This window comes from Arachis hypogaea, chromosome 10, assembly GCF_003086295.3.
Source record: "Arachis hypogaea cultivar Tifrunner chromosome 10, arahy.Tifrunner.gnm2.J5K5, whole genome shotgun sequence".
Lineage (NCBI taxonomy): Eukaryota > Viridiplantae > Streptophyta > Magnoliopsida > Fabales > Fabaceae > Arachis > Arachis hypogaea.
The window spans coordinates 23,016,141-23,088,229 of record NC_092045.1 but is presented as its reverse complement, the minus strand read 5'-3'; the positions used below and the strand labels follow the sequence as shown (position 1 = coordinate 23,088,229).

The following is a 72,089-nucleotide window of genomic DNA, read 5'->3' as shown; positions in this document are numbered from 1 at the left end:
ACCATTAACATCTCTGAATGTGTTAATTCTGTCTTAAAGGGCACAAGAAATCTTTTAGTCACATCGTTGGTGAAGTTCACATATGGAAGGCTTGTAGAGTTGTTTGTTATCCGAGGACAAATAGCAGAGGCGCAATTGGGGACTGGAAATCACTTCTGCCAGGCTTTAGTGAAAGCAATAGAGTGCAACCTGAGAGATTCGAGATACTTCACCATCACTTTGTTCGACAAGCATCATTCTAAGTATACTGTGGCTGAGACGATCCCTACTGATAACTTTTCGCTTGGCACATATCGAGTTTCACTTAGAGATCGTACATGCGATTGTGGGTATTTTCATGCTCTACATTACCCATGATGTCATGCCATCGCATGCTGCGCTCACTCGCGCCTAAACTGGGTGACATATGTTCATAATGTATACAGTATACGTGAGGTGTTCAACGTATACAAGATGGGGTTCGCACCATCCATTCCAGAAGGGCTTTGGCTGCCATATGATGGTTCCATGTCGTTCCAGACCCTAATATGAAACGTGCAAGAGAAGGGCGACCAAGCTCTACCAGAATCCGGACTAACATGGATGAGGCTGCTCCCAACCAACTAAAGCACTGCAAGCACCCTAAACCTCTCATGGAACCATGTGAAGTGGATTGTCATCTGCTTGACATTATTCGGCGGTGGCAGCTCGCCAAATAACTCCTGAAACCACTCCCACACTGGTCTCCCATCCTCCATGAACTGTTCGAAGTCAGTAAGGCACCCATTAACAGCCTCCTCATTAATGGGCAACCCTAACTGATACGCTACTTCCTACAGTGTGATGGTGAACTCTTTGAATGGCATGTGAAAGGTGTGCGTCTCAGAACACCACCTCTCAATGAATACGCTCACCAGAGGCTCATCCATTCAGAACCAATGAGTGTTCAGCCTAGACAAAGTGATACAAACCAGTGATTTCCAAATAAGGTATGATCCGGTCATGCAAAGGTATATTCTATTGCCTCCTAACACTAAATATACACCTAGTTGGCTGCATCATACAAAAAATTTAAATTGGCACTAATAAAAATTTAATAGAAAAAATACTAATACCTATATTATTTCTAAATTAAATAATTCACAGATAAAATACTAACACATAAATTAACCAGAAAATTAAATTGGCACTAATAATTTTTTTACAGAAATAGACTAACACCTAAATTATTTATAAATTAAATAATTCACAGGCAAAAACTAACACATAAATTAACAAAAAAATAATAAATTGGGACTAATCAATTTTTATCAGAAAATAGACTAACACCTAAATTATTAATAAATTAAATAATTCACAGATAAAAGACTAACACACAAATTAACAACAAAAATTAAATTGGTACATAACAAAAAATAGACCAACACCTAAATTATATATAAATTAAATAATTCACAGATAAAAGACTAACACATAAATTAACCAAAAAAATAATTGATACTAATCAAATTTTAACAGAAAAATGATTAGCATCTTCAATTTATTTATAAAAATATCCTAATTACACATCGAAGTGACATAAAATATGAATGGAACAACATAAAAATAACTAACATATAGAGAAAAACAACATAAAAATAACTAACCTTTTCATTAATACTTCCAACCATGTAAGTAACGCCGTTCAATTGATACAAGTGATTTTGTTCTTCCATAATCCCACCGAGCTAGAGTATCGTTGTGGCGTGATTCTCTCTCAAATCCTCTCAACCAAACTAAACTTAAACACTTAAGTATACAATTCGTTATTGGCTATCGCTATTTTATAATGTCACTACACACAAACTACGCTAGAAGTCTCGCAAATTATGCAGAGTTCTTTACCTTCCTAAATCATTACAGAAATACCACAATTTATATACATTTGATGTTCTTCATAAACTACTACAGAAATGTCGTGATTTATGATTAATTATTGTTATTCATAAACCATTACAAGTGTGTCATGATTTATGTTCAATTGGTGTTTTTATAGACAGCTACAAAAATACTATAATTTATACTCGAATGATAAAATGTGATAGACAACAACACTTTATATAGAATAATATTAGGATACAAATGTAACAAATTTTAAATTGTAATATTTGCATAAATATAAAGTCAAATTATTTTATTCATGGCATTTGCCCTTTTCATATATGGCATGTTTGCAAATAAATTGCATATTTACTTTGATATTCAAATAAGTTAACCGCTTAAAAAAAGTAATAAAAATCATTAATATTGCGTGAATTGTGCTTGCTTCTAATTTAAATTCCATTAGAAAGTAATATGAAATCAATAACTAAATAAGCTATGTATCCCTCTCTATTTTTAGGCTATATATATATATATATATATATATATATATATATATATATATATACGGACTGTTTTATTAATATTATAATATTTTAGTGTAATAAATATGAAAAAGTATTTATAATAAAAAAATTGTAAATAATGATTTTAAACAAGATAAAAAATTGTGAATCATGATTTTAAATAGGATAAAATTTAAAAAGAAAAATTAAAAATAATAAGTAATCATTTCAGTTTTTTAATTAAAGAAATTATAATTTATAAAATCGTAAATTTAATATACATTATACAAATCATTACCCACAATTTATCATACTTGATTTATTGGAATCACACTTATGAAATATATCTATTTTAGTTTATATCAATGTATTATACAATTTTATCTATGTATTAAAAATAATTAGTGTTATTTTTATTCACTCGCCGTTATTAAAAGTGACAGTTTGACTTATTAAAGGGAAATAGATCCTATCAATTTTTTTTAACAATTGAAAGAATAAAATATGATTTTTTTACTATTAATTTTATAAATAGAACCAAAAATAAATATAAAAAAATAATAAAAAATTAAAAATCACATTTTACAGTTTTAAATTTTTTTTAACAATTAAAAAAATCTATTTCCCCATTGGAGTGAAAGCTAGCTAACAAAATATTTTGACTAGATGAATTTAATTATTTTTCAATATTTTTTAGACTCACCCCACCCATCATACGAAAAGGAGAAGTGTGATTTGGGATGTGTGGTGTGAGGTTAACAACCAATAACATAGTTAATATGCCTTTTACTGTTAAGGAAACATTGATTAGTGGACAATTATTCATAATTAATTATTGTGCACTTCTATATTAAAAAATTTACATAAACTCTTAAGTAAACGCACATGATATGGGCAACTGGGCAAGTGGGCAGCAGTAAAAAAGCATTTTAATTAATGCTCAAATTATATTTACAATCACTATGGCTTGCTTAATTGGAGAACAAAAATGTTTGATAATAAAAAAAATTAACTAAAAATAATTAAAATTTATCTTATTTAATATTTATTAATTATTATTAAAATTAATGATATTAAATAAAACAGATTTTATTATTTTTTCGTTTTTCTACCATTACCGATTCAACACATGCTAAGAATTATTGGATGCTCTCATTAAGAGCACAAATTCACATAATTACAATATAAATATTTTTTCTCAGCGAGCAATATATATAATTATAAGAGAAAATTATATTTTTTTCTGAAAAATATTAAAAATAATATTTTTCTCTTTTCTATATGTAAAATGTATACTCTCTTCTTTTATAATTTTTTTAAAAAAATTCTTTAATTTATTTTAAATTTTTTATATTGACTAACATTAACTTTACTCATTTTTTAAAAAAAAATTTAATTTTTATAAAAATATCATTTAGTAAAATTTTATTTTTTTTTGTGATTAAATTTTCTTTATCAAAATACTTTTTAACAAATTATTTTTTTACTAATTAAATTGTATTTTTACTAAATCTTTTTTTAAAAAAATTTAATGATTAAACTTTTTCATAAGATAAGAAATTATTTTTTTAAAGATCAATTTTTTTTTAAAACACAAATGACAGTCACCTTGTTTCTAAAAGTTGTTCTTAGAGAATCCATACTTTTCCTTCTTCAAATGGCTTTCTTTTTAGATTTTCTAAAGTTTTTTAAAAAATATTTTTATATAAATACAGTTTAATCAATAAAAAAATAAATTGTTAAAGAATATTTCAAAAAATAAAATTTAATCAAAAAATAAAATTTTTACTAAAAGGTATTTTTATAAAAAATAATTTATTTTTCTTGAAAAATGAATAAATTAACATTAGTTAACACAAAAATTTAAAATGGATTAAAGATGAAATTTTTTAAAAGTGATAAAGAATAGGAGTGTATATTTTACAAATAGAAAGTAGGAGATTGTCATTTTAGCATCTCTATGAAGAGGAGAGAAAAAGTTTCTCTAATCATAATAATAATTTTTAAAATTAATATTTAAATTTGTCTAAAAAAATAACTTATTCTTTAAATTAATTTTTAAAAAATTTTATGAGTTATATTAATCTCTAAAAAATACAATTGTAAATCAAATTGATCATTTCATCAATCAAAATTATAATATATTACATTAAATGCTACATAATATGATGACATAAAAGAATAATATTACATCAACTAGTTATTTTATAACACTTGATATTAACTTGTCATATTATTATGTGATGTGATTATCTTACATAAACACCCAAAATAAACCATCAATGAGCAACCTAAATAGAAATATATATTGGAATAAAGAATTTATCACATATCCATATTAGTAACAAATTTTATAAATACTATAAATATCAAACTTTATAAAAAATACAATCAAATTTGAATTACACTCATAATTATCAAACTTATTCAAAATAATATAATTAAATTAGGTTATATTTATAAGGCAAGTTAATACCATTTTATCTCATTTTTTGAAAGAAAAAATTATATGAGACCATACCATTTTTTCCACTCAATTTTCACTCTTTATCTAAATAACAATAAAAAAAGGGAAAAAAACATATATAAACCAAGGGAGCAAAAAAATAACACGAATCAGCCAAATTGAAAATTGTTTCACGAATCAGCCAAAGTACATTACTATGTAATTCGAACTAGCTTGGTTCGAACTACAATAACAAATAAATCGAACAAGTTGGTTCGAACTACAACTAGCATAAATCGAACTAGCTAGGTTCGAATTACACAGGTGAACCACTCCCCAAGTAATTCGAACCAAGCTGGTTCAAATTACAGTGAAATTGCATCAAAAAGTAATTCGAACCAGGTTGGTTCGAATTACTCACAATTTCTGCTACTAGCATAGTTTCTGTTACTAGCATAGTTTCTGCCTAATGTCTTAATTTAACTCGTAGAGTTTGTTACTTCGATGTGCATTCAAAATACATTTCGTTTAAAACTCCAGAAACAAAACATATTCATCAATTATGATCCCATTGACAGTACATCACACTAATAAGTAACAAATTTTATCATTTACCAACTACAAGTAAGAAAACCGAAAATACTGGAATCTAAACGCGAAATTGAAATAAAAAAAGTACGAAAGCTAGCAATACACCTAATCATGTCCCTGTGTGTGCTCTGCTCCTCGGAGCTGTGGGCAACTCCGACGTGTATGGACGGGCTGCCGACAAAGCCCACATCTCTTTGGCCGGTTCGGGTCTGCCTCATCCATATTGGTCCATATCCGAGTGGACCTCGGACGATCCTCTCTCGCACGCCTCTTATTCGGGTCTGGGATGACAGTCGGCCTGTCATATGGTGGCCAGAAACCCTCCGAAATGGGAGGTGTGAAACCCATCCGATACACACTGAAGACCGAACTAAGACGATACACCTGGTGGACGTAAGGCTCCCATGTAAGCCGTGAGTAGGCACAGCATGCCAGTGCGTGGGGACACGGAAAATGAAGTGCCTGGAAGTATCCGCAGTCACATGTCTAAGATGCAAGAGAGACTCTGTAGCTACCCAGTGAGAAAGAACCAGTAGGACTCGTCTCTGCGACGGTGAACTCAGAGTTATCCCTGTCATACAAAATCACCGTGAAGCACCTAGCCGTCTTCAATTTGGCCTCTATACACTTCACCAAGTGCTGACTAAATTATTGTCCGGTTCCCTGCTGTGCCTCAGCCTCTCTCCCTTTGCGAACAAATAATTCGGCCAACCTTCCATATGTTGCCTTCACTAGCGAGCACACAGGTAGGTTTCTGACACCCTTAAGGATTGAGTTCACACACTCAGAGATATTCGTCGTCATGTGTCCGAATCTACGCCCCTCATCACAATGCTATGTCCACAATGAATACGCAATCCGGTTCACTCATTCACACATCGTCGGGTCTTCAGACCTCAGAATATCAAACCAGTAATGAAACTCGACCTCGGTCTTAGCGTACGCTGCATTCACAAGTAGCCTCTTTGCGTCATTTCCCTTGAAGGTTAGGGCAAAATTTGCCGCTACATGTCGAATGCAGAATGCCCGGTATGCAGACGGAGGTAACCATCCTCCGTCAGGAGCCTCAAGCGCGGCCTTAATGCCGTTATGCCTGTCCGATATAACCAGCAGACCCGATTGCGGTGTCACATGCTTACGCAGGTGGGAGAGAAAGAAGGTCCACGACTCAGCATTCTCACCCTCGACTAATGCGAATGCCATAGGGAGTATGTTGGAGTTCCCGTCATGTGCAATAGCGACAAGCAACGTTCCCCCATACTTGCCATAGAGATGGGTGCTGTCAATACTAATTAGGGGCTTGCAATGACAGAATGTCTCGATACATGGTGGAAACGTCCAGAATAGTCTGTGAAAATAAGCTTGAGACTCGTCCAGCTGTCCACCAACACGAACAGGACTCGTCCTAAGGACTGCAACAGTACCAGGCATCGTCAACTGGACTCCTAACACCCACCTTGGAAGCTCGTTGTACAACTCATCCCAGTCACCATAGATGAGGGCAACAACCTTCTGCTTGGCCAACCAGACCCTCCTATACGTCGGCCTAAAACCAAAGTGTGCAACGGTGGCATTTAGGAGCACCTTGATGCTGACGGATGCATCAGCCCTAACCATTGGCATAATGAATGCCGATATCACATGGTAATCCAAACTCCTGTGGTCACTGGAGATGGAGGTAGCGAGACACGTATGCGGAGACTCAGGCGAATCAACCAGGTTCACCCATTCCCGAACTCAGAACACTTGCCCACATACCGGCGATAGTTCAAACTCCATGACCTTGTACTGTACCCCTCGACGGATGCTATATGTCTTCACACTTAACAAGGCCTCATCTTTATCCTGAAATTGCTGACCAACCTGAAACTCTGTCAGACCTGCAGACCCTTTGCCATCTCTAGCGCCAAATCCAGCCAGTTGCCCAGGAACCCCCTCCTGCCTCATGGCATCCAAGTCCAAAGAGGAAAAATATGGAGGGTACTGCTGTGTGCTAGAGCTAGAACTACCGCCCGCCCCAGCAGGCTCACTTGCTCCGACATCATCGCCACTGTCATCAGCAATCATATCCGGCTCGACATCATCGTCATCTAGATCATCCAAAAATCCATCTCCAACCCTAGCCGGTGCAGCACACTGTAAAGAGGTTCGCGGAAATTCCCCTGTTCCGACCTCGTCGCCTACACTGCCGTTGAGATCAACAGCGGACGAAGGGGAGGCAACAGGTTGGACGGGTGGCTCGTACGCAGGGACGGAGGAAGAAGCAACAGCTAGGTCTGGAGCTAGAACCGGCTACCGTGGCTAAAGTGGTGGTATGCCGGTTCAAACCCCCCGAGCTGGATACCACGTCAACCAACTTTGCCAACAGTTCTGGTGTCCTCACCTCTGGAAACTGCCGGCGACAATGAAACATGACCTGCAAGTCCTCATCACTCCCGATCGTAAAACAATCATACTTAACAATTTCCTGGAGCACCGTGATTGGAATGCGATAGAAAAACTTCTTAACCCATTTCACACCTTCTAGACCAAGTTTCAGCAGTACAGAGCTAATAAGGTCCTCATACCTCATCGTAGGCCTGATGATCATACGCAGAGGATCCTTATCAGTGAACTTCACACCGGAACGAGTTTTTTTCTTAATGGATCCTCTGTGGTGAACCAACACTACGAAACTCTCCTCAGTAGCCATCTTACCCCTCTAGTGAGAGCAACTTACGTTCACACCATATATATACATGTCTGGTCCTAACTAATTCGAACCAGACTGCTACGAATTATTAATTACTAATTCGAACCAACTTGGTTTGAATTACTTTGGGAATCTTACACTATATAATTCAAACTCATCTAGTTCGAATTATGTAGGTTTTGAGTTCAAACCAACCTGGTTCGAATTATTGTGAATTTTGCTGAGTAATTCGAGCTGATTCAGTTCGATTTATATACAAATGCAATTCGAACTAAGCTAGTTCGAATTGTATAAAGAAATGCTTTGGTTGATTGATGAATCAATTTTTAACTTGGCGGATTCACGTAATATCTGCCCACCGTTGACTTATATATGTTTTTTACCCTAAAAAAATTCACTTTTTCACTCTTTTTCTTTTCTCACATTTTCCCCTTATTTCCCCTCATCTTTCATAAAAGTGCGATAAAAAATCAGAGCGAAGTTTAATTTCTCGCAATTAGAGCGAAGTTCAATTTCTAAATAGACCACATTTTAATTTCTTTTAAATCCGTCATTCACCAAAAAAAAAAAAAAGAAAAAATTCACTTGGTAAAAGATCAGCAAGTTTTAAGAATAAAAAATCTCATTTTTTAATTATTTGTCATATCAAAATCTAGTCCTTTCTAAAAATATATTTAAATTATTTAGAAATACTTTCACTTTTTTAAATTGATAACTATTAATATTATCATTAGAAATTAATAAGGCTTAAATTAATTTAAAAAATTAACTTTAAAAAATAAAAATTCATTCAAAGCACATTATCATAATCCGCTACACCCTATCGTAAATTATAAATAAAAAATACAAGACATAAACTTCTTCTTATCGCAGTTTATAACCAAATGGTGAAGCAAAATCTGCTAGAATAATATATAAATATATAGTATGTACTAACTATTGAAATATATATAAATAATGTTGAATTAGCTATAAATTCTATTTAAATCATTTGATGTAAATTTATTTAAGTGAAAAATTCATACACATATTTTATCCATTTTAAAAAAAAATATTAGGTCCATTTTTGAAAAATAATTTTGTGACTTATTTTAGATATATATAATTATTTAATGTGATAAAATTATTTTTATATTATATCATTTTTTATTTTTATAGAATACGTTAAATCTTATACTAGTTAGAGTACGTTAACATATATTCTATAAGGAACTTTAGGAGATATATTTAATTTCTCTTACTTATAGTTAGAAAACGACTATTTATAAGAATATTCATCCTACACTTTAAAATTTGATAGTTGTATAATATACTCTACAAAAAATAAAAAAATTGATATAATATAATAATAATAATAATTTCATAACATTAAATATTATATATATATATATATATATATATATCAATATCACATGTTATTCTACTATATAAATTATGTATAAATTTTTTATTTTTATTTTATTTATCTTAAATTTTATTAGATAACAAAAATTAAATTTTAAAATTCTTATTATAAAGAAATTAATATAAAATTATGAAATTATTTAATTTTAAAAAAAATTATTAAAAAAATTCAATACATAAGAAACAATTTATAAAGATGCAGCACGTAATTTGCAGAAGCCTCTAGTGGATTATGTTTCACCATTTGGTCATAAACCACAACAAAGTACAACGGTTTGCGATTTATACTTGCATTTTTCATTTATAACCGCGATAGAGCGTAGCAAATTTTGATTGTGTATGTTTTGATTATAATCTGTGATACTGTGTAGCGAATTATGTGTAAATAGTATACTGTGGTAGGGTGTAGTAGTTTATATAGAATTGATTTAGGATAAAAATATAAACTATTTCTAAAAATTACATTTGCATAAATTTAATCTGTAAATGATTCATTCATGTAACTTGCCCATAAAAATATAAGAATATAGAGATAATTACTTTTTGTATTTATAAAAAAATTGATATTCTATTGTAAAAAAATTTGGTTAACTTATTATGAAACATTTGATTAATTTTGCAGTTAATTATTGTTAAAAAATAATAAATAAGTGTATAAATAGTTATCAATATATAGTGATTGATTTTTCTTATAAATGATATTTATATTTATTTTAGAACAAATGGAGTCAATGAAATTAAATGTATAAGGAAACAGAAATACAACTGCTTTTGTATCAAATGAAATAGTTATTTGACGGGATATAACACGACATAGGACATGTCAGAATTTTTTTAAATAAATAATATAAATATTTTATTTACTAAAATACATAATTTATAGCATTTTTATCGAAATCTATTTTTTTACTTATCTCGTTTATATTATAAACGATTTGATTTCTAATATATCTTGCTTACCGTGTAAATGAGATAAGACATATCAAGGATTACAAGTATCACGTTTGCACATGTGATACATGAGATATAGTGGGATTTACATATCTTGTGTACACTGTATCTCGTAAACGAGATATAGTGTGATACGTATCTCATAAACGAGATATACTCAAAGTTAAATCGTTTATCATATAAACGAGATACATGCTGAGTTAAAATGTTATTAGTGTAAACGAGGTATAGTACGAAAATAATCAATCAGCTCTAAAAGGATCTACAATCCATTGGTATTCTCCACAAATATCTCAATCATTCTTCTCATCCATTTATTCGATAAATTTAGTAAAAATATCTAGTGTTGGTGGTTATTTTGTTGTGACGGTGTATCCCAACTGTCACATGAGAAATAGTGATACTGGAGTTGTATTTGAGTGTGAAAATCCTATTCTACTGTGCATTCAGAGAGCATGTTCTTTGTCTGAGTTAAAGAGTCTAATATTGACGCATGTCGGTGGCAATGAGAGAAAAAAGGTTGGAATAGTTAGTTATCAAATGCTAGCACCGATGGAAAATGGAGTATTTTGGTTTTGTCTGTTTTGGCTCGATAGCGATGAGCATGTGTGGCTCGTGTTTGATGTCGATGGGAGAATCATGGTGGAACAAGTGATGGAGCTTTTTGTGGAGGTCAGCAATGTTGGCTGTGGTGGTTTTGGTAGCTCGAATTTTGTCTAGGATGACTCACCACTTACACCACTCCCTGCACTGTGCTAGTTTGGAGGTGCCCATGGACGTGGACGATGAGGAGTCCTTTGAAGAGTATGTTGTCAATAGCGACGAGGGTGATTCTTCCAATGATGATGAGGATGATGACTTCGTACAAGAGATTCTGGTAGGTAGATCAGTTCGATATCTTCTGCCTGCCCTGCAACTAATTTCGGAACTATCAGCTGTACCCAGCCACTATCACACATTGGATATGGACGCAATGCACTAGGGAACTTCCAGTATGGGTGGGGACAATTACAATACAGGCTAGTGGAGTTTCGTGTTGGTCACGAATTCAAAAGCAGAGAGGCAGACATGCAAGGTGTGAAGAATTACAGAATTTGGAGAAGTGCTGAGTATCGAGTTGTAGAGTTGGATCAGCTAAAGTACTATGTGTGTTGTAAGCAATTCACTGATAGATGTCCTTAAAGTTTCTATGTTGCCTTCCGACAGAATCTCGGATATTGGTAAGTCGTGCTTTATATTTTAAAATATTATCTTATGTATCGTGCTTTTTTGGTTAGAATATCGACCGATTATATTTTAATTTGTTTAGGAGGTAAGTAAATTCAGTGGACCGCATACATGTTCAACCCCCACCATGTCTTAGGATCATCGATAGTTAAATAGCAATCCTATTTATAGAGTCATCATGCCTCTGATACAGTCCAACAAGGTGCAATTAGACAAAGCTATCATTTCAAACCCTCATACAAAAAGTTCTGGATGGCAAATCAAAAGATAATTGCACATATATACGGTAATTTGGAAGAGTCAAATAACAAGGTTCCGAAGTTGCTTCAAGCTTTGCAAAGTTATTGTCCTAGAACAATATGTGATTTCAAAGCAGTACCGTACTATGAGGGGTAGTTGCTGGTACGCGATGTCAACTAATTTGATAAGGTGCTCTAGTCTTTTCATCTTTGTGTCGAGGCATTCAAGCATTACAAGCCCTTTGTCTCCATTGATGGGATGTATCTGTATTGTAAATATGGTGGAGTGTTGTTAATTGCAGTGGCATAAGACGGTAACAATAACATCCTTCCTATCGCCTTTCCAGTTGTTGAGTCTGAGACTACAGAGTCCTGGTCGTTCTTCCTTACCAACCTGAGGCGACATGTGCCACCACAAGAAGGGCTTTTGATTATATCTGACAGATCACAAGCGATCAAGACCGCACTAAGAGCCGATGAGAGCGAGTGGTTGTCTTCTAGTGTGTTTCATGCATATTATGTGGGCACATGACAGCGAACTTCATGTGTCGTTTCAAATCTACCAAGGGAAAGTGATATCTAATGAATGCTGCTTATAGTCCGAGTAAGACTGGGTATGAGTGGTACATAGATGCTTTGAGGACACTGTCGCGGCAGATGGTAGACTGGGATGGTAGATTCAACAAGAAAATATGATTACAACATTGCAATAGCTGTCGAAAGTTCGGTCACATGACCACCAACTTGTCCGAGTGCATTACTGTAGTTCTGAAAGGTACCCGATATTTACCAATTTCAGCCATCATCAGATGCACTTACGAGAGGTTGCAACAGTTGTTTGTCAGGATGGGCCGGTAGGCACAGGCCCAAATGGCAGTTGATAATCAGTTTTCACAGTGGTTGCTGGTAGCTGTTGAGAAGAACAAGGAGGGAATTCTGAAGATACGTGTTACACACTACAACAGGAGGGCATCGGTCTTTGTGATGGAGGAGTTAGACCCTTTTGAGGGTTGGAGTCAAGGGTCATTCCTTGTGTGGTTGAAGGAAGGGACGTGTGACTGTGGTCTTTTCCAATCACTTCATTTTTTCTGTCGTCATGCACTTGTTGCATGTGCCGTCGCAGGTGTCAAGTTGGGTACGTTATGTGGATTGAGTGTACATATAGGATGCCGTGTTCAAGGTATACAAGGTTGAGTATCCCCCGATCCCAGATGATAAGCTATTGCCAGAGTGGTACAAGACATGTTTACGTCTTAATCCCGCAATGCGCAGGAAAGCAACAGACCAGCCAGTTTCCACGAGGTTTTATAATGATATGGACGCAGTTGAGCACCAAGAAAAGTGGTGTGGGCTCTACAGGTAAATCGAACATACCCAGAAGATTTTGTCCAATTCAACAAATAGAGGATAATTGAATATGTGTTTTTTGTTGGCGTATGGCGTTTGTTCTAGTTATATCTTGTAGTCATATGGTTTAGTTATAACAGATGTCTAACGTGGCAAGCATACTGGTACCAGTTCCAGTACTCCTGCGTAGGCCGATAATCTGTGAAAGGTCAAATAAAGATCCTGTGACCCTCATTAAACATATGCCTCCATCCATCGTACCACTGCTCATGACGCGTGGGCCACCACACATCTTCCCCTTGTCCTATGGTCATCAAGAACCTGGTGACATTCACTGGGTCTCCAGGCACTGGCTGCTCCCCACTGAACTGCCATTTCACCTGATCAACGTTGGTGAAACTTGAAGCAGATGAGGGGAACAATAGTCATCTATGTCCCCTACTCTGCCTCATCCCTCAACCACTCCGGGCACATACCTGCCGGGCTAGGTCTTCGTATGATGTCCATAGGAACTACATCAGTAAATTGTAATATAACTGTCATGTTCAGTGCATTACATAGGATATTTAACCATTTAGAGACAACTAAATAAAACTAAATCGCATACCCCATGCAACTGCAAGCGATCTAATGCACCACGCCATCGGAGAACCCTCTGTTCGTACTGGTCCTTACTCTCACTTTATGCAATAAAAGGATGAATTACATAAATAGAAAGCGCAAAATCGTAGTTGAAAATACTTACTTCACAGCCAGAGAAAACATAAGGACTTGTCTCTCGGGTGGACACCATTAAGAAAACCTATGATATATCCACGAAACTAGGAGTGGAGTGCATCCGACAATGTCCGTGGTATCTCAATGTGCTGCATGGCATAAAGAGTGGTACGTCCATGCAAGCATAGTGGATCCCCAAGACATACGACGACACCTCTGGAAGTCTGCCAACAGTGGCAGCCATCTGATATGCATCTAATTATTTGACTTGTCGGTCATCAGGTAACCACCGATCAGCAACATGATATAACACCTCGTGTACTATTAGAGGGTGACTGCATCGGTAGTAGTTGGCATATGCCAGACCCAGCCTCAAAGCCATGTCATCTTGATAAAAAAAATGATTTCTTCTTCTGTGCACCTTGCTGCTTAGCATGAGGAGGTCTGTCACCTAGGAGCTCCTCTACCCATTCCTAAGTCGGGTGCTGGTGTCTTGTCAGAAAGTCACGCAGGCACCCACCCACAACCTCTCTGTGCATCCATAACCCTAGGTGGTATGCAACCTCCTGTAGGGTGATTGTGCACTCACCCCAAGGTAGGTGGAAATTGTGGGTCTCCAAACGCCACTGCTCTACGAATGCAATAATTAAAGAGTTGTCAAAGACAAAGTCCTTGAACTGCACCATATTCCCAAAGGCAAACTCTCTCAATTAAGGGATAATTGCGTCCAGGGGTGCAAGAGTGTGGCTCACTCATCTAAGGAGTAATAGGCGTGGCCTCTGTTAAAAGATAAATGTATTTCAATAACATATCTATTTCAGTTGTCAAGAATTTTATTTCGACATAAAATGATAAAAATTAATGATAAGCAATTATTTCACATTTCAGAATAATTAACTATAAAAATCAAATTATTAAATAATTTATCGAACATTAATGCAACATATTCAAAATTAAAATTGACAATATAAAATTTGATTTAAACAAATGCAAAAATAGAATAAACATCTAATAAATAAATTAAAACTAATAATTATAATTAAATTAATTAAGAATCTTAATTAAATAATTAATTAACATTTACTAATTTTTACATTCCACACAACCTAACAAATTCTATTAATATGACAACCTGATCTACATGTATCACAATACTGAATCTATAAAAATATCTAACTATAATTACGTGCTCAATTACTTAAAAGAGTAAAATGATCAAAACTAACCTTGAAGATGATCGCTCTCACAATATGCCAAGTTGCATTCAGGTGATTGATGCCTCTGTCCCGTGCATTTGTGAGTGTCATAATGTTTGAATATCCCGCAAATATCAACAGAAACATTCGAGAAAGGGAGAAATGAAGGTAATGGAGGAGGAAAGTGATAAAAGGGGGCGCTATGAACGAGTTCCTTATATAGGCACGTCTAAGCCTTATCTCCTTTACAATGTAAATAAAATAAGGTTGTGCATATCTTGTTTACACTGTAATGAGATAAGGCACGTTACACAACACATTAATAAACATGATACGTGTAATGGCAAACGTGTCTTATCTCGTTTACAGTATAAGCGAGATATGTACAACCTTATTTTATTTACACTATAAATGAGATAAGTAAGCATACGTAAATTGGTAAAAACACTATAAATTACGTATTTCAATAAATAAAATATTTATTTTATTTATTTAAAAAAATTGACACACCGACACACGAATTTTAAAATTTTACAAGACATGGGGACACGCATATATATAAAGTATAAAGTATTTGTTAGATAAATTATAATGATATTTTGATATTTTATTGATATTAAAACATAAATTATTAATTCTTATTTTAATTATATAAAGTATGTAAAATATTTTTTATTTTAATAAATAATAATATATATTATTTCTAAATTTATTTTAAGAATACATGTTAAGAATAAAGCTGGATATATTGACACGTGATGGTATTTAGGTGTGTCTAAATGTGTCTGGGAGAAGAAATTTTTTTTTAATTAAGACACGGTTGGACATAACAACATGTGTGTCGAGTGAGTGTAATAAGTGTCGTGTCTGAAATGTATCCGACACCCGGACACGACAACTCAGCAAAGTATCTGTGCTTCATAGATTGATATCGATCATAAGAATTAAAAATTAAATTAAATTTGGCATTTTTTGTGTTCTCTTATTTAATTTATCTTCAAAATTTTTTGAAAAACCGAAAACTTCTCCCGATAGTCCAACACATTTATAAAAAGAGTTTTGCTAGATAGACAATGGGGTGCGAACAACATGAACAATGGGCCGCACTCCAGGCCCACTAAAACAAAAAGCATTCCATTCTATTTATCCACGATAACCCTAGTCTCTCACCTTCTACCTTTTTCTCCTTTTACCACAGCCATTTCACTCCCCATTTCTTGTCGCGCTGTCACCAATGCACCTCACCGCCACCGTCACCGTATGAAGAAGCAATGCACTGCACTGCCGCTGCACCTTCTTCTCCCATACGTCGCGTCGCCTCTGTGCTCCCTGCAACCGACATCGCCACTGCACGTTTCTTCTAGCTTCACTAATGCTCATCATAATGGCTACTAGCAACGCCACAGCCGTGGTGAAGAACCTAGACCCAAAGAGGTACATGGGTAGATGGTATGAGATAGAGAGTTTTTTTACATTATTTTGAGAAGAGTGATGATGCGGATAGAAGGGCCAGATACACACTCAATGATACTGGAACCGTTCATGTACTCAATGAAAATTGGGTTGATGGCAAGAGGAGTTATATTGAAGGAATTGTATACAAGACTAACAATGGTATAAGTATGACCCAAATAAATATCCACATTTTAGTGAAAAGAATCATCTGCATACATAGTAAAATAAATATCCTGTAAAATATGTGCATGCAAAATCAAGTAAATCAAATAAAATACCAATGATATACCCAAATAAACATCCACTTTAAAATAAAAAGAACCATTTGCATACATAGTAAAATAAACATCCGACTTAGTAGATAAAAAATAAATAACGAGACAGCAGTTACGAGAGCACCGAAATCGCGATACAACAGTGACGGCGGTAGCATAGAATTGCGAGAGAGCAGTAATGATTCAAAAATGAAAAAAAATTCAAATTTATGATTAAACTTAATTAATTTAAAATTTGATTTTTAAAATTAAAATTAACTTTCTTCTTTTAACCTATTGTTTACGTTGTTAAAAACGAAGTGTTATTTTTCATACTTTCTCTATAAATACCGTGTAAAATAATATTATTTAATTAAATTCCTTTAATTTAATTTATTGCGCAAACTTAAAGCTTTTAGAAAATAACTTACATATTATATAGTATACTGTAGTCACAAAAAAAAATTATATAGTATAGTGTTGGATCATAAATTAAAAGAAACTAGTTGAAAATGTTTATGCATAATATCAGAATTTATTTCAAAATGTTAAAACTACAAGAATTTGATAGATTTTTGTCTTTTTGGACATGTAATATACGGATTCAATGGCATACTTTTATCAAATTGTAAAAATATAATGAAAAGTAAATGAAACTTCATAATAAACAGGTTTCTCAAAATTTACAAGTTCTTGTAAACAAAATTATGAATTATTTTTTTAAAATTGCCTACACAAATAATATGCTAGACTTTGCATTATTAGTGACAGAGAGCACCACTAAGCCAACCCTAAACTAAAAGTAGGCACCAATCCTATAACCTATTCAACTATTTCTCCCACATACTTGTAAAGGTCAAATCTCGTTCTAATTTGTAAGTTTGATTTGGAAGAAGAAAATAATGAAACGGAGGAAATTAAATAAAAAGGGGATGACATCATAGGCGTAATCAAAGCATACATAATGAGAGTGACAGTGAGACCGGGTTGTGGTTGTGGGCCCCACAAGAAAGTAAGTGGAAGCAGCATCTCACTCTTTCTTTTCTTTTCTTTTCTTTTCTTTTCCTTCCTTCTTTCTTTCTCCTCCGAAAAGAAATGCAACCGGTAAACAAAACCAAACCCATGATGATGAATGAAATCGACGACGACGATGTAGACACTTTGATACTCCACGCCCACTCCACCATAAATAGAAAAAAAAATCTCACCCACCTCTATTTTAACGAATTTCTTTTTCTTTAAATAAAATAATTAAATACATGATTCTTCAATTTATACAAATTTTAAAAAAAAATTATATACAGGACAATATATTTTTTTTTGGTTCATATTCACGTTTTAAAACTATGATTATAACTAAAGAAATAAACTATGACCATATTTATGATTAATATTTATTTTAGGTCACAATTTTTTAATTTAAAATCATAGTTTTTTTGTTTAAAGTTATCATTTTTTTATTAAACACTTTAAATTACAGCTTTAAATTATGACTATAGTTTAGCTTATAATCAATTATGACCATAACTTATTCTATAGTCACAATAGTCATAACTTATTTTATAGCCACAATTTTAAATTATATGTAACGTTAATATACTCTATGATTATAGTTTAAAGTTATGACAATAGTCTAATGTTAACTTACTCTTTAAAAATTATGACCAGAACCTATTTTAATTTATAATCACAAATTTAAACTGTAATTATAATTTACTCTATGACTATAATCACTGTTTTCAAACATTTTAAAAATGTGATTTTTTTTAAACATAGTCACATCCAAAAATTATGGTCTATAAATGTAACTTTTGACATTTTGCTTTTATTATTGAGAGTTTCTTAAACGTTTTTTTATCAATATTCTACATGATTTATTACAAAATAAGTTTAAAAAGGACAAATGAATACAACTCAACTAAATAACAAAATCTACATTAAACACTAAATATATTTAGTTCAAACAACACAAGTCTAGATATATTATATTATTTACTACATGTAGTCAAGATTCATACCCAAATAATAATAATAATATATGACTTAAAATATATTCTAAAATAATATTTGTTCATATCTTGGTTTAAAAGCATTAAGGCAAATCCAAAAAGAATAAAAGTTCACCAAAAAAGGTGGCCTTATCTACTTATCTGACCTTATAGAGGTCAGACACGACAAAAGTAGTTCTACCCTACTTATCTGAATAAGTAACTGTCTCCAGAAATATTTTCTACTATCTCTCTACTTTATCTACAAGGGAGATCTCAATAAATTTTCAAGATAAAAGAAACTGTCACCCATCCTTAAAGGTGAAACTACTTTAAAGGTGGTTAACTTTTTACTATAAATATACTAACGGAACCCCAGGTATATTAAGAACCCAATCTACTAAAAACCTGCTCAAAGTCCCTGCTAACTTAAGTATCAGAGTCTCTTGCAGGTACCACCCCCACCTCCTCCCAAGGAACTCAGACGGCGGCACCTCAGCACCAACGCAAGTCAGACGCTGCCTTAGAAGGAGTCTGGACCACCTCACGTTCAGGTCCGAATCACTGTTTTAGGTAACCTCAACAAAGCTTGCCCTAACGATCCATACCCTCTCCCCAGCATTGATGTCCTGGTTGACTCAGTTTCAGGGTATAGGTATCTGTCCTTTATGGATGCATATTTGGGATATAATCAAATCTTGATGTATAGATCAGACTGGGAAAAGACTTCTTTCATTACTCCCAAGGCTAACTATTGTTACATATTAATTCCTTTCAGATTAAAGAATGCTGGAGCCACATACCAACAACTGATGAATAAGGTGTTTTTCTTTCACCTAGAAAAACTCATGCAAGTATATCTGGACGACATGCTCATCAAGACCAGGGATGACCTTACTCTTTTGTCCGACCTCTCTAAAGTATTCTCCACAACAAGAAAGCATGGGATGAGATTGAACCCTTTAAAATTCACCTTTGCAATGGAGGTCAGAAATTTCTTAGACTTCATGCTCACTCAAAGGGCATAGAGGCAAACCCAGACAAATGCACAACAATATTAGAGGTGAAAAGCCCGACTTGTCTCAAAGAATTCCAACAACTAAATAGAAAGTTGGCAGCGCTATCTAGATTCCTAACAGGGTCAGCATTGAAGTCTCTACCTTTGTACTCAATACTCAAAAAAGGGAATCAATTGGAATGGACCCCAAAATGCGAGCAAGCTTTTTAAAATTTCGGAACGTTTCTGGGCCAACCCCCCCATACTTATCTGACCTGTCGCAGGAGAAGAGCTCATACTCTACCTGACAGTTGCAAGCAGAGCTATAGCCTCGGTCTTGGTCTGAGAAGATAAAAACGGAAAACAACCCATCTATTTCGTTAGCAAAGCCCTACAAGGGATTGAACTAAATTATCAAAAGATAGAAAAGTTCGCATATGCTCTTATCATCACCTCCAGAAGACTCCAACCTTACTTTTAGGCTCACACCATAAAATTCCAAACTAGCAACCCATGAAGCATATTCTACACAAGACGGACATTGCGGGAAGGATGTTACAATAGGCTGTGGAACTGTCTGAGTTTGATTTAAGATATGAAACGCAGACAGCAATCAAGTCTCAGTATCTGGCTAACTTTGTGGCCGAATACACTGAAGGTCAGGAAATCCAATGACCTGAAATCTGTATGTAGATGGATCATCCAACAAAACTGGAAGCAGAGCAGAAGTCATCCTGAAAAATGAGCAAGGAACTCAGATAGAACTATCACTAAGGTTCGAGTTTTCTGCTTCTAATAATCAAGCAGAATATAAAGCCTTACTTGCTGGATTGAAGTTAGCTAAAGAAGTTGGGACAGAAAGATTGATAGTGTTTAGTGACTCTTAAATGATAACTTCCCAAGTTAATAGCACTTATCAAGGCAAAGATCCCAACATGAAGAAGTACGAGAACAATTAGCACAGTTCTCGAAAAGAAAGGTCCGACATATAGCTCGAAAATCTAACGCCTGAGAAAATTCCCTCTCTAAGTTAGCCAGCACCAAGTCAGGGGGCAGCAATAGAAGCCTTTATCCAGGAAATTCTCCACGCGCCATCAGTGTCAAAGGGAGATGACAATTCGGAAATAGTGACCATATCCAACCAAAGTTTAGAATAGATGACTATCATAGTCGACTATCTTAAATTTAATATTGTTCCTAAAGATGAAAAGGAGGCACGAAGGCTCATAAAGGAAGCACAAAATTATACCCTGGTCCACAATGTTCTCTACAAAAGAGGGATATCTACACTTCTATTGAAATGCGTCCCGACCTCTAACACTAAAGAGGTCTTAGAAAAAGTTCATAATGACATATGTGGAATCACTTAGGAGCACAATCACTAGCCAAGAAAGTGATCCAAGCCGGTTTCTTTTGGCTGACTTTACAAAGGGAAGCGGCTGAGTTCGTTAAAAAATGTCCGCCTTATTAGAAGCATGCCAACTTCCATATTGCACCTCTAGAGGAGCTTATCAGCGTTACCTCGCTTTGGCCATTCACAAAATGGGGCCTCGACCTCCTCAGTCCATTTCCAAAAGTTCTAGGACAAGTAAAGTATCTCATAGTAGGAATTGATTATTTTACTAAGTAGATCGAGGCGGAACCATTAGCGACCATGACAGCTCAATAAAGTCGAAAATTTCTTTATAAGAATATTGTCACAACGCTTGGAATTTCACACTCCATCACCAAGGACAATGGAACTCAATTCACCGACTCAACCTTTAAGAATTTAGTGGCCAGCCTTAAGATCAAGCACTAATTCACATCGGTAGAACACCCTCAAACCAATGGACAAGCTGAATTTGCAAACAAAGTAATACTGGATGGGTTGAAATGCCGACTACAAGATGCAAAGGGAGCATGGGCAAACGAGCCTCATCAAGTTTTGTAGGCATGTCGGATAACTCCCCATTCAACGACAGGAGTCACCTTTCCGACTTGTTTATGGCATAGAAGCTATTATTCCTGTAGAAATCACTGAGAAATCTCTGAGAGTCATATTCTATGATGAAGTGATCAATGTCTGAGCACAAAAGAAAAAACTTGACCCCCTCTCAGAGATCCGAGAACAAGCTCGGATTAAAGAAGAAGCATTGAAGCATTGACATCGGAGTCCAAAAGTCGGGGCGAAGGAAAGCTGGATGCAAATTGGAAAGGACCCTATAAGGTTACCAAGGTCTTAGGAAAATGTTACTATAAAGTATCCAACCTGAAAGGGAACGAGCTCCCAAAGTCATGGCATGCTTGTAACCTAAAAAGGTACTATAGCTAGAGGGCGTACCTTCCTCAATAGTATAATCTTTTTCCCAACTTCATAGTTTTCTCCCAAAAAAAGATTTTTTGGAGGAGGTTTTAATGAGGCACCATAGCAATCGATAGGGATAAGAAGAAAAAACCCTAGTAGCAAACTGACTTCTGCAAATTCATTCTTTTTAACAAATAATAAAGTAATTTTCCCATTTATAAATGCATTAATTTAAGTTTGAAAAAACGCAAAAATCATTGCCTGACCTACATGGTCGGCAAGATGAAGCGACGACATACAAATTAGTGTAATAAGTTATGTAAATGGCTCGTGGTCCGACCTTAAAAGAATTAGACACAAAATGAAATGCAAAAGTCACTTGATAAAGTTCGATTAAATCGAAGTCGATACTTAAAGGAAAAACAATCCACGTATGAAAAGTCCCAAAGGACCGACCTCTGATGTCGAAGTCTTTTCTAACTTAGCAAAAAACAGCATTAGAAGTTGTCAAAATAATGAAAAATTTTTCAACTAAAAAGTTGTACTAACAAAGATATATATTTCAAATGATGCAATCGTTCATACCAAAATGCCACTACTAAAATAGTGGACGAAGGTTTTTTAACATAATATAAAAGTTGTTCAAACTACAACTAGCACAAAAAAATTTGTTCAAAACTAACTATTACAAAGGATAAATACCCGAGCCTGGGCCATTCCAATTACAAAAGAAGTTACAAAGGATGGATTTGCTCTCCACCAATGACAGCATCCTAAATTTGATCTGAAGAGGTCAGGGTATATTCAGATACTAGCACCGTGGGAATTGGGCGAGTTGGAGAAGGACGGGGCTCATCACCTGATTAAGGATCGGAAACTTGAGCAATCTGTCTGAGCTGCTACCCCAAAGTCTTCGGGTCGGGCACGAGAGTATCCTCCTCATTATTCGAAGAAGGAACGACTTTCCTGCCCACCACTATATTGTCTGGGCTGATGAGGGAGAGGTCCACCTCGAGAGTAACAACTCGGAACTGAGCCTTTAGATTTGCAACCATCTCGCCCATACCTTCGGGCCAGGAACTAAAGGTGGCTTCTAATGGCAACATCATCCATGCTGATAAAGCTTTGTGGAAGAATGTGTTTTTCACTCCAAGAAAGGTCATCAAAACCCTACTCATAGATACACCCTGACTCCGAGGACTTGCATTTTTTGGGATTCAGTTCGGAAGTAGAGGGTGGAGGATGGGCTGTTGGTTTGGCCGAGCTGGGAGGAAAAGGAATCGGTCGAGAGGTCGGGTTGGGAATAACCTTTAGAGAGGCTAAGGTGCCCAAGTACGACTTCGAGGGTGAGGATAGGTTGGCGGTTTCACCATCTTCTTTCAATGTATGCTTCATACAACAACGTTTTTCCTAGTAGTCCGGAGCGTTTTCATGGCAGCCGACTTGGGAGCCATCCTTTCTGCAACACCCAAATAAGGACACATAAGTCATCATTTTACAAGCAAAATTTATAAAAGGAAGAGAAAACTACCTGGCTCAGACTGAAGATGGCTCGGATTCTTTAAATACCTTTTTGTATCCAAATAAGGAGCTCAGCCCCAGAACTCATGGAACACCCCGACCATACCCTCCTCCTCTACCTCGTCCAAGTCATCTGAATTATATTTGACTATTACAGGATTTTTTTTCCAATACAAAGGGAAAAAGGGCCCATCCTCATCATTTAGGAAAAAAGGTTGGATACTGATAAACCACAATTTTATGGTTTATTTTGTATTGAATTTGGTGGATTTTATCAACTTTTCCTACACTTATTCACTAAAATAGTATGGTTTTGAAAATTCTTCCTAAATTGCGCTTAAGAGTAAAAACATATTTTTTAGGCCCTTAATTTGCTAATTTTAATTCACTTTAATTCTATTCGATGCCTTGATGTGTTTGATGAAGTGATTTCAGGTTTACACGGCAAGTATGGATTGAAGGAGTGAGGAAAAAGCATGTAAAAATGAAAAATTCATGAAGAAATAAAGTTTGGAGTATTTTACGACTATGCGTATGCACAACTGCAACTTTTACATCCATACGTACACACAGGAAGTCATGTGTACGCACAGATGCAAGCACGTGATTTCATTTAATGCAATACGTGGGTCGCAATTTCTGGCCTTCCAAAGCCCAATCCAACTCATTTCTGAACCTATTTGAAGCCAAATTCAAGAAGGATGGAAAGAGAGAGCAATTAGGTTGAGAATAGAAACACGTTTTAGGTCATTTTCTAAAGAGAGAAGCTCTATTCTCTCTAAAATTTAGGATAGATTAAGTTAATTTTCTCTTAGATTTAGGTTTTATTTCTTGTCTTGATTTAGTTTTCATTGCAATTTCTTGTTACTACATCCTTGCTTTCTTAGTTTTACTTGTTATTTCTTGTATTTGGTTACTTTTATGTTATTGAACTCTTGTTGATTTTCATTTTCTTTAATGCAATTGATGCCTTTTTATGTTTCTTATTGTTTAATTGAGTTGTTATCATTGTTATCTTACATTTGGTAGCTTTAGATTTTATATTTTTTGCTATTTTAATATGCTTTCATTTTATGCCTTCTAATTGTTTGATAAAATACTTGGTTGGATTTTAGAGTAGATTTTTATACTCTTGGCTTGTGATTGAGGACTTAGGTTCCTTGATATCATTGATGTCCAATGTGATTGGTAATTTAGGGTTGTTAGTTGGTTTTAGAACCAATTATGTCCACTTGACTTAACCCTCCGATGTTAGATGATGACTAAGTGGAATGAACCCTTTGAAATTACCATGTTATGGTCAATTATCTAGATAGGAAGCCTTGACTCTTAATCTTTGCCATGAGTGCCTTTTAGCATTTGAATTCTTTGTTTGATCTTTACTTTCTTGCTCTTTTAATTTCTTGTTTGTCATTCTAAAACCCCCCAAAATATCTCATAACCAATAATTTGCACACTTTCTTGTAATTCCTTGAGAGACGACCCGAGGTTTAAATACTCTCGGTTATTATTGGTTTGCATTGTGACAAACAAATTAAACTTTGATTACGGATTGATTGTTGGTTTGGATCTATACTTCGAGGACATTATTTTTGTGAAAATTCTAACTAACGTTTGGCCCTCGTCAAGTTTTTGGCATCGTTACCGAGGAATTGCAAATGTGCGCTTGTTATTGGTTATTGCATATATGTGAATATTGTGAATATGTTTGCTTTTTGTTTCTTTGTTAGTTCTTGCTAGTTTTAGGAGTTTCTTTCTTTGTTTCTTATTAACTTTTGTTTTGATTTTCTTTTGTTACCATGAATTCTCACCCCTTTGGCTACGAGTTTGGTTACAACTATGTTGTAGGAAATGAAAGCTTTAATGAGGGATCACAATGGATATCAAGTTAGGGAGGAGCCACATGCTTATGGTCAACCTCTATGGCAACAACATCTTCCGACACATTATAAGCATAAACCATCCCATGGTACATACTGATCCAATAGATATGGTGGACCTCCTTGTGGTTATCAACCATAACCACCACATGCCTATGAACCCCCTCCTCAACATAGCTTTCAACCATACTCACAAGCCTCATACCACCAAACACGTCCATATGATCCTAACCCATATCCACCATACCAACAACCATATGAGCCATATGAACCATACTTAGAGCTACCACAATTTCAATATCAATACTCCCAAGAACCACCACCTCTATATACACCACCTTTATACTCTCACAAAGATGAACCACCTCCCTTATAAGAGAACTTTCAACCACATGATGAATTCTCCTTTCCTCCACAACCCCCAATGGAAGAATATCCATTTCCATCGATCCAAGAGCAACATAATCCTAATTATGCTAGCCAAGTGGAACAAGAACCAAGGGATCGCCTCATAGAAGCGATGGATCAGCTTAAAAAATCATGATTCTCAAGGAGCAAGAGGAAGCCCAAAAGAGGCACAAAACTATCATGGCTAATGATGAGCGGATATTTTATACACTTTTTGGCATCATTTTCATATAGTTTTTAGTATGTTTTGTTTAGTTTTTATTGAGTTTTTATAGGTTTCAGTGTTAAATTCACATTTTTGGGTTTTAATTTGAGTTTGTGTGTTTTTGAGCAATTTTAGATAATTTCTGGCTGAAATTGAGGAGTTAGAGCAAAAATCTGATTCAGAGAGTCAGAGACAAAGAAAGCACTGCAAATGCTATCCAGATCTGACCTCCTTGCACTTGGAAGAGTTTTTTGGAGCTACAGAAGTCCAAATGGAGCATTCTCAATGACTATAGAAATCTGACTTTCAGAGCTTTCCAGAAATGTATAATTGTTTATACTTTGCTTCAAATTAGAAGGACTAAAACTGGCGTCCAACGCCAGCTTCTTGCCCCCTTCTAGACGTCCAGCGCCCACAAAGCAGAGACCAGCGTCCAAACGCCCAAAGAGGACCCCCTAGCTAGCGTTTCATGCCCTAAAGGCCTCATAGCATGTGGATCTCATCAAAGCTCAGCCCAAACACTCACTAAGTGGGCCCCAAAAGTGGATTTTAGCACTAAAAAGAATATTTTATCCTTACTGGTCATTAGTTTAGTATTTAAAGTAGAATATCACTCTTTGTGAGGGGAGACGCCCATCATTCAGCATTATTTCAAGTTTTACATTGTATTTTTCCTTCAGTATGAGTTTCTAAACTTCCTAGGTTGAGGGGAGGAGTCCTGCTGAGTCCTATGAATTAGTAAAAGTATTACTGTTTCTTCTTCGATCCGTGTTTGATTTACTTCTAAGATGTATACTCGTTCTTCAACATGGTGAATAGGATGATCAGTGATAATCAACTCTATTCATCATACTAGGACCGCGTGTATGACAACAACCCGTGTCTACATGGGTTCATGTGAATACGTGACTGGAAAGCGCGAATCGCCAGCTTGATTATACATCTATAAGACGGCTAATCCATGACTTCGTTGGCGACTTCTCGAGACATCAGCTCAGCCAATTTTCAGGGAAATTAGGGTCTCTGTGGTAGAGGCTAGAACCCAAAGAAGCAGCATTCTCTTATTTGAAAGATTTGACCTTGTCTGTGGCGTTTTGAGTAGGATCGCCAAGAGAATGAACTGCTAGAGCTTCACCCTCGTTCAGATTGGATGACCAGGGCCAATGGCGTTTGATCTGAAAATAGGGGAGATTGATGACCACGGCCCAAGGTATTGATCACATACAGCCTGTCATAGAAGAAATCATTGACAAGCAAAGAATACAGTAATTCCAGAGTTAATTCAGAAAGCGAATATTTTATACGCTTTTTGGCATCATTTTCATATAGTTTTTAGTATGTTTTGTTTAGTTTTTATTTTTTTATAGGTTTTGGTGTTAAATTCACATTTTTGAATTCTACTTTGAGTTTGTGTATTTTTGAGCAATTTTATGTAATTTCTGGCTGAAATTGAGGAGCTGGAGTAAAAGTCTGATTCAGAGACAGAGAAAGCACTGTAGATGCTGTCCGGATATGAACTCATTGCACTCGGAAGCGCTTTTTTGGAGCTGCAGAAGTCCAAATAGAGCGTTCTCAATGGCTATGAAAATCTGACTTCCAGAGCCATAATTTGCTTCAGATTAGAAGGCCAAAAACTGGCGTCCAACGCCAGCTTCCTGCCTCCTTCCAGGCATCCAGCGCCTACAAAGTAGAGACCAGCATCCAAATGCCCAGAGAGGACCCCCTAGCTAGCGTTTCATGCCTTAGAGACCTCATAGCACGTGGATCTCATCAAAGCTCAGCCCGAACACTCACCATGTGGGCCCTAGAAGTGAATTTTAGTACTAAAAAGACTATTTTACCCTTACTAGTCATTAGTTTAGTATTTAAAGTAGAATATCACTCTTTGTAAGGGGAGATGCCCATCATTAAGCATTATTTCGAGTTTTACATTGTATTTTCTTTTTAGTATGAGTTTCTAAATCTCCTAGGATGAGGGGAGGAGCCCTGCTGAGTCTTATGAATTAATAAAAGTATTATTGTTTCTTTTTCGATCCGTGTTTGATTTACTTCTAAGATGTATACTTGTTCTTCAACATGGTGAATAGGATGATCGATGACAATCAACTCTATTCATCATACTAGGACCACGTGTCTGACAACCACCCGTGTCTACTTGGGTTCATGTGAATACGTGACTGAAAAGCGCGAACCGCCAGCTTGATTATACATCTATAAGATGGCTAATCCATGACTTCATTGGGGACTTCTCAAGACACCAGTTCTGCCAATTTTTGGGGAGATTAGGGTCTCTGTGGTAGAGGCTAGAACCTAAAGAAGCAGCATTCTCTGATTTGGAAGATTCGACCTTATCTGTGGCATTTTGAGTAGGATCACCAAGAGAATGAATTGCTAGAGCTTCACCCTCGTTCAGATTGGATGACTACGGCCAATGGTGTTTGATCTGAAAATAGGGGAGATTGATGACCACGGTCCATGGCATTGATCACATACAGTATGCCATAGAAGAAATCACTCGCAAGCAAAGAAGACAGTAATTCCAGAGTTAATTCAAAAAGACAAAGAAACTCCAATCCTTAACCATATACCTATTACTGATTGCCCTTGCATCAATCCAACCAACAACCTTCTGATTCGCCTGACTAAGACCTGCGAGATAACCATAGATTGCTTCAAACCACAATCATCGTGGGATCGACCCTGACTTGCACTTGCTGGTATAGCTGTACGGAGTGTGTGGATTCGTGCACCAGCTAACCTTGCCAAAATTAAATCCAACTTGGATTCATGGGATTCATGCCACAAACAAAGCATTACCACGAATGAATATGGAGAATCAACCGAAGAGCGGAGCATGAAGGAGATTTTAGAATCTCAACTTGAGAACAAGGAGGTGGAGTGTGTTTTACAACAAGTGGAAAGGACGGAGGTCATTGAACAAGAAGAAGTGGTTAAAGATCTAGGACAAGTTGAGTGTGAGGTAGATTCTAAGGTTGTCGAACCTTCTCCTGTTGAGCTTGAAATTGATGTTGAAGAGGATAATGTGCAACTTTCAAAGCATATTGTGAATGAAGAATTGGAAGAAGTTGAGCAAGTAACAAATCCTCCTCTTGATGATGATTCCACTCTAACGCATGATTCTATTGAGTTTGAGGAGTCTTCTTCCATTGAAATTGAGGTTGATATTGAGATAGATTCTACATTACCTCCGAATTATGACATGAAGGATGAAGAAGAGTTAGAAGAGGTTGGTAAGAAAGTGATTGAATATGAAGAACCTTGTCAAGAAGTGGAAATAGAAGATGCTTGCCAAGAAGTGGAGGTAATCAAAGAAGAGCACAAGGGCATGGAACTTGCAAGACCATTGGAAATATCCCTTTCTAAGTCACCATCATCCATTACATCATTCAAGTGGGTAAAATTCATAACTCTTAGCTTTCTTATTCCGCTTGAATATGATTTACTTGAAACGGATGGTCAACTTAGAACTCCTTGTGGGTTTAAGAGCAAAATGGAGATGGTTAGTGTTTGGAAATACTATTCTAGATTCATGGTGGTTGCCTCATCAAAGTTTAAGTGCAACAGTTGGTGTAGAGCTTAATTAATTAGGTCTAGGAAGATGCTTTAGTGTTTACCTGAAAATTCGGATCACTTGCCACCCAATTGGAATTGTCATGATCAACTTGAAGATGGATGTGAAAACAAAGTTTGGGATCTCGAATCGCAAAAAGTGGACCAACTTTGGGAGCTCATAAGTTGTGTGGAACTTCATCAAAGCTTGGTACAATCAAATGAGAATCTTGGAACATTTTGGAGATCCAAGCATTGTTGGAAGTTTAAGGATGAATACAAGTACAAACCACCATAACAAAGAGCTTTTCAATTGTCCAACTTAAGGACAATAAATAAAGGTGCTAGGTGGGAGACACCCTACTATGGTAAACACTTTCTATTCACTCTTTTGTATATAGTTGATGACTAAATTGAGTTTCCATTGTTAGGTGCTTTCCTTCTTGATATCACTTTTGTATATATTGCTTTTAAATGTTAGTTTGCTTGGTAGAATTTTTGTTTTAAGTCACATGTTTGAATAATTAACAATCTTGTTTTGAATTGCATTTTAGTTTGAATTGCATAGTTGAATCTAGTTGAGAATTTGTGTTTAATTTTTAATTTTTTTATGTTTAAAAAAAAGCATGCGTATGTGTGCAGAATGGTGTGTACGCATGATCCGAAAATTGAACCATCTCGTGTGCGTAGCCACTTCCCGCGTACGCGACCGAACAGAGGCTGCCCTCCGCGCACAAGATGTTCGCGTACGCAACCTTTCATTCGCGTTCCATCCGTCCGCGCATGCGGCCCTGTGCTCGTGTACGCGGACCCCTAACTTTCTTAATCGTGCGTACGCATGGACGTTGGTGCGTACGCACACTCACATGACTTAAAAAAAAGAGTCCTATTTCAATTCCTCTCATCTATTCTTTGTTTACTTTTCTATTTTAGTGTACTGGGTGGTTAGGATAGGTTATCTTTTGGTGATAAGTGTTCGATTATTGATTTGATTTCTTGATTGTGCTGAGATATTGTTGTTGATTATTGATATGATGTTATTTCAGCATCGTTGTTGTGATTGTTTATTGTTGGATTCCTTGGTTGAGGTTATAATTTGTTGCTTGGTATTGAATTCTTCATGCTTCATACTTGTGCAATACAAAGTACTTAGGAAATTGCCTTCAAAGCATTCTAAATCTTTTGAATTGCATGATTTGGCCACCACGTGATTCGATTTCATTAATCTCATTAGGAAATTTGCTTCTATTTGATGTATTTGTTGTTAGATGATGCTTACTTATGTTGATTTTTATTTACATCACCTAGTTTGTGCATTGATATTGTGGAATTGTGAAATTGTATTGTAAGCTCATCTAGGGACATCTTTTTGAAATTCTTAAGCTATATGGACCATGCTTGCTATGTGATCAATTTCAACTTCTATCTCTCTTTTCCTAAGTTGCATAGCACCCATGTGTCTCACTTTATGTCAATTAGGTAATGCGAACAAAAATTCAAAATGTGTCATTGATTGCTGTGTAAGTTCCATATTTTCTTTGGTCTGTTAAATTCTCTTGCATATCGACTAATTTCCATTCATTATCCATTTCACAATCACTTGATTCTTGCATGAATGCTTTCATGCTTCTTTATTACTTATTTGTTTGTCTTAACCTACAAGTTTCCTTTAAAGTATTTCAAGTACACTATAATGAGTGAAGTGTATACTTCTTTTGTGTAATTGTGACATAGCTTTTCATGCTAGTGTGTGTGTTCTAAACTGCGCACAAACTCACACACTTGTTTTCATTCATGTCACAAACTGATCAACTCACTTTATTTTAGTGATTCTTACCTCATTCCAACAATCTATACTTCCTTGCTTTTGTATTTACTTGTCTTACTATCCTGTTTTATATCTTTCAGGACGACCAACCATAAGTAAAAAGGAAAGCAGAGGGAAGAACATATAGTAGCCAGTTAATCCACCAGCTGAAGGTGGCACCCCTTGCTCATCTTTGAATGCACCGAGGACGGTGCAAACTTTTAAGTGTGGGAAGGTCGTCTGACCAATCGGCCAATCTTGGGTGAAAAGTTCTAATTCCAAACACTTTCATATTTTTTTGAATTCTTAGTTGCATTTTTCTTAGTTTATTGCATTTTCTTTCATATATATATAATAAGCTTAGTCAAAATAATGAAAATTTTCAAGGAATTTATCTATAGGGAATTTCAAAATTAATTTGAGTTAAAGTATCTTTCATTAAAACTTGCTTGAACTATACATTATGGAACAATGGTGTTTGAGCTAAGAACACACAGCCTTGTAAGTTTTGAGCCTAATTATGTGGTTGCATCAAATTAACCACTAATTTTATTCTTGTGTGTATTATTCTCTTTCTATGATTACAATCTTTGATTTGTTTGATTCTTTATGTTCATTATTTGATGTATATAGACATTTATATTATTGAGGCCATGATTTCAATTAGCTCACTTATCCAAATAGCCTACCTTTTATCTACCATTGTTAGCCAATGTTGAACCTATTTTAATCCCTTTTGTTCTCAATTTTAGAACATCACTATCCCTAAGTAAAAAATAATAAATGTCCTTAATTTGGATCTTTAATTAGTTTAGGCTAGTGAAAGTGTGTGTCATTCAAGTGTGAGAAAGTTTGGGAATATTGGTTGAGGTAAAAGTGTATTTTGGATTTTCATTGAAGATCTTGGAAATTGGGTATATACTCATGCATTAAATATTTAAACTATATACATTGGTACTTTTGTATATATTTTATTTTGAAAAGAAAAAAAATAGAAAAAAAAAGAAGGAAAAGAAAAAGAAAAAAAAAAGAGAAAACGAAAGCAATAAAAAGGGGACAAAATGCCCCAAAGAAAAGTAATAATAAAAATGCATATGTATTGTGATTAAGAAGGAAATACATGAGTGTGTGAAAAAGTAAATAATGGGTAGATAGTTTTGCATTAGAGTTAAATAAGTTGTCATAGGTTAGGTGGGAAGCTTAAGTTAATCAAAGATTCAAATTTTAAGCTCACTTAACCATATATAATCTTACCTTGACCCTAGTCCCATTACAACATTTGAAAAGTCCTCATGAAATTTGTATGCATGCATTGAATAATTGTTGATTGTTAGATGAAAGACAAATCTTAGAAAGTATGATTAGAGGAGAATTGAGTGAATCAACCTTAAACACTTGAGCAATTAGAGCATATACACATCCAGTGAAGGGTTCGATTGCTCAATTCTATGTTTCCACCTATTGTTATTTCTTATCTTGCAAGTTGGTAAATTCTTTTCAATAACTCAACTCAATTGTGGATTTGATTGGATTGTGATTGCTTTATCCCTTATGTTTATATATGTGTTTTTGGGAATTGATTTATTTTGACCAAGTAGTTGCATGCATTGCATATAGGTAGTTTACTTTGAATAAATGCTAATACCCCTTTCTTGTCTTTCTTGAGTTTCGCATGAGGACATGCTATTGTTTAAGTGTGGGGAGATTGATAAACCATAATTTTATGGTTTATTTTGTATTGAATTTGGTGGATTTAATCAACTTTTCCTATACTTATTCACAAAAATAGCATGGTTTTGTAAATTATTTCTAAATTGTGCTTAAGAGTAAAAGCATGCTTTTTAGGCCCTTAATTTGCTAATTAATTCACTTTAATTCCATTCGATGCTTTGATGTGTAAGATGAAGTGATTTCAGGTTTACAAGGCAATTATGGATTGAAAGAGTGAGAAAAAAAATATAAAAGTGAAGAATTCATGAAGAAATGGGGTTTGGAGTATTTTACAATCATGCATACGCACAAGCATCCATGCGTACCCACGAGTACGATTTTTACAACCATGCGTACGCACGTGATTTCATTTAATGCAACACGTGGGTCGCTATTTTTGGCCTTTCAAAGCTCAATCCAACTCATTCTTAAAGTTATCTGAACCCAAATCCAAGAAAGATGAAAAGAGAGAGCAATTAGGTGGAGAATAGAAACATGTCTTACGTCATTTTCTAGAGATAGAAGCTCTCTCTTCTTTCTAGAATTTAGGATAAATTTAGTTAATTTTCTCTTAGATTTAGGTTTTATTTCTTGTCTTGATTTAGTTTCATTGCGATTTCTTATTACTAGATCCTTGCTTTCTTAGTTTTACTTGTTATTTCTTGTATTTGGTTACTTTTATGTTATTGAACTCTTGCTGATTTACATTTTCTTTAATACAATTGATACCTTTTTATGTTTTTTATTGTTTAATTGAGTTGTTATCATTGTTATCTTGCATTTGGTAGCTTTAGATTTTGTATTTCTTACTATTTTAATATGCTTTCATTTTATGCCTTCCAAGTGTTTGATAAAATACTTGGTTGGATTTTTGAGTAGATTTTAATACTCTTGGCTTGTGATTGAGGACTAAGGTTTCTTGATATCATTAATGTCTAGTGTGATTGATAATTTAGGGTTGTTAGTTGGTTTTAGAACCAATTATGTCCACTTGACTTAACCCTCCGATGTTAGAGGATGACTAAGTGAAATTAACCCTTTGTAATTACCATGTTGTGGTCAATGATCTAAGGAAGCCTTGACTCTTAATCCTTGCCATGAGTGCCTTTTAGCATTTGAATTCTTTGTTGATCTTTACTTTCTTGCACTTCTAATTTCTTGTTCATCATTCTAAAAAATCGCAAAATATCTCATAACCAATAATATGCACACTTCCCTGCAATTCCTTGAGAGACGCCCGAGCTTTAAATACTTTCGGTTATTATTGGTTTGCATTGTGACAAACAAATTAAACTTTGGTTGAGGTTTGATTATTGGTTTGGATCTAAATTTCGATGAGATTATTTTGTGAAAATTCTCATCAGACACCCTCTAATAATTTTTAAAGTCGTAGAAGGACTCATAAAAAATAGCAAAAACTTTTCTATCCTGAATAGCACGAAAAGAGAGTCAACCTTATTTTTTGGAGCTAAAGGGTTTGATGAGCACAAAGAAGAAAAAGAAGACTTTAAGAAAAATTTGGACATCCATCTCCCGACAAAGAAGTTGGTATAGTTTTAAGAAGCTCCAAAAATTGAGATGCAATTAGGTAGGGGTAACATTGCAAAATTTAAGGACCTCAGACTCAAACTCAAAAAAGGAAAGGAAGCTCCCTAACTTCGTAAAGAAACAATTATAAACATATTTGAAATGTCGTCCGACCTATCAAGTCGGGGAAGCAAACCCTCTCCTCAGGGTCAGTAACAACAATCTCATAATTCCTCTCATCCTCTTAACTTAAACATAACCTATGATGTCTATGAAAGGCTTCAGCATATTTGTTATCAATAACAGGTATAGGGGTAAGAACAGTTAAATCTACCCAGGTCAAGCCAGACTGACCTTAGACGACATGCTGTGAACAACTGGACGAGACATATAAGTCACACCTATAATACAACAAAACAAAAATCCATCACTACAAATTGGACAAAACAAGGCAAGCAATCAGAAGGTCGGGTCGATTTCAAAGATTGCTACCAACATCTCGAATGTAAAGCATAAGCAACACAAGCATTCACAAATTAAAAAGAGGTTAGGTCAACGTCGTAAAACCTTCCTAGAACACAACAGTTATGCTATATCACTCACATATAGAAATGAGGTCATCTTCTATACAAAAATGACATCATTTAGGACAATATAGAACCACACATTCAAAATCATAATAACAATAAAAGAAAGCGAGTAAAAATCTTTCAACAACCAAAATCAGATTTTCAGAATGCAAAACCCCAAATTCAAAGTTGCAATCACAAGCAACATTTCAAAACCATCATTCATTCAAAACAAACATGGATACTAACCAAAATACAGGAAAACAACAAAAGGAGAATAAAGCACCAACCTTAAAGGAGTGCAAAAACAGAAGGGCAATACAAACTGCAAAAATCTTAACAATACCCTCCTAAAGTGTGAACAAAATCCTTTAAAAGTTTCAAGATAGAGAAATCTTTAATGCTGAAACAAAGTGAAAGAAAGAAGAAAATGAAGGAAAAGAGGAAAGGGTGATAATGTTTCACAAAAAAGGAAAGAAAGAGGGAAGAATGGAGTATTTATAAGACAGTAGGGGTAAAAGTGACATTTTGCACCCCTCATTAATGACGTGCACGGAGCCCAAGGAAATTGCAACGTAATACATGCCATGTCATTAAGCGGCACAATATTTCAAAAAATTTTTAAAACATGTCAAGTATCTGACCCCTTGAAGGCGGTATACCCAACGAAGGAAGCTAAAGCCACAAATGCTCGAGCTCGATCTCATAAAAGTTTGAACTCAAGCAGGGATACTGTTCATACCTTGGCCCAAAAGTTAAGCCTGGCCTAAAAATAATAAAAGCCTACCCAAAAAGGTGGCATCATCTACTTACCCGACATCGTAGAAGTCGGGCACGACAAGAGTAGTTCTACCCTACTTATCTGAACAAGTAATTGCCATAAAAAATATCTCTTACTATCTCTCTACTTTATCTAGAATGGAGATCTCAATAAATTTCCAAGATAAAGGGAACAATCACCCACCCTCAAAAGTGAAACTACTTCAAAGGTGGTTATCTTTTTACTATACATATACTAATGGAACCCCAGGTATAATCAGAACACAATCTACTAAAAATCTACTTAAAACCCTTGCTAACTTAAGCATCGGAATCTCTTGTAGGTATCACCCTCCACCTCCTCACGAGGAACTCGGACGGTGGCACCTCGGCACCAATGCAAGTTAGACGCTGCCTCAGAAGGAGTCTGCACCTCACGTTCAGGCCCAAATCACCGTTTCAAGTAACCCTTAGAACAATATTATTCACATCATTTCCTTCAACTAAAAAGAAATAGCAAAAACAAACTATAAATGCTTCGCAATGCAATAATATTCAAGACAATATATAATAATCATCATCATCATAAGGATGGTGAAATGGTACAGAGTTCTATGAAGCTTTTGGATCAAGTATTCTTCTGGTTAGAAGGAGACGATGAAATTATATTTGACTATGATGCAAAAACTTTGGCCTAAGAAGGGATGGAAAACTTTACGTTGAAGTTGGAAATGTATTACAGGCGGTTCTGGTGCTTCAAACTCAGCACCACAAGTTCTGTCTTAATATACTAGGATAGTGGTGAAAATTCAACACCAGTAGCATATCAAGTCAAATCACCAAGTTTTCTCAGGTTCAAGTAATAGACGCTAAACTAGAGGATTCCAAGAGTGATAAAGAGACAGAGTTCGTGCCTAGTAGCCAAATTAAGAGTGGATGTAGATGTTGGGTTCTGTTCTAAGTTAAAATTAAGAGTGCATAGTATAGGGTTGTGGAGTTCGATCACTTCAAATAACATTGTTGGTATACAAGCAAAAGATTCAGGTTACCACTAGAACCTTTGTATAACATTTTGACAAAATATGAGATTTTGGTATAAATTTGATTTTCACAATTATGTGTGTATCACACTTCTTATATTGGATTTTTTTTTCATTTTATTTTTTTGAATGTTTAACCATATCCTAAACTATGATTATTTGCATCTTGATAAAGTTTTTTTTTAACATTCTCTCCTTGCATTGACGTTGCTAATAGTATGACAAGTCTTTTTATTTCAGTAGATTGTACAAAATTGTATAAGTGGAACAATGGAATTCTTTTGATGGCTGATACACTAAATGAGAACTCCCATATTCTTTATGTTGCTTTTGCAGTAGTTAAATCCTAAACAACATAGTGTTGGTCTTTCTTTCTTACAAAATAGAGTCAGCCTTTGCTCCATAGCAAGGGATTTTCCTCATGCTTAATAAATCCCAATCAATATGTACTTAATGTTGATCACTACAAAAAGCATCGAATATCATTGGATTTATTGACTGAATTATTAAAGAAAATTATCGGTAAATTATTTACTGTTAGAATTAGTGACGAACTAAATCAGATGGTAAAAACTTCTCGATAACTATTTACCGACAAATTTTTTTACCTATCTCTAACTATCGGCGGATATAAAATTTTAATTAATAAAACTCTAGAGGTTGTTATTGTTGAAAAATTTTCAACGATAACTTTAACGCTATAAATTAGATTCTCACACATTTATGATTGGCAAATTTAACCGATGGTAATCTTTATTTTGCTTTTAACTTTTGAATAGATATATAGAATTAAAAGACAAATCCCAAATTAATAGTCAAATTTCAATTAATAAAACTCTAATAGTATTTTTAATTAAAGATATACAACTATAATCTGAAATAATAAATGTACAAAAGAAAAGTAAAATAGAGAAACTACTAATATTGTCAAACAAAGTAAAACTATACCCAAATCACTAGGAGTTCTAATAATCGTCGTCGTTGTCCCCTGGTCCTACTAAATCGACGGGTTAGGTGTTGGTGTTAGTGCCTGTCATGGTGCCTGTGTAGAGGACAAGGAGCCCCTTCCAATAGCAGCACAACCACCAGCGTGCATCTAGTCAAAGTAGACCGCCATCCGATGTTGTATCCACTGAATCTGCTCCAGCTCCTGCCTAAGCTCCTACCATAGGAAGAATTCTGCCGTCGCATCACGAGCATCCCTCTCTGCCATCCGTGCGAGGAGCTCATTATACCTCTTCTCAGCTAGATGCAACTGGCGACCCTGGTCCGAAAGACTCTAGGTCAGGTTGTGATCCTGTTCACGTAAATTGCGTCCTCAATCAGAATCTCAAGGTTGGTGGTTGAGGTGGACGAAGTCCTCAAGGTGGATGTGCGAAGGTTGCTGGAGAATAAGAACGACCTTAGCCTGTAGACATAATTCTTATACGGCTCAGATGCGGTCTGGCGCCACACTGCATCAGGATCGACGATAGAAGCAAAGGGGTTATTGTCGCCCTCCCTACTCTGTTGAGATTATTGGGTCGCAGCCTCCAAGTTCTGCGTGTATGATTCCTACCACATGATATGCAAATGTTATTAGGATGACAATGATATGAAAACAATTGTAAGTTATGAAATAAATTATGATGTTTATTCACATAATAATCCGCAAAGGTGCAAACTGCTGATCAGCAAATCTCTCCTTATTCTCCTTCAGCGTGTGAGTATACTTAAAGACCTCCGCCGTCGTCACCTCACAATCTAACAACTTAGACTACACATATTGAAAAAAAATTAAATCATATGATAATTAATTTAAAAATCAATGATAAAATAAACTTAATATATTAATACAAGTTATATACCCGCCTGGACTTTGTCTTCATGAAAGTCACTGACCTGCCAATATACTTGGACGACTTGGCCAATGCCCTCTTAGCCTTGTTTGTGGATCGGCGCGCGAAACTTGAACCTCTCATCATTCTCCCAATAGGTGTAGAGGGTCTTCTTAATGTCTGGCAAAAGCCACTGACTAAGGTGGTTCCACCTCTCATGTACGTTCTCAACTGTCTTTTGAAGCTGCCTAGCCATACGGTGGTCGAAAATCTTCTTGATCATGGCATTGTGAGTCTTTTTCATATAAATTTCTCATGCACAAGAAAATACTTAGTATAAGTTTAGCGAAATTAAATACATAAATGAAATGAAAGATAAAAACTAACTAAAGTTTGAATAAGTAGAGATTTTACTGTCCATTTATAAAACCATTACTCTCTGATCTTAGTAAGGATCTTCTTGTAGCTCGGCTATGGGTGGTTATACATTAGCTTGATGACATTAGTACGCTCCTGTGTACAGGCATTGTTATCCGCTGCAAACCTATCAATGGAGAACTTAAAATTAGTAAACACAAATATTGTTTCATAATTTCAAAATAATTTGCATTTAAAACCAATTAAAATAGTTATCACGCGGTCAATCCATCTGGCCAAATTATCATCCTAATAACCAACTGTGATAGGACATCTCGCTGGAATTCATGAGAGGATTCTGACACTGTAGTGTCTATCACAAGAGCTAGCATCGATGTATTCTGACAATGTAGTGTCTATCACAAGAGCTAGCATCAATGTAATGGGCTGCTGAGCAGGTGGAGGTGGTGGAGGAGTCCACTCTAGTAAATCAGTAAGACAACTTCCTAGAGGAATAACAGGCTTAACAGTAGGGCCAACATAATTTGGATTAGGAACCATAATGAAAAGCTGATCATGTGCACCCTATGCATGTAAGGTCCAAGAGATAGCCGAGGTAGAGGACGATGACTAAGAAGTCCAATGGGTGGTAGTTACCCTCCCTCTACCTTAACCGAGAGAGAGAGAGAGAGAGAGAGAGAGAGAGAGAGAGAGAGAGAGAGAGAGAGAGAGAGAGAGAGAGAGAGAGAGAGAGAGAGAGAGAGTCATCTTAATAAAAATATATTTTAATTTACTTTCTTTAAAAACTTAGAATTCAACTAACAACACAACTTATTAAATTTTTTAAAATTTCGACAGAGTTTTGTTTATAATTAAAAATCTTCACCAAAATTAATTTTCATTTTTTCACAAACTAAACATGTATTTAAACAATTTTAAGAAAAGTTCACAAAGCTTTTCCTTAATTCAGAGACCTTTACCAAAAAAATTTATAAATTTTCACATAGAAAATATTTGCAAACATAAATTAAAATTAATACGCATTGAAGTAAACATCAAATCCTAACTGTTCTAGTGTGCATCTCCTTATTACTTCACAATTTTTGAACAAACAAGAGTTTTGAGAAGGTGCCATTAGACAGTTTTTTTCCACTCGTTCTAAAACCATATCCTAAAAAGTACGTCTAGTATAAAACTTTAACAATTTAACATGTTTAGAGTTAGAAAACCAACCTTGATACTCACGAAAAATCCATGTATATTATCAGTACGAATAACCTACGATTAAAGCTACAAGATGTTCAAACAAAAAAAAAATCCTAAAATAGAAATAAAGTTTGTAAAATATAAAAATTATTAATAAAACTATTTTATCCAACTAATCTAATATTATTTAATTTTTAATTACACTAAATTAATATAATAAACCCTAACCACACATCTCATTAAAAAATTTAACGAAAAATAATAAATTCCTAAACAAATAAAAAATTCAACTCTAAATTACCCTCGTTTCAACTATAAAGTAAATTCTAAATTAATTTATCCAACTAATTACCATAAATTATATCCTACTTAACTTAATATTATTTAATTTTCAATTACACTAAATTAATGTAGCAAAACTTAATCACACATTTCATCAAAAAATTTAATAAAAAATTTAATAAAAAAATTAATAAAATCCTAAAAGAATAAACAAAATTCAACTCTAAATTAATTTATCCAACTAATTATCATAAATTACACCCTACCTAATCTAACCTAATTTAATTTTTAATTACACTAATTAATTTAATATAATAAATTCTAATCACACATTTTGTTAACAAAATTTAATCAAGCATTTAATAAAATATTTAATAAAATCCTAAACAAATAAAAATTTTCTGAAAAAAACCTATAAAAAAATTATCTCTAATGGTGACTACACGTTGGTGGAAGAGTTGTGGTCACAGGAGGCAGCAATAAAACCTATGGTGGTGGAGTTAAGGTTTAGTAAATCTTAGGTGTAATATAACTAACAATCAAAAGAAAAAATGGACAACAATCTTACTTCTAATGCAGTAGACTTCAATGACGATGACGGCGACACGGTGACAACCTCCGATGACAAGAGACACTAACAATGGCAACAGAATCTCTTTCAGAGACTCCAACAATAGTGACAGTAATGTGCTGATCTAGGACGATGATAAGATTAAGCGGTAGCAACGACAACTCTATGTGGTGGTGCAGCAAGCAACCTTCTTTAATGGAAGATAGTGAGAGAGGCGGAAGAGAAAAGAGAAGAGAGGGAAAGGATTTTATGTTTGAATTTTACTTCAAATTTACTATCAGATTTACCGGTAAAAAAATTTCGACAATAAAAATCATGCGGTTACTAAAAACCATGCATTTTATTTTATGTATTACCGTCATATTTATTTATAGTTTATTAGTAAAAATCTGACGGTAACATTGACACCAAATTTAATTAGACTCACTTAAATTTGCTGTCGAAATTACTGATAGATTAAGAAATACGACAATTTATTTTCAGGGCAACAAAAAATTATATCAAACTGACAATAAATTTCATGATGCGATTCAAGTCCATAGAAAGAAAACGAACTTTGATCAACGCAGCTTACGCGCGATCAATGCAAGGTCGATGGTACCTGAGTTTGAGAAAAAATATGTCACTAAAACCGATTGCATAGGCAAATAAGGTCAAGAAAGAAATCTGATTACAACATTGATATATAATTCGATTGATTCTTCAATTTTGTTATGTGAAATCATCAAATTCGGATGTGTGTGACTAAAATCATTTGGAGTCCTACTAGATATTGGCAAAAAGTTGGTTACAGATTTGGGTTTGCATGTTAGTACGGTTGAGAGAAGTATTTTTCTTTTCAAGTATAAATAGAAAATATTTTATATTTTGATATATTTATTGAAGTAATTTTTATTTAAATATTTGGATATAAGAAATATATAAATATATTCTTACATAAAAACTACAATTATGGTCATGAGGAAAAGTTTTTTTAAAGTACTTTATTTTTGAAGCTATAATTATCTTATTATGTGTTTATTTATTGATATAGAATAAAATAATTTCATAACTTTTTAATAAAACATACTAGCTACGTTATCTTTCTAGTGATATTTTAATTAATAATATTTTCTTTTAACAATAGTATGTAATATAGATAATACATTTTTTTAGATATACACACATACTTTGTGTGTGTATACATTAGTGCAAGTTTCTTTTTTTTTTAATTAAATTAAATTAGTAGATCTGACAAATAATAACACAATATAAGCTAAGTGACCTCATTTTTAGAATATTAATAGAAAATCTACACAAAGATTTGTATAATGATTAAGATTTTATAATTTTTAGGTTTAATTATTTAAGTTCTTATAATTTTACTAAATTTTTATATATTTTTTAATTGAATTTTTAAATTATATATATTTTTTTAAAATTAGTCCCTATTAATGTTAAACATCTAAAAAATATTAATAAATTATAAATTTACTTATATATCCGTGTCTATCACTTATAATAGATTTATATTTTTTAAGATTTCTTTTTTGGTATACTCAAATCTGTATATTTCTCTGAGTTGCCATTGCATAAATAAGACAATTCATCTTTAAATAGACAGTATATGAGATGAATGGAAATTGGGAAGACAAAGAAGGTATGAAGAAATTTAATTATTGCCTCCTCACTACAACCAAAAATAGATGGTTACAATACTGTCTCAATTGCAATAGCAGGTCAAGGATATTATTCGCATAGTTGTGTAAAACCTTTTCTTGTAAAACATAATAATCAAATTGAACTTGTTTGATTGCATAAAAATATTCAAGACTCATAACACCAATTTCAAACAAGAATATACTTAACAAATATCCAAACTGCTTAAGCAGAGGATCAATTCTATAAAACAGAGGACAATTACCAATTTATTAAAAAGAATGTAAAACAAATTATTAAAAGATAATCTCAATCACCATCGAGAACTATTGCACAAAACTTACCTTAGATCTAGTGAAGAGGGCCTCATAGAAATCACGTTCAGATTTTGACAGTTGCAAATTTATTCTACTTATACAGTAGCAAATTATGAAATAACGAATGAACCCCTAAAAACCAGTACAGTTTCCTCAATAAAAGCCCTCTACTAGAGCGTGGATGGCGAGCAGCAGTTCAAACAGCAAGGGAGAGATAGAGGAGCGGCGCGACGAGACACGAGCAGTGGAGCACCAGGATTATGAGTAGTGACGATGGACGAGCAGTGATGGCGGATGAGCTGTGGACGAGGAAGAGGGAGACGAGCACGTGATGGATGACGACCACGCGACGGACGACGACAACGACGAACACCGAGAACACGACGAACGTCGAGCAGAGGAGATGCGACGACATGGGAGCTCAGCGAAGAGTTTAGGGCAAGGTGTGAGTGTGGGACAAAATACCAAGGGTTATTTTAGAATTTAGAAATATGAGGTGTCATCAATTAGATCTCCAACCCCAAATGGTGAGTATATTCATTTTTTATAATAGAATATTCTATTATTTCAAACGTTTTTGTCACGGTAGGAACTAAATTGGAAAAAAAAATTATGATATAAGAACCCAATTGAAAAGAAAAAAAATATATAGGAACCTTCAGTAAAACTATTAAAACTTATAGAATAATTAACCTATTTTCTAAGTGGATATATTTATCTTTTTGAAAATATATGGTGATAAATTTATAATCTTAATCTTTTTGCGTATTTTTTTCTCTTTTACTACCTTTGTTTCTCATAGCTTGAATAACATATTTTTTTATATAAATTAAATAATTATATTATTTATGAAAATTTGTAAAGCACAAAGTATTTATGGATTTGCATAACGTGCCACATCTTGGATACTATATATGAACATAATTACGAGCATATTTCAGGGACTGAATATATGAGATATGATACATTACCAGTTACGGATACTAAATATTCGAGATATGCATGCAGAGAGAAAAAAAGTCACAGTACCCAAGATACATTCATAATAAGAAATGGAGTTGCAGAATGTTGTTATTATCATCTTGGGACACAACAATTAACAACACATCCCCGTACTTGCTGTATAAATATATCCCATCAACTGATACAAAAAGCTTGTGGTACTTAAATGCCTTAACATAAGGAGGGAATGCCCAAAAGACCTTATCAAGATGTTTGCTATCGCTGTCAATCATGTTGCAGTCGTAATAAGGAACAATGCAATCGTGTATAATGTCAGGAGGCATTCTTGCAAAGCTTGTAACAGCCTGGGTATCTTGTTGTACGACTCTTCCCAATTACCATAAATTTGAGCAATCGCCTTCTGCTTTGTCATCCATACCTTTCGATATGATGGCTTAAAATGATAACTCTGTTGTTCTGCACTTTGTGATGCTGAACTAAAAACAGAGGGATCAACATGTATTATTGTCCTAATGACCTTGCAAATTGAACTACTATCTAACTGAGCATGATCTTGAGATATGGTTAGCACCAAATAGGTATATGGTCTACCAAACCTACGCACTGTCCTACAAAATTACTCATAGATCTCAGCATCTAATATAAAACATAATCAACATATAGGCATTTAATTTCATAAAAGGTAAAGGATAAAATTTACCAATAGTTCAAATTCTGTCAAAGTGCTACATAAAAACTCTATGGACACCCATTAGAGAATTTCTTGCAACGATAATGGTATTTAAGTCTATCTGACTCCAGAACTCTATATTTCATGTTCCTTCGAATGGTGTAGTTCTTTACTGCCATCAGACCAACATCCTTATTCCTGAACCTGTGGCCCACCCAAAATTCTACACCACCATCCATGTTGTAATTTTTCTTGTCGTCAGGGTTAAAAGGATCATCTAGTTGCATTGTGTCCAAATTTAAAGTGTGATAATGGTTTGGAACTTCTAATAATTATGGAATGACCAAAGGAGGAGGTAGGAGAAACTAAGCACCCCCACCGATGGGAGTCTCTGGCACATAATCATCAGAAGAATCACTCTCGTTGGACGACTCAGTTTCGGTAAAATAATCCGAAATTCCGAATCACCCTCGCTGTCATCCTCTTCGACACTATTACGAGGTTGGGCAAAGTGAATTGATCTTGCATCCAACGGAATTACTTGGGCTTCGAAGAGGATGGCCCACAACCACTACCCACTTCACGAACTGCAGCATACCATTCATCACATGTTGCGGCATTAGTCTAGCATGTACGTCGAACATTAGCTTTACATGCTGATCAGCTTCGAGCCATAATAACTTGTTAGTAAATCCACCATTTGGAAACGCTGGTAAAAATCTATATACAATACGCCCAACCTCCTTGGAACCTAATGTCCCCATATTGCTTAGTATGACAGTCTTTTGTGCATGTAGAGAATCAACATGGCAAGTGCGCAACATCAGAGTTGAATCAAACTTAAAAATCATTCATTTCTCACTATTTTTTTATTATTCCATTGGGATAAATTACAACAAAGAGGAACATATTATTATCTATGAGTAAAAAAAAAAAAAGATAAAGACATCAAATAAAGATATAGATGTAATGTAAGTAATGGTTGAGCTAGAAAGTTTCTTATATAGAGTTTTTTTTCTTAGTTATCTAGAATGTAGAGACACCTATTTAATGAGACACGTATCTCAGATACTGTGATCCTATTTTTTACTATGCACGTATCTTGGGTACCCTCTATTTCTCAGTATAAACATATTCCGATTCTGTGACCTTTTTCTTTTGTACGTATTTTGGATACTCAGTACACGTTTTTTCATCTGTATCGTATCTCGGATCTTGGATGCATCCAAGATTCGTTAAACGAGTAATATATCATGTCCCAGGTATTCAGTCTTCGAGATATACTCGTAATTACACTCGAATCATAGTATTTTAGATGTGATACGTTGTGCAAATTCGTAAATACTATATGTTTTACGAATTTTTGTAAATAATATATATTTAATGTAAATAAAAAATTGCTTTAATAACACGACAATAAAATAAATTTTATAATAATTTATATAGTGGAGTTAAAATTAATAATATATAGAAAAAATAAATATGATTATTTTGTATTAGGGAAAAAAAAATCTAAATTCTAGTGAGGATACTTGCCTCACCAAACTATACACAGATCTGTTCTTGTCTACTAGTACATGAAAATTAAATTTATTTAAAAATATGTAAAAGATAAAAATAAAAATACATAATATGAGAAGAATCGTATTTATTCTATACAATAAATAAGGATTTCCGTTGTTATACCGTTGTCATTGAAAGAGATCCAGAGGAAAGAAAAGAATCTATGCGCAATGCTCATGGCTCATGAGTCATGACTCACTCATAACCAAGTCACAGACTCCTCAGTGAAATCTCACTCACACTCACCCTGGCCCCTGGGTGCCTCGGACCCACCATTTTCACCCACATACATACCCTTCCTTTTTTCTCACTCCACCATTATTATATACATTTATTTATTAATTATTATTCTCCTTCTTCTCTATTTCTCATTTTCATTTGATAGTTGATACCACAAGAAATTAAGAAATATAAAATTATATGTGATTTTGAAATCATATTATTAATAATCTCTAACTCATAAATTAAAATTTTCAAATGTTATATAAATAAATAAGTCAGTAATAAATTTTACATTTGAAAAGTAAACAAACTTGATATATAAAAAACTAATAAATTATAATTCAAATAGTATAGTTTATTCATACTTATTTGATAAATAAAAAATTAATAAATTATAACTTAAATAATATAGTCTATTCATACTCGTTTAAGATATGCGTCTTCGAACTTTTTTATCTTTGATAAAAAAAAAATGACAAAAAAAAAGGAGAAAAAATATGAGTATACTTGCACAAGCTAAAGGTACTCACTCTCACCACCCAACACACAACACATAATCCCTTTTCTTAAATTTCCCAAGCCTCCCCACACACCCATGACCCAACTGTTGTTTTTCCTTATTCAGCAAAAAATATTTCACCCCACTCACAGTCTCACACACTCCCTCCCTTCCATCATTATTATTCCATTTCACCCGCTTTCTCTTCCACTCTGATCAATAGTACTACTAAAGACTAAACATCTGAATTGATTTTTAAGTTATTTTATTTTAAATGATACACTGTAATTTTTAATAAATTACAAATTTTTATTATGTTAAGTCTTTTTAAAATTATTTTTGTCCAAAAAAATTGATTCTTCTAGTATTTAGAAAGTTTAATTTATTTTATAATAATATTTTTAAAATTTAATTTTGATATATTAATATAATTATAAAATTATATTTATTTTTTTATGACAATATAAAAAAATATTATTTTAAATAATGTAATGGATATAATTAAATACATATAAAAAATTACTTTACATTTGGTTGTATATTAAAATTAAACTTAATAAAAAATTATTATAATCAAATATCTGAATTAAAGTTTGTTAAGGATTAATTTGAGTGTATGTTAGTAAATGAATAAATAAATAAATAAATAAATCCCTCCCTTCACTCGAAACGCAAAGAGAGGAGGAAGCAAGAGAGTCACAACTCACGTCCAAGATTCTTTTGATTTTGATTTTGTTGTATGATATTGAGGCTACCAAGATGCCAACCCCGGTGGCAGCAGCCCGGCAATGCCTAACACCAGAGGCTGCCCGCGCCCTCGACGAGGCGGTGTCCGTTGCCCGCCGTCGCGGCCACGCCCAAACCACCTCTCTCCACGCTATCTCCGCCCTCCTCTCCCTCCCCTCCTCCTCCCTCCTCCGCGACGCATGCTGCCGCGCCCGCAACTCCGCCTACTCGCCCCGCCTTCAGTTCAAGGCCCTCGACCTCTGCCTCTCCGTGTCCCTCGACCGCTCCCCTTCCTCCAACCCATCCACTGACCCGCCCGTCTCTAACTCCCTCATGGCAGCCATCAAGCGGTCTCAGGCCAACCAGCGCCGACACCCTGACACGTTCCATAACCAACTCTTGTTCCAAAGTAACCACTCTAACAACCTCCAACAAACTCAGCAACCGTTTTCTGTTTCGTCGGTTAAAGTTGAGCTGCAGCATTTGGTGATATCGATTCTTGATGACCCGGTTGTCAGTCGGGTTTTCGCAGAAGCGGGTTTCCGGAGCTCCGAAATTAAGCTCGCGATACTCAGGCCCTTGCCCCAGCTTTTTCGCTACTCGAGATCGCGTGGGCCGCCGGTTTTTCTATGTAACTTGCCGGAACAAGGCCGCCGGGGAGGGTTTTTCGGGTTCCCGTTTTCCGGCGGCGGAGACGGAGGGGAGGATGAGAGTTTCAGGAGGATTGGGGAGGTTCTGGTGAGAAGCAAGGGGAGGAACCCGGTGCTGCTTGGCGCGTGTGCTGGCGAGGCGATGCGGCAGTTCGTGGAGGCGGTGGAGAAGCGGAGGGAGGGGGTGCTGCCGGTGGAGCTGGTAGGGTTGAGGATTGTATCCGGGATTAGGGAAGCGGAGGAGGTGGCGGAGAAGGGCGTGGGGCCAGGAGTGGTGGTGAATTTGGGGGACTTGAAGGGTTTTGTGGCGGAGGAGGAGAATAGCGGCGGTGAAGAGGGTGTTCTTGGGGAACTGGGGCGGTTGTTGAAGGTTCATAGTGAGAGGGTATGGTTGATTGGTTTTGCTCGGAGCTATGAGTCTTACTTAAAGTTTGTTGGAAGGTTTCCTTTTGTCGAGAAAGATTGGGATTTGCAGCTTCTTCCAATTACTTCTCTTCAATCTTGCCAGAAACCAAGGTCCAGGTGATTTGTTTCCTCAATGAATATCCTCTTCTATTTATTCATGTAACTCTCAACTACTCCAAAGTAGTTGTTTACTGTCAGAACTTTTCAACAAAGGAGATTAAATATTATTTCTTTTATTCATCATGTGCATGCTTCAAGTAGTTTTGGTTGTTGTTTTTTATTTTATTTTATTTTATTTTTCTAATTTTTTTATTAAGAAATCTCATACATGAGTCTTTTGATATTTTGGATTAAATGTTTTTCTGTTCTTTAACTTAATGAAGCGGGTCTATGTAATTACTATACAAACATACCACCCTAATTTTTTTCTGATAAAAACTCTAAATTTAAGGATGAGCGGAACATTATTATAGAAGACTCATAGATTGTCATGATCAATTAAATGATAAATAGATAGATGTGAATTCATTTTCATTCATATGATAAGCTAATAAGTAATAACTTATTCTACAGATGGATTTTCATTTTTATTTGATCTCACCAATGTTTTGTTGTTTGACAGTTTAATGGATTCATTTGTACCATTTGGTGGATTTTTCTCTTCCCCTTCTGATTTGAAAAGTCCACTACCTGGCTGTACTCCCAATCTCAGGCACCGTCAAAACAGCGAAAGGTGTGAACAAGAAGTGCCTGCTCCAAAGGAAAGATTTTCTTCTTTAGCTGTTGAACCATGTCAATCTAACTATCAGCCATGGCTACAGATTGCAGAAATTAATGCAGCAAAAGGATTGAATGCTAAGGTGCGTACTGAGTACTGTATAACAGTCAGATAAATGTCAGTTAAAATGAGCAAAAAATTTGGTTATATAAAACGGATAAAAAATTTGGCGAAATAAAAGAGCATTTTGATTAAGTAATCTTCACTAACCTTAAAATGATGAATATTAACTATATACAAATTAAATTTTTGAAAAAGATTTTGGCTACTCAATCAAAAAAATATGCAATTGATTTTTTCTTACGAATTATTTGATTTTTATCAATGGATTTTTTTTTAATTTTGTTTGTGTAAAAATTATTTTCTTTTCCATTCAGTACAGACCAAAAAAGATGATTTTCTTTTATTGGATGGTGGTAAATCCTTGCGAACTCATAAGAACATGGATAATGTTTACTATCATCTGCGCCAGGGATTTTCCGAAGCAAATTCTTGTCCGAATGTTATGGGTTTTCTTTGTACTAAAGATAAAAAGAAAGATGCTGAAAATCGCGACAACAAAGTTACAGACAATTCTCCCGTTGAAGTCATCGATCTAAACTCGGAAGTTCCAGTCAATGTGCAAATTATGTCTACATCACAACCAACCAGTCCTTTTTCTTTGGCTTTCAAGGAAATGCAGGGGAAGCATACTTCGAAACTTGTGGAGATGTTCCAAAAAGCTGAAGATCTCGAGTTAGCTGACCTGAGATCATGCAACATCTCCAATTCAAGTGTGTGCGATGGTAGTGAAATGTCTCCAACTTCAGTTAATTCTGTAACCACAGATCTGGGTCTAGGAATATGTCCTTCTCCTACCAGCAATAAATTTAAGAAACCTACTGACGAATATTCAATGGATCCTCCAAAGCAAATCGGGAGTCAATTTTCTTCGAACTTCAATTTGGCTGATGGGAATATCTTGAAGCATCTGTCACAGTCTTCTTCCTGCTTAAGTTTCGACCATGTTAGACAAGTTGATGCGAGAAATCCCAAAAGCCTTTTTGAAGCTCTATCGAAGGAGGTAACCTGGCAAGATGAAGCATTACATGCTATCGTCAAAGCAATAGTTTGCAGTCCAATAAAAAGGATTAGACCATGTGGAGCAATTCAACGAGGCGACTTATGGATGAATTTTGTGGGACCTGATAGGCACGGCAAAAAGAAAGTAGCCGTTGCTTTAGCTGAGATTTTGTATGGAAGTCGGGACAGCTTTATTTGTATGGATCTAGGTTCCAAAGAAATGAAAGCATCCAACGCTGTGAAATTTAGGGGAAAGACTACTCTTGATTTTATTGTGGGGGAGTTTTGCAAGAAAACTTTGTCTGTGGTTTTTCTTGAAAACGTAGATAAGGCAGATGCAGTAACTCAAAGCAGTTTGTTGCAAGCCATCAAGACTGGAAAAATAACAGACTCGCACGGTCGAGAAATCGGATTAAACAATGCCACATTTGTGACTTCGTTTTTAAATTACAAAGATAGTTTGACGTTAACAGAAGAACCTTCCAACTATCCTGAGGAAAGGATACTAATGGCAAAAAGAGGAGCTATCAAGATCAAAGTTGAGCATGCCATTGGAGACATCATATCTAACAGTCTGAGAGATGCTATGCCAGATCTAGTTTTTGTAAATAAACGAAAATTGATCGGTGATAATGAATTTCACCACGACCGGCATTTAATCTCAGATATGCCTAAAAGGGCACATATAGCATCAAATTGGCTTTTGGATTTGAATCTTCCAGCTGAAGAGAGTGAATCACAACAAATGGACAGTGAAAATTCCAAACATGTCTCAACTGGGAACCAAAACATTTGGTTGCAAGATTTGTGTGATCAAGCTTACCAAACGGTTGTTTTCAAACCTTTCAATTTTGATGCGCTGGAAGATAGAGTGTTAGAAGTGATTAGAAGTAACTTCAACAAGATTCTTGGATCAGAATGTGTCTTACAAATTCAGTCAGAAGTCATTGACCAGTTGCTCGCAGCAGCATATGTCTTGGACCAGGATACAGTGGTGAAGTGGGTGGAGCAAGTTCTGAGCGAAGGATTCATCGAAGTACAGAGAAGGTGCAACCCCACAGCTAGTTCAATTGTGAAACTTGCTTCATATCAAGATCAAGCTTTAAGTGTATACCTTCCACCAAGAATACTTTTGGATTGAAACTATTACTAGAAAATGTTGGCGTTTCTATATTTGGCTGTATAATTTAGCAGTAATACATAGTGAAAACTACTTTTAGCCTTTACTGCTTCCTATTATTTTTTATGGATTTATATTTGTGTAAGTGGTAGTGGTTGTAGCTTATAATATGTATTCTGGAACTGGTACTCCGTGTGGTTATTATTATTGTGTTTGCATGTTAAAACTTAGTATCTTTGCTTTAGTGAAAGTTAAAAAGCAGTGGTTAGTTGGTAATTGAGTAATATATATACTGAATTACTGACGAATAAATTTAGATAAAAAATTAAGAGGGTTTTCTATGTTTTGTGATTTAATAAAGAAATTTTACAGTTGAAATTAAGTCATTATATTTATAATTTAATTTTGATGTACTATCAGTGTAAAATCGTTTTTATACTTTGCCATTGCTCAGCACGAGCTTTTTGGCAAAAACTGCGTCGTTTTTAGCTCCGTCCAGGGTCATAGGAGGAGGTGGAGGAGGTGGAGGTGGTGGTGGCGGTGGGGTTGTTGAAAAAGTTTGGTGGAGAGAGTGTTTTGCTGTGTGATGGACGGAAAGTACGGTAACAAAAAAACAGAGAAAACAGAGAAGAGATTTGATTTAATTTGATTTAGCTTTTAATTATTGGCATGTTAATTTGGTTGTGCGGTATGAAAGTTCAGCTTTCTTACTTTACAAGCAGAAAATTTATTTTACAGTGATAGGGTTTAGGACTTTATAAATGATTTTTTAAAAAAAATATTTAAATGATTTTTTTAAAATTTTTTTTAAGTAAAAATAAGGATAAAATACGAATTTTTTATTTAAATAAATAAAATAAATGTATTAATTATTGAAATGAATAATTATAAAAGTTATTATAAAAATTCGTTTTCCAACCTTATCTCGTTAGTTGGAATTGAGTCCTTATATTTATAATTTAATTTTAATGGACTATCAGTATAAAATCGTTTTTATATGTGTATCCAATCACATAAAGTTGGATTAACAAAAATAATTATTTTTTATATTGACTCCGTGAATAATCATTTAAAAGAATGATTGTAATTACACGATTTTATAAAATATTTTATACTGTTAATACATCAAAATTAAAATTTTATATTTATCCCACCTATTTTTATTTTTACCTTTTTTTTCTTCCACCTTTTGATATTGTAACAGGAAACTTTGCTTTGCTTTTTTTATGAAGAGATTTTATTTTTTTAATTTAAATAATATTAAAAAATTATATTTATGTATATTATATCTCATATCACAAACGGCGAGGGAAATTAAAGACGTAAATTAAATTTAAGAGACATGAAGCAGTGGATGGAGTGGCGGACGAAATTTTGATTTAATAAAATTGTAGGTAATATGTGTATGAGTTGCTTGTTTTATTTTATGTGTAGGCAAAATTTTATGTGTCTTGGTTGTTGAGTCTTTGTGGTATAATTGTTGTGCTTTGACAAAATCATGTGATTTTGGTCTATTCTTAATAACAATGCCAAAAGACATTGACTGCGAATCAAAAAATATTTTTTTTTCTTGTTTTGGGTATGAACGATCTAAAAACAAATTATTCACCTAATTTCACGTAGCCAATGAAATCAGGAAAGAAAAAGTTATAGATAAAATACGTATTTTGTTCTTAATATTTATATTTTTTAAATATTATTAATTTTAAGAATAAAATTAAATAAATTAAATATTAAGAATAATTCAAAAAAAATTACAAATATCAGAAACAAAAAGTATATTTTACTCAAAAATTACTAATAGAATTAGAAAGAAAATGTGATATGAATAAAATAGATACAATGCACATTTTCTGTTATTTTTAGTAACATATTGATATTTTTATTTTTAAGTTAATCCATTAATTTTAAATATTTTTTGTTGTCTCTATTAACTTTAAATATAAATATCAATAAAAATACTTTAATTTTAATTTAAATAAGGTATAAAAAAATAAAACTCATAATAAAATGTCGGATTTTATGTTTTAGTTCAGACTTTAAAAATTTTATTTTTTATAAATTTATAAATTTAAAATAGAATGCTTAACTTTTTTTAAAATTAATTGAAAACCATCTTTTAATTCATTCACATCTAAGTAGCCATTATCAAAATTGTTTTAGAAAGAAAAAATTAATAAAAAATATAGCCTTAGTTATAATGAGATTCTAACTCATCACTTTGTGAGATTTTGAGAAGAAGTGCTCTTTAAAAAGCAAGTACGATGAAAATTGTATGTTGTATTTGAAGAAAATTATTGTTTATCATTGGCCTTTATGATAAAATTAATTAAGGATCTGAGAGGCTCAAAGGCAGTGGTTTACCATGTCGCAGAAAGAAGAAATAGAAATATTTTAGAAACTAAAAATAAAAAAATTGAAATTTTTTTGAAATAATTAAGAGCTCAAATTTAAATTTTTAGATTTTGAAGTAACAAACAATCTATCAAAATGTTTGTTATATACTTACTTTTACAAATTAAATGATTTGATTGATATAATACTTTAATTATTTTTCAAATAGTATCTTGTATAGTCACCAAAAAATCATATCTTATATAAATTTAATTGGTCTTTTTAATTTACATCACTTTGTTATCAGTATTTGTTACTTCTAACTCTAAAAAAATATTATGCTTTAGTTTCTATGCCAATTTACTCCTGACACAATACTTATAGTTAAAAAGAGAAAATTCTGATTAATAATACAATAATTCCAATGATCAATTTGTTGAATGAACTAAGACCTATAATAATTTTTAGAAGAAAAAAATTGTAAAATATTTATTAAGAATTAATATTCAAAATGGCTTCTGAAATTTGACTTCAACTCAATTTAGTCATCGAATTTTCAATTGATCGAATTTGTTCCCTAAAATTTTAAGTTGTGACTCAATTTGACATTTTCATCCATTTTTGTCACTAAAGAGCTGACATGGTAATTTTAATTAACACCTAACACTACATAAAAGACATTGTGTAGTTGTTGGTGCCCAAAATATATTAAAACGATGTCTGTGTGACATAAGAAGGGAGTTAAATGAAACCTAAAATGTAAAACACTTCATTTTCAGGGGCGAAGCTAGATGAAATATTAGAGAGGGGCTAAAAATATTTTTATAATAAGATAAGACTAAAATAAAAATTTTAGGAGTGGCTAAACTAAAATTTGTATATAATTTATATGAAACCTCAACATGAGGCTCCACCGCTGTTCATTACTGAAACTTCAATTGACCATTTTTCTTCTTTCTCCTTTCGTATACCTTGCGGCAACTAAGAACCAATGTTGTCGCCATAGGTGAAATTTGAAGCTTTTTGCACTTGATTCATCGGCCTATAATGAAAACGAAGAACTTGGAAATCATCATTTGTTCAAAAACAGATTAGCAAAAAATTCGTAACTCTCAACATGCAATACTCTATTTTGTTGGAATATATTGATTGAGGTTTGTTGTTTTTTAATTTTTTGCTCTATTTGATCAATGAAATTTTTTGGAGATTTAGGTTGATTATGGTTGTTAGTAACTGGTAGAGTTCTTGTATGCTATAGTTTAATTTTTTATGTATATAACTGTGATCAACTGAATCTGATGCATTGGGCAAATAGATATGAGGATTGTTGCAGGCGTTTTTTTTTTGTTTTCATGTTTAAGAGAAGCTGGAATTAATGGATGACTTAACTATTCTTGTTTTTGAATGGAGGTTCATGATTTTTGATTTAAAATAGAATGAAATAAGTATTAATGTTACCATTTTCTACAACTACACAATTGTGGAATCTTTCCACTTCTGCTGTGATGTACGTTCCTCACCCGGCTGTCATGCAAACGCGATCTACTTGAATTTTGGGAAGCTTCGTTGCCGCTCCTCAGCATCCTCCCCAACTCACCAAAAACGGCTTCAATTTGGGAGATTTGGGGGCACCGTCTAGGCTTTTATGTTCAAATCTCAAGGGGCTAAATTGGTGCTTATAATATTTTTGCCACATTATATAACTGTTGATAGTGTCAAGTGTCAATTAAAATTGTTACGTCAACTTTTTGGTGACATAAATAAACAGAAGGACTAAATTGAGTCACAACTCAAAATTTTAGGGTACAAATTAGGTCAATTGAAATTTTGGAGGTTAAATTGAGTCGCGAGTCAAATTTCAGGGACCATTTTAAAAGGATGTTATCTGTGCATTCTTCCTTACACTCTTATCGATCTAGCCAACATATGCCTACCCTAAGGGAGATTATTCGATACTTAGATACAGATATAGCTCAGTAACACCAAAATCACTATTGCCGCTTAAACACGACTATGCTTCACTCTATCGCTAGTGAAAGAAGATAGCAATTTCTGGTCATTTTTTGTCTAACTCGAATTTACTTAGTTAGTCAGAACTTGCTTCCTAGTTCAACTAAGTGCTCGATTGAGTTCTTACGTTACCTACTCTACAGTAACATTTATTGATTCCAGCCGACCAAACTCAACTAAAAGGAATGAAATGCAGCAAAAGAAAAAAAAATCTATGGATCGATCCCATCGTCTCCACTTTACGTCTTTGACATCCAGGTGTCGCTGACCGACCATAGAATCCTATTCGAAAAATGAAACAAATTAGCTATTCACTCTCAGTTAAAAATTAAGAGCCGACCTACATTAACATTTTGAACATTAAAAGTCCCAACGATTGTTTCATAAATACTAATGAATCAAAGAATATTTTTAATGAATTTTAAAAAATCATTAATCATTTTATTATAAATTCACGAATTTCAAAAAATGCAAATTTTTCAAGATTTAAACTAAAATATAAAATTTAAGTTTTTATTTTTATTATTTTTATTTTTTATATATTTTTTAAATTCAAATTAAAGATATTTTTTACTAATATTTATGTTTTAAAATTAATTGATTAATTAAAAAATAAGAACGTCAATAAGCAGTTGAAAAAAATAAAATATGTACAATATAACTAATTTGTTCATATCACTTCTTTTGATGGATCTAATTAAGTGTACTGATACCAAGTATTTTAACGCGACATATATATAACGTGGTAATATATAAAATTAGACATCAAATCAATAGAAAGTATATTAGATATAAAATATATATTAAAAATAAAATAATATATGTCTCTAGATATAATGCATAGTGGTTAAATTGAAAATACTATATAAAAATAAAAAATAATAAAATATAAAAATAAATCAAACACAATCTAAAATATTAAAGTTTTATTGATATTAAATTAAAATAATAAACTCGTAATTTATATCTTAATTCGTAAGATTGTTGTAGTATCGAAATTTACAAAATCGTAAAACGAAATGTATATGTGACTCGTAAATTAAGAAAATATAACGATATGAAGATTTAAATTCAAATTTTTATATATCTATCAATTATCAGTTTTTTTATTTTAATTATTTGTGCAGTATATTAATATACATCAATAATTAGTACAATACAATCATTTTGTTCTAAAAAAGATAACTTTATTAGATGTGAATAAAATTATAAATGTTTATAGATAGAACTATTGACAGAAACAAAAAAGGGGTATCTCACACTCAAGACAAATGAGTAGAGTAGCAACGGAAATAAACTAAAAAAGAAGAGAAAATTGCAAAGAGAATAGAGAAAAATAAAAACTACTATTCAAAATATAACAAAACAAATTTAACGCTAATTTTAATATTTTTTTAAAATTTCAAAATTCAAACACTAGAATTTTCCTATTCCTATTCCTATATTTTTCTTCTATCTGTGTGATTTAAATATTTTATTCTCTTCTTTTTAACAATAAATTAATAATACCTTTGTTCCACTAATCTAATTTATCTATATACCAAATCAACTAATAGATCGGAATAAAAAAGAAAAAAAAAAGAGAGCAAAATAGAGCACCAATGTTAAAAGGGTTGAGGAGAAGAAATGAGAGAAGTAGAAGAGCAAGGATAATAATCAATGTTAAAAGAAAAAAGAGAGAGGAAAGACCGAGTGATGGAGGTGATGGTGATGGAAGAAGAAAGAAGAGAGATTAAGCCAAGAACTAAAGGCAACACAGCGACTTTAACAACAGAGACTATGGAGACGGTGAAAATAAAACAAGACAGATTCTGAGCAAACGCGATTTCAGCGATTTTGAGTGTTTTTTCGGTGATTCTGCATGAACGCCACTCCTCTTACTCGAAGAATATAAACGAGATGAATTGAGGGAGTAAAATTGCAAACTCGTGCGATTTAACGAGTTGGCTTGCGATTCTAACTACCTATATATAATAATTATTTTTCATAAAAGAAATTATTTTGATATTCGTAACATAATGTACTAAAATTTTTTATTTGCAATAATTAGACATTAAAAGATGATATATAATAAATAAAGTACTATTTTAGTTCCTAACGTTTAGGTTATTAAATTCTAGTTTCGTCCTTAATGTTTGAAACATTTTATTTTTATCTCAAACATTTTATTTTGTTTTATTTTAGTCTTCTCGACAAAATTACGATTTTTTTTCTAAAAACTTGTTAACATTATGATTTTCTTCTAGATAGCAACAAAAATTATTATTGTAGTGATCATAGTGATTGTTGTAGTGATTTGAGAATGAAAGTAATAGAATAATATGGGAAAAAAAAGATAACAATAGAAGAAAAAGAGATATTTTTTGGTAAAAAAAATTAATTTTGACAAGAGAATCAAAATAGGACGAAATAAAATGTTTGGAACAAAAATAAGATGTTTTAAACGTTAGGACGAAATTAAAATTTAGTCTAACATTAAGGATTAAAATAATATTTTACTCTATATTTACAATAATGCTACGCGTAACAAGTTTTTTGTAACTTAGTCCAATCAAGTTCACACAAGTTCAATAAAAAAAAGTGTGCGGATGCGTTACCGCTTCTCTTTCTTTGCACTTTTCAGCATACAAATTTTGTTAGATAGCACAAAAACTTATTGACATAAATTTTTTTTGGTTCGGTGAGTAAATGTTCTAAACATGTGGTCCTTCAAAAGTTTTTGTGCTGTGCATAAAAAATTTCTATGATGTGCATAAAAATTTTGTGTTGTATACCATAATTTATGTGCTATAGGATATATTGTTCGTTGGGTATCAATGTTTTGGACATGTAGTTCTTTAAAAAATTATGTATTGTGCACCAAAATTTCTGTGCTATGCACCAATTATCTGATGTATACTAAAATTCCTATGTTATGCGTATTTTGTTAGTTAGGTGTCAATCTTCTTGGCATGTGGTCTTTTAAAAATTTAGAATAAATTACCATTTGTACCCATGAAAGATATAAATACTGACAAATGTACTCATATAAGAATAAAATGACAATTGTAACCACGGAAAAAGGCTTCCGTGTGCCAAGAATACCCTGATGGACCAATTGCGTAACCAACATCCAGGTACTCTTGGCACACGGAGGCCATCTTCTGTGGTTACAATTGTCGTTTTATTCTTATATGAGTACATTTGTTAGCGTTTATATCTTTCATGGGTACAAATGGTAATTTATTCAAAAATTTATATATTGTGCATCAAAATTTTCAGTGCTGTGAATTAAAATTTCTGTGCTCTAATTTGTTGAACATATATTGGAGGAGAAGAAAAAGATGAAGAAGATGACGACAACGCTGACAACGATGATGATGAAAGAGGATGAAAAGAAAAAAGAAGGAGGAGAAGAAATCAAACAAGAGAAGAAGAAGATGACGACATTGAAGAAAAAGAAGAAGACGACGTTGAAGAAGAACCAGAGATGAAGACAACGGCGGCAACAATGATGATGACGTTGTTGAAGAAGAAGAAGATGTTGATGATGATGACAACAATAATGATAATGAAGAAGAAGAAGAAGAAGAAGAAGAAGAAGAAGAAGAAGAAGAAGAAGAAGAAGAAGAAGAAGAAGAAGAAGAAGAAGAAGAAGCACCAGCAGCAGCAGCGACAATGCGTATATACCTACATTTAAAGAAGCGCGCTTTGACTTGGTTGTGTACTTGGTTTAAAAAAGTTTGGACACTTAGCTTTGTTGATAAAAATTATATTGTCCATATATACTAATTAAATTAGGGTTAATTGACAAATTAGTCCTTGAAATATTGGTCGATCATCATTTTCGTTCCCAAATGATTTCTTTAATCAAATTAGTTCCTGAAAAATTTAAAATTAGTTACGTTTGTCCTTTGGTCAATAGGTTAACAGTTTCTGTTAACAGATTTTTCAATTCTGTTAACACCTCTTTTTGATGATACACATTCTCAAACGGACAACAACAATCTAGAATCAATTTTGTGAATCCTACAATAGCACAAACAAACCACAACTTATGAGGAATAATAGAATCATATGTGATATGTGCTCATTCAAAGATGGTATCATTCATGAGAAATTATGCAGACAAAATATGCGTTATGTGTAGAAAAAAAGAGGAGTTATGATAGGCACCGTTTGGTTAATGACTGTGTATGCCAAAGACAGAGACACGGTAGGACGTGTTCTTTATTTGGTACGTGAGACACAAACTAAGAGAGACATGGTGACACATAGATACCCACAAAAACATGTATTTTGAGTCTTTCCAATTAGCTGAGACACTCATTTTTAAGTTGAGATATGGAATATTTTTACCATTTTAGCCCTTCAACCTATTTTTTTCTTCAACCATTCTTCATCTCCTCTCTCAGCCTCCATACTCTCTCTGCCCATTGTTGTTGCCCGATTTGTGCTTCAATGGCGTCGCTTCCATCCTCTCTCTGGCAGTGTTGTTTGTCTTTTGTCTTCTTCTTACAGGTAGCATCACAGCAAAGAAGAAAGTCTTTCTGCCTCACCCTTCGATCAACATCAACAACTGCTGTCGGTCCTGTCCTTCTTCCACCTTTACTCATTTTCATCTTCTTTACATTCTTCTCTACCTCTTTCTTTTTTTTTTCATTTTTTCTGTTGCCTTGTTCTACCTCAGATTCAATTTGTATTTATTTTAATTTTTTTAATAAAAATTTGAATGTCTTTATTATTCAATTAGAATGTTATTGAAGCACTTTTGTTTATTTTATAAATATTAAATTTTGGATTAAATTTTATTTGTGGTGTTCTTTGTTGTGGATGAGATGATAACTTATTCTGTATTTGGATTGATAGAGATTTGTGTTTGCTATGTTAACTTTTAGCAATTTTGGGTAAATTTTTTATGTTTATGGAGTTGATTTTCTTTTGGATAAAGAATTACCAAAAATAAAAAAAATTTGTGTTGGTTTTGAAGATGGTGATGCCATGGTAAATTGTGATAATTTTGAAGGAATATGAAAAGGTATAACTAGTGATGGTGATACAGAAATGAATTGGGTAAAATTGACTTTTTTAGTAAAATTGTGAGTTGTGTGTTCTGTCTATGTCTTAATTATCAAACAGAATACAAAATTAATGTCTTCTTGTGTCTATGTACTCTTGTGTCTATGTCTTCATAATTTTAAGACATGAATCAAACACAGCCATACAGAACGTAATCCAAAGTAAGATGGGGAATCAAAGAAAGGGACTTCTCTACTTTAATTTGATTTTCTTATGCAACAGCTAAGGGAATCACTCTACCCTCTCCTGTTCAAATCCAAGTTTCTCAAAGAAATTCAAAGAAATTTTTATTTATAAAAAATTAAAAGAAAAATGGCTACCAGGTTTTAGCGAATTTTTATACCTCTTAAGTTTAAAACTCTAACTCACAAGTTCACTAAAATAAAAATGGGTCAAATCATTATTGGGGATAAAACAAAAAAAATTAAATTAAATTATATTAAATAAACATAAAATAAGTCTTAAAATAAATACTAAGAAAGTAATGCCTATTTGATTCAACTTGATTAACGAGAGTTTTTAATGCAACTTGTAAATAGTAAGACGTTTGGCTTTCCATAATCATTAACCATTATCTTGCCCAATTTTTGATGCATCTCTTGAACAAATGATTTAGCCATGTTTGCAAAACCTTTTTCTTCTCTTAGTTGTTGCTCTTATAATGAGATCAATTAACATATGACAGTTCTCAATTTGTCCCACAGAGCTCGTATCATTTCCTCCCTCCTGAAAAAGATTCGTTCTCAAATCTGTATCCAAATCAAAAGGAAATATGTCAAAAACATTAAAAGTAGCTGACATATTATACTCACTTGTAATGCCAATCTTGTAAGCAATGTTATTGATCTTTTCGAGCACCTGAAATAGACCATCACTCCTAGGGTCTAACTTGAATTTTCTTTGAATAGGAAACCTCTTCTTTTTCAAACCCATACCCAGTCACCAAGTTCAAAGACAAGTTGTCTTCGACCTTTATTCACCCTTTGAGCTGTCAACCTATTTTTCTTTTCAATTAACTCACATGCTTTTAAGTGCATTGCTTTAACCTTTTCAGCTTTACCTTTGGTATCCAAGCTAACAAGATCATGCAAAAGCAAAGGTAATAAGTCCAAAATAGTTAAAGAGTTAAAACCACAAACAAGTTCAAAAAGAGAAAAGCCTGTAGAAGAATGAATTGTTCTATTATAAGAAAACTCAGTAAAAGATAAACAATCTTCCCAAATTTTCAGATTCTTACCAACAACAGCACGTAATAAGGTCCCTAATATTCTATTTACTACTTCAGTTTGATCATCAGTCTGAGGATGACAGATAGTAGAGTATAATAATTTTGTGCCTAATTTATCTTATAACATTTTTCAAAAATGACTCAAAAATTTTACGTCACGATCAGAAATAATAGTTTGAGGAACAACATGCAAGCGCACAACCTCTCTAAAGAAAGATCAACAATGTTTATTGCATCATCAGTTTTATGGCATGCAATGAAATGAGCCATTTTACTAAACCTGTCTACCACAACAAAAATGCTATCTCTACCCTTCTTAGTTCGAGACAAACCAAGAATAAAATCTAGAGAAATATCAACCTATGGATGCATAGGAACAGGTAACAGAGTATACAAATTATGTAGTAAAAATGTAGATTTAGTATGTTTACATGCAATACACTTAGCACAACATTTTTCAACATCCCTAAGCATGTGTGACCAGTAAAAATGTTCAAATAACACATCCAATATCTTATGCATACCAAAATGACCCATTAAACCCCCATTATGTGATTTCCGAATAAGTAAGTCCCTAATAGAACAAGCAAGCACACAAATTCTATTACCACGAAATAGAAAACCTTCATGACTATAAAATTTGTTATACACCATGTTCACAAGAGGCATAAATAATAGAAAAGTGAAAATCAGTAGCATACAACTCCTTTAAATACTCAAATCCTAACAACTTACAAGTAAGTGTAGTAATCAAATCATACCTCCTAGATAAAGCATCAGCAAACACATTCTCTTTACCTTATTTAAAGACAATCACATATAGAAATGTCTCAATGAATTTCACTCATTTAGCATGTCTTTTATGAAGCTTGCCTTGTCCCTTTAGGTGCTTCAAAGATTGATGATCCGTGTGAATCATAAACTCCTTAGGTAAAAGGTAGTGTTGCCCAACCTCCAAAGCTCGAACCAAGGCATATAATTCTATCTTAAATTGAATATTTGCACTGAGCTGAATTCAACTTTTCACCGAAGAAGGCAATGACTCACTTTTTCTGCATTAAAATAGCACCTATACCAATCCTAGAAGCATCACGTTCGATCTCAAAGGTTTTATCAAAGTTAGATAACATAAGAATAGGGGCAGATCACAAACAATCTTTTAGGGTATGAAATGAAATTTTTTGTTCCTTTTTCATTTAAACCCAACATCTTTTTTGATAACCTCTGTGAAAGGCGTAGCAATGGTAGAAATTTTTTTACAAATTTCCTGTAAAACCCAGCTAAACCATGAAAACTTTTTACCTCAGAAGCATTCTTGGGCGTTGGCCATTTAAGAATAGCCTTCACCTTTTCCTCATCAACCTCAATTCCACTCACACTCACAATAAAACTAAGAAATACAACTCTATCAATAAAAATGTGCATTTTTTAAGATTGGCATACAATGTTTCTTTTTGAAACACTTCCAAAACAGCTGAAACATGTGATAAGTGGTCTTCCAAACAAGTGCTATAAATGAGAATATCATCAAAATAAAAAACAAATTTACCCAAAAATTCTCACAAAACATGATTTATTAGACGCATAAAAGTACTGGGTGTATTAGTTAACCCAAAAAGCCTTACTAACCACTCATATAACCCATGTTTGGTTTTAATGTAGTCTTTCATTCATCTACAAATTTCATTTTAATTTGATGATACCCGCTTTTCAAATCAATTTTAGTGAATATGCATGGAACATGTAATTCATCAAGCATGTCATCTAACCTAAGGATAGGATAACAATACTTTACCATAATCTTATTTACCGCACGACAATTCACGTACATCTGCCAACTACCATCCTTCTTTGGAACCAACAAAACTGGTACAACACATGGATTCATGCTCTCCCTAATGTGACCTTTGGCTAGTAAGTCCTCCACTTGCCTTTGAAGTTCCTTTGTCTTTTTAGAGTTACTCCTATAGGCTAGTCTATTCGAAATGCTAGCACCAAAAATAAAATCAATTTGGTGTTCAATCCCTCGTAACGGAGGTAGGCCACTGGGCACATCAGTAGGAAAGACATTTGCGAATTCCTGCAACAAAGAGACAAAAATATTTGGCAAATTTGGATTAAGTTTAGTGTCAGATAACAAAGTATTCCTAAACCGAACCATAATCACAGCTCTCTTGCCTATTAAAACACTCTTTAATCTCTATCTTTTGCAAATAAACACAATTTTCTCTCAACTCTCTCATTTTTCTCTGTATTCACACTATTCTCAAGATATGTACTCTTTTCTTTCTTTTCACTCACCTTTGGGCCTTTTGCTATATTTTTTTCTCTCATAGCCTTTTTTTTCTTAGATTTTTCTTTGGCCTCACATCCCATTTTCTCCTTGGTATCCTGTTGAAGCTTTAACTGGTCAAGATAAACCTTCTTAGGTGATAATGGAGCAAGAGTAATCTTACGACCATTAAAATCAAAGGAGAACTGATTCGTGTAGCCATAATGGAATACTTGACGGTTGAACTGCCAAGGTCTTTCCAATAAAAAATGACAAGCTTGCATTGGCACCACATCACACGATGCCTCATCAACATATTTTTCAATAGAGAATGCGATTGTTACCTGGTTATCAATCTTGATCTCACCACTGCAACATATGTAATTTAGGATATCAAACACATGTCAAACTCAAATTTTCCACCATAATGTACTAGCCACAGTAGTCCAACTCCCACCATCAATAATCAGACACTACAACTTTCCACCCACCAAGCATCTAGTGTGAAAAAGGCTTTGGCATTGCTCTAGGCTATCTTCTTTCACATGCAAATTCAAAGCACATCTAACAACAAGAGATTCACTATGGACTGCATACTTAACATCACTATCAAAATGATCCTCCAAAGGTGGCATACTATTATGATTAGAATCATCACCATGATCAAAATCAAACACAAATATCATCCCCTCTAATAATCATCATCCTCCTATTTCGATAATCACTAGCATAATGACCCATACCATGATACTTGAAACATTTAATATCTCTATGCCAAGAAGCAGTAGAAGAATAGTTAGAATTACCTTTCTTCTTTGTAGCATCAAACAACTCATTGGATTCAGCACCCTTAGTCTTTGTTGTGTCAGCACTATGAGACTCCCACTTTGAATTAGCATGAGACAATCCCCTTGGTGTTCTTCCATGTTGTTGCCTATCCACCTTCATTTCCATACTAACTAAATCCTCTATCTCCATATAATGATGTAACTCCACCACATTAGCAATTGCTCTATTCGAACCACCTACAAATCATGCCATAGTAACCTCAGTATCCTCTTCTATGTTGGTAGTGATCATAAGCATCTCCATTTTCTTATGGTAGTCTTTAACGGACTTGGAGCCTTGAGTCAACCAATGTAACTTCTGATGCAATTTTCTATAGTAGTATGAAGGCATAATCTCTTCTTCAGGAGGTGCTTCATAAGATCCCAAGTCTCTATAGAATGATTGTCATTCCAATGGCTTGTCTTCACTAGTTCATCCCACCAAAGCAAGGCATAGTCAGAGAACGCAACTACTGCCAAATGAACCTTCTATGCCTCAGAGTAATTATGACAAGCAAAAATTCTTTCTACCTTACATTCCCACTCCAAATAAACTTCATGATTGTTTCTCCCTTTGAATGGTGGTATTTGCATCTTGATGCCATTGATATTGCTATATTGAATTCTGTGTCGAGGTGTTGTATCCTCACCAGAGTCATCCTTAGAAGGTATATGATTCTGACGCCGATTCTGAAAAATTTTTTGTTTAGTATTCTTGGACAATATCTGTGTCACCTCCTGCCTCTATTCTTTCAATTCAATCAAATGATTAGTTAATTGTTGAATGACCCTTTCCATCATTCCCATGTCAATTAGAGTTTCTTCTGAGTGAGCTGCCATAACAAAAAACTTATAAAAATTGTTATATAAAGGACCTCGCAATCACTCTTTCACGTGTTTCAGTTAAGGATGGACACTCGTGTTTATTCTCAAAATTGGCTTTCACCCTCTATTGAACAAACAACTCTTGCTTTTTACCACTCTTGAAATTTCTATGATTGTTGCACTTTAGAAACCAAATAAAAAGAGAAGAACTTGATCACTAAGAAGAGAATTAAGTTACAAGATTAATTGGAATAATAAAAAAATTAGCAAAGTACGACACAATAAAGATAAGGATCAAACTAACATAAACACAGTAAAAAAAAGGGGAGGAACAATATTAAAATTATATGAATATAAATATCTTTTTTTTTGCTTGGACCTTTTTTTTCTTTTTTTTCTTTTTTTTTGGGAACAATTTTTTTTGTGGGGACTAGTTTTTCTTTTTTTTTTTGGTGTAGGTGAATACACTTTGACTTTGTATTAGAATGTAAAGGCTACAAAGGAAAGTAGAATTAAAACAATGACAAAACCAATTTGTGCATACGTAATTGAAAGTCTAAGGTATGGTCTAAATTAAAATTCCAAATATTTGTGGTATTACAATAAGAAGTAAGAGACAAGACTGAAAACTGAATTGAAACATGAAAACAAGGACATACTATAAACACAAAATGAATACGATCATGAGTTTTTTTTATTATTAGAACACAAACCACATACACAAGATTATGATGAGAACACAAGAAAAATAAATATAGGCTAATAAGAATTAGTCTAATACCTAAAATTTAATACCAAATGATATGAAATGTAATCTAGAGTAAGATGGAAAATAAAAAAGAGACTCTTCTACCTTAATTTAATTTTTTGATCCAACAGTTAAGAAAATCACTCTACCTCTCCTGTTCACACCCAAGTTTCTCAAAGGAACTCAACGAAATTTTTATTCATAAAAAAAGAGGCTACCCAGTTTTAGAGAATTTTTATACCTCTTAAGTTTAAAACCCTAACTCATAATATGTTCACTAAAATAAAAATGGGTCAAATTATAACTCAGCCTAAAACAAACAAAATAAAATAAAATAAAATAAAATAAACATAAAATATGTTTTAAAATAAATACTAAGAAAGTGATGCCTATTTGATTCAACTTAACTAATGAGAGTCTTCAATGTAACTTGTAAATAGTAAGACGTTCGGCTTTCTATAATCGTTAATCATTGTCTTGCCCAATTCTTGATGTATCTCCTGAACAAATTATTTAGCCATGTTTGTAAAATCTTCTTTTATTCTCTTAGTTGTTACTCTTGTAATTGGACCAATTGACATATGACAGTTCTCAGTTTAGTCCACAAAGCTCTCGTATCAAGTTATGTACTAAATTATATTGGAATTGATATTGTTGTAGGAGTTATCCCTAAATCACGTAAACAAATTGGAAAAAAAATTGAAGAGAAAAGGTGTTAAAACTTAAAAGTAAGATTAAACCCAATTGAAGGTGAAGGTATGACTCTAAACTCAGATGATGTTTAGATATCCCATTACTTAGAAAATCTTAAGAGCGAAACTCAATTACCCACATTATTATCTGAGAGAGAAAAAGTGGGAACTTGAGAAGTGAAATTTTATTTTACCTCGTGAGAGTTAATGCACAAATAGATACTGAGCTCGATGAAGAATTCATATATCTGTCTAAAAATCTTTTTTAAAAGACACGGAGATACAATTTTTAAACCCAGAATTCAAATAATGCAATAAAAATTTAAAAATATAATGTAGCAATGATTACCTCTAACGTCGGTGTGGTGGCTGGTGCCACCTCACACTGGTGTGATGGTGGCTTGTCGAGTAAGAATTGTGCTCTCGGATTTTCCACTTGTTGTCGTCAATGAAACTTTCATCTTCTTCTTTATTTCAGATTAGAGATTCGTCTTCATGCTCTTGGAGGAGAGAGACTTTGGGGTAAAAGAAGATGAAATAAATACAAAATGGGGTCGTTCTGTGTCAATCCAACCTTGTGAACCAATACGATGTCGTTTTAGCAGTAGTAATTTGTCATTTAACATTCCACGTGGCCAATCATTAGTGAAAACTGTTAGCCTATTGATCGAAGGACAAACATGACTAATTTTAAATCTTAGAGGAACTAATTGATTAAAAAAGTCATTCCGGAATGAAATTGACAATCGACCAATTTTTTGGAACCAATTTAACCATTAACCCAATTAAATTACTTTTTATTCATAACAATGACTTTTTGGTGTCCAAATTATTTTCAATAAAGTTATTCTAAGAAAAATATGCAATTCCCCAATTTAAGTTCAAGTCATCATTTGTACTTTTGTTTCTATTTATAATCATTTGTTTTATTATCATTTGTATAGTTTATGATTCAGCACATTTAGCAATTTTTTTCATTGACAAAGAAAGAACTTTGATGCATGTAACACCGATACCCATAAGAAAAGTACATTGTACTTTGAGATATTAGATTTTGAACCATAATTTATATTTTGTTTTATTCTCTTTTGTTTGCAAAACATAAAATCAATATAATATATTTTACTCATGAGAGATAACAAAGCTATTCTAAGTTTAGAGTAGGTAGAATTTAAGTGCATCGGTGTCTCCAAAGTTCATTTACTCAGATTTTGCTAATGCTGCTCAACAAATAAAAAGAATGTGACAACTTCTAATTTTTCGTTCTTTTTCAACTTTTTCTTCTTTGCCAAATGAAATTGGCTCAATAAACTTTGTCACACAAAAGGTTCTTCAATTTGATTTCTGTTGGTGATCCTTCAATGATAGATTCTATGGCATATGCTCTCACCCTCTGATGTGGCAGCTTTCCCTTGTCGTATAGCAAAACACCAAAATCTATTTTCACTTGGAAAGTGGTGCAGTACTTGATAACCACAAATTAACTGGCTAGTGCACCAGATCGTACCAAGTAATACCTCAGGTGAGTGAGGGTCGATCCTACAAGGATTGATGGACTGAGCAACAATGGTCAAATAATTCCTTAGTCAGGAAAGCAGAGAGTGATGTTTTGGGGTTCAAAAAGCATTAAACAGTACTTCATAGAATAAGAAAGCAAACAATGGATTTGATGTAGAATATATGAGAGAAAGTAGTTAAAGTATCAAAGATGTTTATTGTTTCGGATTAAGTTTTCTTACCAACTTAGTTTAATCATGTAAGATTCATTTCATGGCAAACTGTCAGTGATTAAATCCTAATGTCTTAGTGATTTAGTCTCCTCTAACCTAGTTAACCATCTTGGTCACTTAATTTCGATTAGAGGGTTAAGTTCAATTCTAATTCATAGCCACAAAAACTCTAATTACCCAGATATAAAAGGATTATATGTCACGTATCCCGTTAAGTCCAAGTAACTAGCAATTTAGGAGGAATTTACTTTCAAGCTGTTGCTCAAGTGAGATAACTCTTCCAAGAATCACAAGAACACATATAGAATAAGGGTTATTCTTCTGATCTACACAGATTCATAAAATGAAGAACGAAAGTAATCCTTGAAATTGAATCAATACATTAATTAAAATAGAACAATAATAGTCTTAATTCATAGAAATAAATAGAGCTACTAACCTTAACCAAGGCGGTTTAGTGGCTCATGCTTTAGAGAGAAAACTAGAGTTCAAAAAATGTGAAAAATACAGAAGTGAGATGATCCCCCGAAAGGTGAATCTTTTCTCTTTTATATCTAACCTAATTTGATTTGAAACTAAAATAAAATAATAAATTCTAAACCTAAAAGATTTTGTTTGTAATTAAAAATAACTAAAATAAGATAAAATAGAGTAATCAAAAGCTAAATCCAACTAAAGATGCTTCATTGATGAGGATATGGTTCGGACTACTAGCGCTAAACGCAATTTACAGTGTTTAGCACCCTTGAGGGCAGAGACTCCTCTTTCTCTGCTGAGTTGCTGGCGCTAAACATTAGCTGGGCGTTTAGTGCCTGATGAGCGGATAATTTATACGCTTTTTGGCATTGTTTTTAGGTAGTTTTTAGTATGATTTAGTTAATTTTTAGTATATAATTATTAGTTTTTATGCAAAAATTACATTTCTGGACTTTACTATAAGTTTGTGTGTTTTTCTGTGATTTCAGGTATTTTCTGGCTGAAAAAGGACTGCAGATGCTGTTAGATTCTGACCTCCCTACACTCGAAATGGATTTTATGGAGCTAGAGAAGCCTAATTGGTGCGATCACAATTGCGTTGGAAAGTAGACATCTTGGGCTTTCCAGCAATATATAATTGTCCATACTTTGCCCGAGTTTTGATAACGCAAACTAGCGTTTTAACGCCAACTTTCTACCTTTTTCTGACGTTAAACGCCAGAACTGGCATAAAAGCTGGAGTTAAACGCCCAAACTGGCACCAGAGCTGGCGTTTAACTCCAAGAAAAGCCTATGCTTGTGAAAGCTTCAATGCTCAGCCCAAGCAAACACCAAGTGGGCCCCGAAAGTGGATTTCTGCATCATTTACTTATCTCTGTAAACCCTAGGTTACTAGTCATTATAAATAGGACCTTTTACTGTTGTATTTTCATCGAGAGATCTTTAGATCATTTTTGAGACTATCTTTGTACCACTATTGATCTCTTTATCAAGTTTAGGGGGCTGGCCATTCGGCCATGCCTAGACCTTCATCACTTATGTATTTTCAACGGTGGAGTTTCTACACCTCATAGATTAAGGTGTGGAGCTCTGCTGTTCCTCATGAATTAATGCAATTAATACTGTTTTCTATTCAATTCAAGGTTATTCTTGTTCTAAGATATTCATTCGCACTTCAACATGATAAATATGATGATCAAGTGACACTCATCACCATTCTCACTTATGAACGCGTGCCTGACAACCACTTCTGTTCTACCTGAAAAAAGCTTGAATGTATATCTCTTGGCCTCCTGGTCCACAACGTATGGTTGCCTCTCCTGACAACAGAGCCTTCCATTCCATGAGATCAGAGTCTTTGTGGTATAAGCTAGAACCAATTGACAGCATTCTTGAGATCCGAAAAGTCTAAACCTTGTCTATGGTATTTCGAGTAGGATCTGGGATGGGATGACTGTGACGAGCTTCAAACTTGTGAGTGCTGGACGCAGTGACAGTGTGCAAAAGGATCATTGGATCTTATTCCAACACAAGTGAAAACCGACAGATGATTAGCCCTACGTAACCCGTAGCTAGACCATTTTTACTGAGAGGACAGACGGTAGCCATTGAGAATGGTGATCCCCCAACATACAGCTTGCCATGGAAAGGAGTACGCTTGACTGGATGAAAGCAGTAGGAAAGCAGGGATTCAAAAGGAACAAAGCATCTCCATATGCTTATCTGAAATTCCTACCAATGAATTACATAAGTATCTTATCTTATTTTATGTTTTATCTGCCTTTTAATTATCAAAATCCCATAACCATTTGAATCTGCCTGACTAAGATTTACAAGATGACCATAGCTTGCTTCAAGCCGACAATCTCCGTGGGAGCGACCCTTACTCACGTAAGGTATTACTTGGACGA

At 33.8% G+C, this 72,089-nt stretch overlaps 1 protein-coding gene and 1 long non-coding RNA gene across 3 annotated transcripts; one reads left to right on the top strand and one right to left on the bottom strand.

The window, feature by feature from the left end:
• The first annotated feature begins 46,592 nt into the window (after positions 1-46,592).
• LOC112715376 (protein SMAX1-LIKE 8) lies at positions 46,593-52,204 on the top strand. Of its 2 annotated transcripts, none has more exons than XM_025767132.3 (3): positions 46,593-49,135; positions 49,641-49,878; positions 50,269-52,204. In XM_025767132.3, exons 1-3 carry the CDS (start codon positions 47,997-47,999, stop codon positions 51,997-51,999), a joined length of 3,108 nt encoding a protein of 1,035 aa, XP_025622917.1. In that variant the 5' UTR covers positions 46,593-47,996; the 3' UTR covers positions 52,000-52,204. The 2 variants fall into 2 exon arrangements, with proteins under 2 accessions (XP_025622917.1, XP_025622914.1); XM_025767129.3 differs by having other exon boundaries at positions 50,179-52,204.
• Positions 52,205-61,851: 9,647 nt separating this feature from the next.
• On the bottom strand, positions 61,852-62,454 carry LOC112715375 (uncharacterized). Its single transcript, XR_003159662.2, has 2 exons — positions 62,193-62,454; positions 61,852-62,106 (listed from the first exon to the last, which is right to left on the bottom strand). It is a non-coding gene; the product is annotated as an uncharacterized lncRNA (long non-coding RNA).
• Positions 62,455-72,089: the final 9,635 nt, after the last annotated feature.

What these genes read in the sequence shown, in the direction of transcription:
- LOC112715376 (XM_025767129.3), top strand. Translation starts at nt 47,997, where the DNA reads ATGCCAACCCCGGTGGCAGCAGCCCGGCAATGCCTAACACCAGAGGCT. An exon ending in TGCCAGAAACCAAGGTCCAG is followed by an intron (nt 49,136 to 49,640) that starts GTGATTTGTTTC and finishes GTTGTTTGACAG; the next exon opens with TTTAATGGATTCATTTGTAC. An exon ending in CAAAAGGATTGAATGCTAAG is followed by an intron (nt 49,879 to 50,178) that starts GTGCGTACTGAG and finishes CATTCAGTACAG; the next exon opens with ACCAAAAAAGATGATTTTCT.